Genomic DNA, 72,089 nt, shown 5'->3' on the forward strand with positions numbered 1-72,089 from the left:
GGGGGAATCCCTGTAGTGGAGTCTTTCCCCGCACGGCATGATGTATCAATATCATGCTGGGAGCAGGAAAAGTGTATGAATATTCGCTGCACTGTAATGACACAGCCACGAGGCTAACAATGTCCGTACAGCCCTTGCTGCACGATAGTCGAGCCATTAAATAGTCTGTGTAAGACAGTTTACATTTGTGATCACCTGTGTAATATGGACCTTAGGCACTGATGTACTGCTCTGTAGTATACTGACAAACAAATGAGGGGGACAACAAAAGAACTAAAAGAACAATAAAGTCATTCATCATTAAAAAACAATAAAAAAAAAACAATAAACATACATACATAGAAGGTTTTGCTGCATTCATAATCGCCCATACTATAAAACTGTCATGTTATTTAGCAGCCCAGTGAGTGTCATTTAAAAAAGATAGCTGTTTTCGGTCACCTTGCCGCCAAACAGGCAGAACAAAAATGATCAAAAGGTCACACGTACCACAACAATGATACCAATAAGAACTAAAGGTTGTTCTGGTTGTTCTGTTGGCCAAGATATTGTAAAAAATATTGGGGTGCATAGATCCCTATGTTCTTTATGACATGAGTAATTTTTACCAAAGCACTGCAGTGAGAGCGATCCCGTACACATCAGTGTCCGGGGCCGAAGGTAATGAGAGGCAGCTGCGTCTCATTAACCCCTTAAATGCCGCAATCTATAGCGATCGTGGCGTTTAAGCCTCTGTCACAGTGATCCGGACACCCGCTGTGGTCCCGATTGCATGTACAGACGGGCGGGGGTAAGCCAAATCGCATGTACCTCCGTTCTGTCGGTTTGGCGATCTGTGCATATTTCTGCGATCTGTGCATCTGCTCTCAGGCAGGCTCTATGCATAGATCGCCGATAACGCTGATCTATGCTATGCTATGGCATAGCATAGATCAGTACATGCAATCCAATGATTCCATGTTTTACAGTGCAAAAAGTGTAATAAAAGTTTTTAAAAGTATAAAAGAAAAACCCTTATAAACCCCCCTCCCATTAAAAGTTTAATAAACATATTACATAGTGCGCGGAATTGTCCGATCTATTAAAATAAAACATTATTGTTCCCGCACGGTGAACCACATAAACGAATTAAAAAAAACACTAGGATTGCTGATTTTATTAAATTATATATCAGAATTTTTTTTATAGAAAGCGATCAAAATTTTTCTGTTACACCAATATGATAAATTAAAAAAAAAAAATAGAGATCATGGCACAAAAAAATTACACCCAAACCAGCCCTGTAGGTGGAAAAATAAAAGCACTATGGCTCTTAGAAGGCGGGGAGGGACATTGCATTAATTTGGACATCCAGGCATCAATGGGCTCAGTCTTGAAAGGGTTAACTAAAAGGTCTAAATTCTCCCTCCACCCCTAGATGGAATTCTTTGAGGGGTTTCCAATATGGGGTCCCTTCTGTGAGGTTTCCACTGTACTGGTACCACAGGTGTACTGCAAATGGCCATGTTGCTCAAGAACAGCTCAAGCAAAACCTCTGCTAAATATTCTAAGTCGTGCCTCTTCCCTTCTGGGTCCTACTACAATCCCAAATAGTGGTTTATGTCATGGTCTCACATGGCGTACTTCTGTAATTGTTGGAAATTGCGTAGCACACTTTGGGTTGCCTAAAGTTCCATGGTGCTGGAATTCCATGTGATAAGGGAGCTTGTCAGTGTTTTATGATGCTCATGGTCTGCATAAAAGAGACTGCTTTCCTTATTAGTTAAAGGGGTACTCGGGAGGAAAAGAAAATGTTATTTCAACTGGTGTCAGAAAATTAAATAATTTGTCATTTACTTCTATTAAATAATCTCAAGTCTTCCAGTACTTATCAGCTGCTGTATGTCCTGCAGGAAGTGGCATATCCTTTTGGGTCTGACACAGACAGAGGTGGCAGCAGAGAGAGCTGTCTCTGACTGGAAAGAATACACAACTTTCTGCAGGACATACAGTAACTGATAAGTACTGGAAGATTTGAGATTTTTAAATAGAAGTAACTTAAAAATCTGTATAACTTAACATTTTTTTTCTCTCTCCGGGGTACCTCTTAAAAAGCAACAGTTTTTTTTAAAGCACATTAGGTCATCAACCATCTAAAGGAAACACCTTCACCCTATGAAATGAAAATTTAAGGGGTTGGCCACTTTATAGTAAAATTGCTCAGTGTACAGTATTAGTAAGTGTACTCACTGTATATACTGACAGCAGCTCCCTGTGTACCTCATAGAGCTAAAATCAGACTCCCCTTCTCCAGGCTGTGCTGTCCTGCTCTGTGGCGAGTCTGTACATATGATGGCCGACATAGAGAAGCATGTGAACATGCCCCGCCTCCACTATACACCACTGAGCCTGTATATGCCTATGGAGGACACTGGGAGTGGGTCACATGCTCCTCCATGTCGGCCATCTTATGGACAGAATCACCACAGAGCAGGGCAGCACAGCCTGGAGGAGGGGAGTCTGATTTTAGCTCTATAAGGTACACTGGGAGCAAATGTTAGTAACGGCAATGAGCACAGTTACTTATACTGTACACTAAAAATTTCACTATAAAGGGGCCAACCCCTTAAAGGTACATGCAAGTCACATTTAACCTTTAAGTAAGAGATTTATGTTTCTATAGGTATATAGCCTTTAAAGGGAACCTGTCACCCCCCGTGCCGGGGTGACAGGCTCCCGACCCCCGCTACAGCCCCCTATACCCACCTGATCCCGCCGGGTCCCGCTTCTGGATCCGGTCGGGTCACGGAGATCTCAGCCGCTGCAGCCCGGACACGCGCGCCGAGAGATGAGTCCAACGCTCATAGAGAATGACAGGCGAGTCCAGCGCTCCGTTCCCTTTAAGGCGGCTATCCAGTATAGTGCAAAGAATTAGCTAAGCTACAGAAGTACAGCCAGCCGAATCATCTTTAGGTCACTTAAATTACAATTCACTTGTATGTCTATTTGACTAAAACACACAATAACTTATGCAAATACCATTTAACCTCTGAAGTTTATTTGCAACTATTGCATTACAAAGAGTTTTTTATTTTCAATGTCAGTTTGCATTTAAAGAACAACCCGTTTTCAGAAACATGGCAAAAAATTTCTGTTTCAACCAATTGGCCACATAAATTTGAGAATGGGTAAAAAGTGCGGGGAAAGTGATCGGTTATACATCCCACATCTTACTATTACACAAACCCTAAAAATCCCTGGCGTAACCACCTCACCCTGTTCTCTTCACATTCTGCAGTAACAGCTGAGAAGTATCCATTTATAGTAGTAGTATGAAAGATTCACCTGGGAGAAACAGGCCATATACTATACAAGACCACTAACTAGGTGAAATGCTATTTATTTACAGTATAATAGCAAATATTAAGAAAAATTACACTTTTTCTCCATTGTTATTTATCTGTGGGGGGGTGGGGTGAAAGTACACAGTACAAATGCAAAACAGTCATCAATGGTGTACTAGTTTACTGAGCATTACACAGTATGTGTATGGAGCTCCTAGTTTCATCCTCAACTTTGCAGAAGGCCAAGTGAGCCGACACAGAAACAACTGCACAAAAATTCCAGATGTGGAAACCGTAGCGTCAGGACAAATAGAATGGAGCTTGGCACCGTTCCGAAGACAATGGATGGCTGGTATTGTTGTCGTCTCGGACAGTCACAGAGCACATCGCTACTTATCCTGACATTAAGACTTTTCAGAAAAGCCTCTCAGATATATCTTTACAAAAAAAAAAAGGCATCTTTGCATAAAACCCACAAACATACTGCAACTTGTGGTCCCACGATTTACAGAGCCATTCCTTTCCCAAACCCATGTTTGCATTGATAGGCTAGTGGTAACAATAAGAACTATTACTTATTTGAAAGGGAAGATTGATAGTATATATAGATTGACATTATATATTAGTATCCTTATAAAATTTAGAGGAATGTTTCAACTTAAAAAAAAACAGATGATACAAACTTGAATAATGTAGAAACAACAGTAAATGGAAGGAAAGTGGTATAATATAACAAAATAAAACTCAACCAATGGTAGTGAGGGTCTTGGGAGAGAGGGTGGAGTCTGTGGCTGTGGAAGATGAGCACTTTGGGAACTAAAGAATCATTTGAATAAAAATCTTTATTTCTTTCGATGGAGTAAATGCTTCACACTGCACCAGTTGGCTTTAAAAAAAGATCACTATGACTAGGATGTGCGACCGTCAACGCCAACCATCACAGAAACATTCAGGATTATGAAGGGTAACCTTAAAATAAATCAATTTCCTCAAAAAACTTCTACACTGTGGCTCTGGCGAATGGAATAGCTCCGATATCAGACAGACGACCATGTGCAAATCTTTTAAGTCCGTTTATTTATTTAATTTAACTTAATCGTCTTCTTCGTCTTCCTCCTCCTCGTCGTAGCTTTCTTCAAAGCCGTCGCTGTCTCCTTGGTCATCATCGCCCTCCATGGTGGTATCCCACTGTGGGTGGTTTTCAGGTATTGGTTTAGCTTCATGAACTTCCAGCTAGGAATGGAAAATGTGACATTTGTACCATAAGTATTCATGTTGAGTAGGTATAGGAGTATGTCATGCTTTATGTACAGTAGTTCTAATGTATAATATCCACAGCCTTTCTTAAAGGGATTCTCTGGAGATTTTTTTTTTCTTTTAAATCAATGTGTGTCAACGTTGCAAGGATTTGTAATTTACTTCCGTGTAAAAATCTCAAGTCTTCCAGTGGTGCTGTATGTCCTGCAGGTAATGGTGTATCTTATGTGTCCAGCCTGACACAGTGCTCTCTGCTGCCACCTCTGTCCATCACATTTGGAGCTGTCCAAAGCAGCAGCAAATCCCTATAGACAACCTTTCCTTCTTTGGATAGAGGTGGCAGCAGAAAGCACTGGGAAGAATACATCACTTCCTGCAGCGCATACAGCAGATGATAAGTACTGTAAGGCTTGAGATTTTTAAAGAGAAGTAAATTACAAATTTGCGTAACTTCCTGACACCAGTTCATTTGGAAGAAAAAAAGTTTCACTGGATTACCCCTCTAAATGGATATGACTGTTCTCCAATGGCAGATGTCCAGGGGAGGGAAGAATTGTCATGCTGAATGTCAACATGTCTGAACCATTGTTTACCTGGGTGATAAGTTAATTCAGACAGTGGCTTATTCCCCTTCCCCCATTGAGAAAGGCATACATGTATTATGGGGAGTTGGAAGAAATATCTAATTTGTATGGGCAGCCTCATTTTATGTCCTGTAACAACTGGCTGCTGTAAAGAGCATACACAACTGTTTCTGAAAAGAACGATTCATTTACATGATTACTTTTTTTTTTTAGGGGGTACAGTCATTTCTTGCTTTACATCAGAGATGGGGAACAGTCGGCCCTCCAGCTGTAGCAAAACTACAATTCCCATCATGCCTGGACAGCCGTTGGCTGTCCAGGCATGATGGGAATTGTAGTTTTGCAACAGCTGAAGGGCCGAGAGTTCCCAATCCCTGCTTTACATGCTAAACTGTTTCTTTAGCAATCTATATACATTATAAACAGTTATCAGATATCTTACCTTTAATGGTTTAATCTGATCTAAGCCCATATAAGAATCAGACCTTAAGAACACAGTATATTGATAATTTCCAGGTCTGCTTGGTGCGGGAAATTTTAGCTCGACCTTTAAAAAAAACAAACAAAACAGAAATGAATATGTAAGGTAAGCCACAGTGCCGCATTTGCTCCGTATGAACTGATCCTAAAAGTAGAGATCATAGGAAACACTGATCTTTGCTATTTAACTCTTTCAGCGATGCCAGTATTTAAAGGAAGACACTGATTAAGAACCCCTTCTATCATATCAAAGAAGGAGTATCATATCAGGAGTTCTCAGCACCATTCCAAAGCTTACAATGTGGACATTTCATATCTTACTGTATAAAGGATGGGGGGCCCATACCTCAGCCTACATCAGCGTCCCTCTGTAACGTCATGGGCACCCCTCCACAGACATTGGAATGGGCTGACCTAAAGGAGGTCTAGGCTTTAGGTCAGCTGCGAAGGGCCACTCTAGAAGGTTATGCTGTCACAGAGGGGTGGAGCATAGGGTGTACATGTGGGCGGAGATATGAGGCTTCCATTGTCAATCAGCCCCGCCCCTACGACACTGTCTGCCAACAACAACATGCATTTTTGAGGGGAGAGACCACAAAGAAATCCTTTATAACATAATATATGAAATGTCCAGAATATAAGCTTTAGAATGGTGCTGAGAACTTCTGATATGGAAAGGGATGACAATATCACAGGGGTACTCTGGCAAAATGTTTTTCCTTTAAATCAACTTGTTTCAGAAAATTACATAAATTTGTAATTTACTTCTATTTAAAAAAACAACAACCCTCAAGTATTCCAGTACTTATCAGCTGCTGTATGTCCTGCATGAAGTAGTATATTCTTTCCAGTCTGAGACAGCGCTCTCTGCTGCCACCTCTGCCAATACAACATACAGCATATGATAAAGTACTGGAAGACTTCCAATTTCTAAACAGAAGTAAATTACAAAATCTATATAAACTTTGACACCAGATGATTTGAAAACATAAAAATTGTAGACTTTGGATACCACAGACATGCAAAGCTGATGATTTCTTATGTGTATGTCCTGCTGCGGCATATCCCCCTTTACCTACTGAGAATACATGCAACTGTACTGGAAGACTTGAGTTTTCTAAATAAAAGTACAAGTAAATGACGAAATCTTGCCGCAGTTCCCCTTTAAATTGCAATGAAGGCTTATACCTTGTGTGGGAACACAGCCCAAGGATCACAAAGAGATTTTAGGGCTGTCTGTTAATATTTCCTGTTATTAGAGCATACTCTGGTATTCCCAACAACTGTCCGTGTATTATTAAAACAAAAACAAAAAAAAACCTAATACATACTAATGACAACAATGAACTTTTTTAAACCCTTAACATAGAATGATATACTTGTAATTCCTTCTGGCCTGGCAATTAACGGCCTATTCTGACAATAGGCAAACAATTTCATTCAGGCCAGAAACTCTTTAAAGCGAATGTACCATCAGGTACATTCACTTTAACATGACCCACAGATAGATCAGCGCTGGCGCAGGGAAGCTAATGCCGCGGTTCATTTTTTAAAAACTAGGGTCCGGTTTCCATGTAAGGCGCCGTTCTATCCATGGGTACCGGGCTGGGGTTGAAACACCAGAGGCAGCCCAGACCGACCCCAGCGGGAGGAATCCCCCGTCCCTCTATGACGCGGCTCCGTTAGAATCAACGGATCCGCGTCATAGAGGGGCGGGTATTCCTCCCACTGGGGCGGCCCGCCTCCAGTGCTTCAGCCCCGGCCAAATACCTGTGGATAGAACAGCACCGTATACGGGAATCAGGCCATTTTTTGAACCACGGCACTAGGGATGCACAATGCACCAAAATATCGATACTACTATCGATATTTCGGGCAAAAATACGCTTCGGTACCAGGATTTCCTGGTATCAATACTTTATATTAAGCTGCCTAATAACAGCTTAGAGCGCCGGCCGTGTTCTCTGTGTGCCGCCCCCTGCTCCCTGCAGTCACCTTCTCTGCTCTCCCGGCGGCGGCAAATTCAAATAGCCGGCACACAGCGATCACTAGTGCCGGCTATTTTACATTGTACGTGCCGCTGTCACACCTGACAGCGGCATTTAACCCCTTCCCGAGTCGCTCCATAGGCAGCACGAGTCTCCTGCATATGGAGCGGCCACTATATATGTAGCTGAGCTGTGAGGTGGGGGAGACCGGGGCTGTCAGGATCAGTGTGGACATCAGTGGAGGTGATCGGCTCTGGCTATAGGGGGATGTAACCTACAGATTACCCTGTCACACGGTGCCGGCTGTGCAGCCTTCATTTTATTAAGAACGGCATTGCAGTGCAGACAGCGTCCAGGGGAAATCACATGTCATCACACTGACCGGGATGCAGGGGGCCTGAAGAGAACGCTGCAGCCGCCCGATAGCCCGGACAGGTCGTCAGGACATCAATCACTGCTCTGTATGTAAGGCAGCTGCACAGCGGTCTCCATAGCACAGGCCGTGCTTCCCGGGCAGTGTGGTGACCTCTGCCCGGCCTGTGTGTCTACTCCCTCCTCCACAGCCTCCCCGTGCAGTGTCCAGGACCCTCTTCCTGTGCTGTAAGCCGGTGGAGGCTTATCTCCACTCTTCTTGTGTCAATCAGTCAGTGTGAGTGCCCTGTATCTCCTCTCTATCTCCTATCTATCTATCTATCTATCTCTCTCTCATCTATCTATCTATCAATCAATCAATCTACAGTATCTATTTCCTCTTTCTCTCTGTCTCCTATCTATCTCTCTCTCTTCTCTCTCTGCCCCCTCTATCTATCTATCTATCTATCTATCTCATATCATCTATCTCTCTATCTATCTCATATCAATCAATCTATCTACAGTATCTATTTCCTCTTTCTCTCTGTCTCCTATCTCTCTCTCTCTCTTTTCTCTCTGCCCCCTCTATCTATCTATCTAATAATCTATCTATCTCATATCAATCAATCTATCTTCAGTATCTATCTATTTCCTCTTTCTCTCTGTCTCCTATCTATCTCTCTCTGTCTCTCTCTCTTTTCTCTCTCTGCCCCCTCTATCTATGGCATTGTAGTGTCTGAATATTCTGTGGTGGTCTCCCCCCATGTACATTGTGCCAACCCTGGTGCTGTGCATAGACCCGCTGCAGTGCCACAATATATACAGACACTTACAATATATATAACAATCCTATAAATATCCAGATCATTTGCTATAATTCTTATGACACAAGTTACTGGCCAATTGCGGCTGTGTTCACATGCTGCGGTACGGTTACTTGTTGCAGGTTTTTACATATTTAAATACCTTGTGGGCAATAACTGCATTGCAGCCTCCACAAACTCAAAGGGGTCTCCCAAAATATAGGAAACGGAATAACTAGCTGATTGGTGGGAGTTGTAGTGCACAAAGAGATATGTTGGGAGATGCAGTTGTACAGCAGCAGCCTCCTGACAACTCCCAGCATACCTCCTTGTACACAACAACTCCCAGCATACCTCCTTGTACACAACAACTCCCAGCATACCTCCTTCTGCACAACAACTCCCAGCATACCTCCTTCTGCACAACAACTCCCAGCATACCTCCTTGTACACAACAACTCCCAGCATACCTCCTTGTACACAACAACCCCCAGCATACCTTCTTGTACACAACAACTCCCAGCATACCTCCTTGTACACAACAACTCCCAGCATACATCCTTGTACAAACAACTCCCAGCATACCTCCTTGTACACAACAACTCCCAGCATACCTCCTTGTACACAACAACTCCCAGCATACATCCTTGTACAAATAACTCCCAGCATACCTCCTTGTACACAACAACTCCCAGCATACCTCCTTCTGCACAACAACTCCCAGCATACCTCCTTCTGCACAACAACTCCCAGCATACCTCCTTCTGCACAACAACTCCCAGCATACCTCCTTCTGCACAACAACTCCCAGCATACCTCCTTGTACACAACAACTTCCAGCATACCTCCTTGTACACAAAACTTCCCAGCATACCTCCTTCTGCACAACAATTCCCAGCATACCTCTTTGTACACAACAACTCCCAGCATACCTCCTTCTGCACATAGAGGCATGCTGGGAGGTGTTGTGCACATATCTGCAGTCTGGGGGGGGCATTATATTTGTATTTTTACAGTTTTGTTTTTTTTTTAACTTTAGTATTGAAATGGTATCGAGTATCAAAATAAAACAGCTGGTATCGGTATCGAACTGATAATTCTGGTAACGTGACATCACTACACGGCACTGGCTTCCCTGCACCAGCGCTGATTTATCTGTAGGTCATGTTAAAGCGAATATACCTGATGATACATTCGCTTTAAGTGCTGGAGTAATTGAAGTCTCCTTCTGCTTTGCTCTGAACACAAATGAATGGAGTGCACAACCTGTAAGTAAACAAAGCTTACTATAACGTCCGTATTACACGACCAGATATTCTAGATAAGCGAGCAACAATCTACTAGATCAGCACTCTCTTACTGAGCCTATTACAAGTTTCGGGAGCTTGCAGAAGCTAGGAGGACACCAGGAAATGTGCACAGGTATGTATAAAGTTTATTTCTTTTTTTGCACAGTCATAAGTCATTGACCGCACATGAAAATTACACGTAGAGATGTGTGATGATTTTTTTTTTAACATGTTGAAAGATGACGATCAGCCAATGATTGTGGTCATCGGCTGATTGTTGCCTTTATTAAACAGAGCGATAATCTGCTGAATCTGCCTGATTGGGCAGACTATCACTCCGTGTAATAGGGCCTTAAGATAAACACACTACGATTTGTAAGTCACTAATTGTAAGCTATAAAATAAGCCAAACACTACCTACCCAAATAAATTACTTCAAAGTGCCCCCTAAAGCGATGATGATACAACGCTCCCTACAGACATAGGCTACTAACATATACACTGTGCTCACCTCTTCTTGATCCTTTAATGTACACACATGATAGGGCATAGATATTAATGTTTGATCCTTTCTGTCTGCAATGTATATCCACCACCATTCTTGCTTTTCCTAGAAGAGTAAATGCGTACATAAAAAAAACAACAAATGGTAAGACGTAAGCTAGTTACTTTATTGCTCTGCGAATTAGATTAATTTAAAAAGAAGTCGGCCATGTTGTGATAAAGGAGAGATATTTAGTCTAGGAACCATCCTAAATGAAAGACAGTTCATCCATGTACCAGCATCTGTCATTATGTCCACTGCAATGGACAATGGCTGCGCTCATTCAGCCCTGAGCCCCTCTTCCAGCCATGCCCCCCCAGCCCCTCTTCCAATGTTAGCTCCTCTCTCCTCCATTCTCCCAAACCCCCTTACCCCTTTCCTTGATCTGTTGTAGAGGAGTCTCAATAAAAAGGGAATCCTCACATGTGAAAGTACACAGGACTGGGTATTTCCTTCATAATATATTAAGATGCCTGCCCTGCAGAAGCTGGAGGTGGAGGAGGTACAGGAGCTCTTCTCGCCTCTGCTGTTGCTCCTCAGCAGCACCCCTGCGCCCTCCACACTATACAATGTTCCTTAGGGAAATGTTTCAGAAGCTGTATAACAGCAGCCGTTCTGTGACACGGCCGTGTCACAAAATGGCTGCTGTCTGTGAAGTTCATCCAGGCCAGTTCTGCAGTACCGGCCCGGATGAACATCACCTCTTTTAAATTGGAATATGAGCACATTCAATGTGTTCCAATTAATCATTGCAGACAATGTAAAGTACGTCCGGAGCCAGACTTTACATTGTCTGCACTGTCAATTTTGTGCGGCCACTTTTTAATGAATAGCGGCCGTACAAAATTGACATGTCAGTTTTCTGTGTGGCCGCATGGAATCCCGGCCACAGTGTATATACACTCCGGCCAGGATTCCTTAGTAGTGAATGCAATTGGCTGCTGTAATTAAAAAATGGCCGTTGTTTAATCAAAAAATACAGTGTGTGAATGAGGCCTTAAAGCAGCTACATCATTCCAATAGACACTCTATATAGAAGCAAGAGGTTAGCTGGTCACCACAAGTCTGACCCCCCCAATAATAGACCTGACTGGCCAAATAAGCTGCTAAAGGGGAAATCAGAATGCCAGCTAATTTATAAAAAGAAAAAGATGTTCTTTGCATACGTCCCATAAGGCCATAGGACATTTCTTCAATAACAACATGTAATGTTTCTGATAAAGCCAAATCATATATAAAGGTTTAAGATGACCACTAAACTGCTGTTAAGATAAGTTTACTACAATTTATGAAGCATTGGTGTACATTACCTCTGGAAAATATAAACTATATACAGGATGTGTTATTTTAGATTTGGTTTCTAGTAGAGCTCGGTCTTTCCGCTGAATGCTCTGCTGCAGCTCCTGCCACTCCTGAAAGAAGAACATGGACACTTATTATTCTATGTAAAACAAACAGCTCACACACTTCAATATGGCCTGTAATAAAGTCGCCTATAGTAAATTCTCCCAAGATAAACCTAGTCTTAGATGTTATATCCTTCTCAGGATCCAACTAACAAGGCCTTGGATATGTGAACAGAGCTGAGCAGTAATACCTTTCACAACCTGTAGACAGATGTGATGAGGTTTCTGACAGAAACAGCCACGTTTCCATGATCTGGATCGGACTTGGAAGTTTTTTTCTTTTTCCTAATCCTGTTTAACCCCCCTAACATTTCAGCCATAAATGTAAGGCCCCCTTCACAAGTCTGTGGCCGTTTTTACGACCAAGAAACTATCAGTGTTTCCTGGCACTAAAAATAAATCATACTCACCAGCTGCAGGATGCTCCCCTTTGGTTTCTCCTTCTGGCTCTGCGTGGGCATGTGTGATGTCACTTAAGCGCAGCAACCCTGAGGAGGAGGTAGCGGCCTCTAGTGACCGGAGGTATAGTGCTGCCTCCAGCCACAAGGATGATTGACAGGGTTAAAAGGCCAGCATCAGGCCCAGGTTACCATGTAATGCATCTGGAATTCCAGATTCCAGACAAATATACGACATATCCTATATTATCTGGAGCAATTTTCTAACACGGACACCCTTCGGGGAAAAAAACCCATGAAGGGTATCTGCACTCAATAGAACCCGATAGGTTCGGAAATTTATCTGGATTTCCTGATAAGAAATCTAAATAATTTTCACGGACGTGTGAAGGAGGCCTTGGTTGGCAGTGAGCCAAATGACTGCTGACTTCTCTGGCTGCTCCAGACTGAATATTTATATTATCTCTATAGACTGCCATAGAATCTCCAGCGATGAGACAACACAGCCAGCTTGGTTAAAAATCCAACATGTCTGATCCATGTTAATACAGAATATGCAAAAGAAGAGCCCGTGGAGGCTCATCGAAGAGTCTCGAAACACAGGACTAGCCAGATATTCCTCCAGGAAGGTCCCAGCCAAGGGGTGGCACCTGTGTTTCGAGACTCTTCGATAAGGCTCCACAGGTTCTTCTTTTGCATATTCATGTTTCCCAGGGGGCAATGCACCTAGGATTTTACTGCATTGAGCACTTTCATTAGCAGCCGGCAGTGTTATCTATCGTTTGGCTTATCGCCCTGAGATCAGCGATCTGTTTCTCTTATGTTAATACAGAGACAGGGGACAGGATGACAGTCAGGCTCATTGTATAGGATAAAGGTTGTTGTTGAAAACAGACATAACTAATGATTATGGTCGAAAACACCAAATACAATCTGCATGAGATTAGCTACAATTATATGACAGGTAGAAGGTATTGTGTGCCATTTCTGTAGGAATACCTATAAACTATATATTACCTTAGCATCATGAGGTCTGTTGAAACCTTGTTGTCCAGATTAATCAAATTGTGTAAAATAGAAACTGGGGTAAACTGCCCACAGTCACCAATTGCAGCTCAGCTTTTATTTTACTAAGCTGGGTCTGGGTAGTGGTGGAGGTGAAACTCTTGTACTTAACTCTGAACACACAGAAATAAGCTGTGATCACTGATTTTTTTGGTTGTTGCTGTTGTATACCTATATGCATCCATTGGCCTAAAAGCTGGAACTGGCTCGAAGTTTGGGGAAGAGATGTATATTAATGTAGGGATGATACAATACAGGAAGGAATAGCCTAACAAAGCTTACCGCTTCATCATCTTTGCCATGCTTTTCATCGTTGTCAGAATCCTTGTCACTTCCATCACTCTGGGAATCCCTGTTGGTATCCTCATCTTCAGAATCGCTACCTTTATCAGAAACATCGTCGTCTTCCTCTTTCGATGCAACATCCTAATAAAGTGATAAAATATCAACAAATTCTACAAGTGTTTAAGGGACCTTTTACACGCCCAGACAAATCGCTTGTTTAGCGAACAAGTGATGATTTTTTTCTTTTGAACAATAGGCTTTTAGACAAGAAGGTAAATTGGTAGGAAAAGTCGTTACTGCGATCGTAATTGCGTTCATATATATATTCTGGGAATATTCGTAATTGTGTTCGTATCTATATACTGTGGATGATGAGTGTTTACACTGAAAGACTTGGGAACGATTAACAAAGATTTTGAGGTCAGCACAAAAGATGCGATCAACGACATACAAATGAATTTTCATTGTAGTTAGTTCATTGCCGCATTTATACCAGACGATTAAGGTTTACATCTGAACGATTTAATGATTTTTTTTTTCACGATAATCGGCCAGTATAAATGGACCTTAAGATTCTTACAGCTTTATGAACACATGAGATGGCTCTTTTGGGTGGGGCTTATTTTAAAATGTCCATTTAACTTAATAGATATACTGTGTGAAAAAAAAATTTATCTGTAAGTACAAAAGTAAAATAATGTCCGCTATTTGCTCTATAACCTCTGCAAATTAACGACACGAACACTGTGTGAACTTTGCTGTTTCCATAGACTTCAATGGAATTTGTTGAAGACTAGAGATGAGCGAACCTCGAGCATGCTTGCGTCGATCCGAACCCGAACTTTCGCCATTTAATTAGAGGTGGCTGCTGAAGTTGGATAAAGCCCTAAGGCTATGTGGAAAACATGGATACAGTCATTGGCTGTGTCCATGTTTTCCAGACAACCTTAGAGCTTTATACAAGTTCAGCAGCCCCAGCTAATCAAATACCGAACGTTCGGGCTCGGATCGACTCGAACCCGGTTCCCTCATCTCTATTGAAGACGAACAACCACTGCCGTTATTTTACTAAAAAATACACTGTGTGAACATGGCCATTAAATAATTTTATATCTTTGTATAATTGCTCCAAAGTGTCCACCATAAAGTATGCTAAAAGTCTTGACTGAACCTAGTAAGTAATGTTCTAAGCTTCTGTGCAGACCTCCACTGTCTCTCCATGGTTATAGACTCTCATATTTATGCAATCTTACCTCTGACCCCAATTTCTTGGTAACCTAAATAGACAATCCTAACCTGCTAATAGATAATAAGGGCAGGGACAGGGAGGCTGTGCGCACCTTTGTTGTGTAATCTTAACTATTAACAGTTAATATGTAAATGCGGGCACTCGGGTAATCCTTTAACCCCTCAGTGCACTGATCTGATGCTAGCTCTTGTAAAATGTCTACCAAAGTATATTCCTCCAGCACTTTGCCATTATGTCACTTTAGGTTGCCGTTCACTGCCGAGCGCAGGGTGAATATATATTGGGAAGCATTTTGCAGGATCTGGTGGGTGGGCAGATAAGTGCACAGAGGGCTAAGTTCATTGCCCCCAGTGCACTGAATGCCTGCATGTGTGTAAAACAGATATTGGTAAAAACAGGCCACAGCAATCACTCACAGCTCAGCTTTCATTTTATCAGGGGTGAAAGCTGAGCTGTGATTGGTTGTTATAGGAAATATACACGACTCAATGAGCAGAGAACAGCAACATTTCAACTCCCCTTGAGGTCATTTTAAAGCTCATCGGAGAGGATGTGTACTTCCTGTTACAGTTAGGTTAGTAGCAAGGGCCTTCTTGTCAAGGTTGACTGAGATGTGTATCAGCATCTGGATTGTGGATGTTTTTCATCACTTCTCAGGATATGTTCATGTTGTACATATCATGTACTTTAATTTTAGTAACAGGACTGTCTTTCGGGGGCTTCTGGGTCAGAATTTTAAACTACAAAGACAAATTTTTACCCACCTTTCATACACCTTATTTTTTATGCAAAACTGTATAAAAGGCATCTGGCAGTGTTAAAGAGGAAGTCCCACAAAACATAAAAATGACAGGTCGGGAGGTTGTGGGGAAAAAAAATAAAGAATGTATACTTACCCGTGTCCCCATGCTCTTGTAGCGCTGCTTACAGATTTCTGACAGCCACCAGCCTGTTGCAGCTTCAGCTGCTGATACGTCACGGCCCCCATGATGAACTGCCCATTCAGCCAGTCAGTGACTGCAGCAGTGTCCCGCCCCTGTCACCGGTTGGCTAAGCAATCCATCAGTCAGGTACATGACGTTGCAGTAGTAGGAGCTGCTGGAGGTGGGGACATATCAGTAAAAGGCAGAACTATGTGGACACAGGAATGTGTAAGTATACTTTCTATTCTGTTTGTGCCCCCCCCCCCCCCGCCTACTGGTGATTTTTTTGTTTTATGGGACTTCTCCTTTAAGTGCAAGCTGATATTTTCACAAATCTTGCTATATAGGCATCTTATGCCCGTCGATTACCCAAAGTTAGTAGCATAGAAGAAATTTCTCACATTTGCAGTTATATCGTTGGCTTGCTTCTGTTTCCCTTGTTTCTGTTGTGTTGAAGGCGGGGGAGCTGGCTTCTTTTTTAGTGGTTTCTTTTTCTTGGATTTGGAAGACTTCTTTGCGGTTTTATTTTTTTGCTGCCAGCCTTTGCTCTTTGTTTTGCCACTTTCCCCTTGCTGTAAATAAAACAGAATATAAAAAAAAAAAACCAAAAAAAAAAAACCAATAAGTTCATTCTCTGAATACATCTTTTCTTTGGTGATGTTTCATTGCATAGGCCCAAAAAGGAATGTTTTTAACCGATTTTTACTGACTAACTCCGTTCACTGTGTATCTGTTGTGCCGAACAGCTGATCAGTGTGGGATAGCCTGTGGATAGCGCGTCAGTAAGTTTGGCTCTGAATATCACCTCAATTGGGCAACTGATAACCCAGCTTCTTTTTATAGTACTGAAAAATAAGACATTACCATCGCACTGTGTCTGGTACTGCAGCTCATGTCTATTCATTTAAATAACCTGTGATTCAATATCAGACACAGCTGCACGAGTGTGGATACTGTTGAGTCTAGTACTTAAAGTGTATCTCAAAGCATGTTATGCAGTGAAATAAACAGCAGCAGTGAGGACCACAGCTGTATCACTGGACACAGCAAAAATAAAGCCGGTGTAGTATCTTTTGTTATTTATCACATAACCAGGCACTGAGAACCCCATTAATATTCAGAACAGTGGGTGCTGGTCTGAATTAAGATTGCTGGAAATACAAATGAAACAAGTAATCTTTAAAGAGGTTATCCAGAAAAAAGGATAGGGGAAAAGTAGGAGGTCACGGGGGGGTGTTTACCTCTTTAGTGGATAGGGGAAAAGAGAATTTTTCTTTGTACAGCGGAAGAAACAGCAGACTCAGCTTTCAATAACCAGCATCTGGCTATGATGTATCTGCAGCCTGCATATAATTATACTGTTTCATATATGAGGCAGCCAAAATGTCCACTAAAGAGCAAAAGGCACTGTACTGGTACACCATGACACTTGTCATAAATTCATCACACTTGGCACCACCTGGACACAATGGTTTTCTTAACAAAGAACACATACCCCTTCTTCAACTGGCTGGTCTTCAGCAGAGCAAGCAGACTGTTCCTTCTCAAACACTTCCTACGTGGAATAAAGAAAAATGAACAATTAAGAAGCAATACTTTATAGGACTTCTAAAGGTTTACTACTAACTTCTAAAGGTTTACTTGATACTTAAAGCTCCAGTCTTTTTGAAGGAAAAAAAAACAAAAACAAAACACTATTGAAAATCTATTTTGAATTTTGATCAGCTAGATGGGCCCTCACATCAATATACAACACAATAATCTTGCAGCAAGGGATATATAGATATATATATATATATACACATATCTATATATATATATATATATACACACATTATATATATATATATATATATATATATATACACACACATATATACACATACAGTAAATATTGTTAGCGATGTTAGTGCAGCCCTTGTCAACCTCTCCTCGCTCTCGGATGTCCTGCTAGCTTCAGTCGGCTCCCTGCAGTGTCTAAAGTGACAGGCCACTAAGCCAATAACCAGGACAGTGCCGCGGCAATAAATTGATTGAGGGACATCAGGGAGCAAGGAGATGTATGACTATTATTTTTTCTTTACACAGTCATAAGCCATCGGCCTGGCAGCCGATTATTTTAAGTCAGGACCTAAATACACGATCAGCCAGTCGATCAATCAGCTGATTGTGTCTTTATTACAGGGAGCAATGATCTGCTGAATCAGCCTGGTTAGGCAAATTATCGCTCGGAGTAAGACTCAGCTTAATGAAAGCCTATGGCACTGGGTCTCACGCTGGAGATGGTAGCTAAGGAGATAAACAGAGAAGTCTCATAAGGTATACTTATATGTGGCAGAGAGAATGGGTACTCTGCCTATTCTAGAGAGGCAGAATTTGAACGTTTTATTTTTGCAGGCACCATTTTTAAAGTTTCTATTTTTTTCTTTTATTTACTGTAAAGGAGCAGAGAGCAAGAGGACTGAAAAGTACAGCAACTGCTTTAGTATGTGTGGTGCTGTACATCAATCACATGGGGGATTGATGGCTGAATAGTGGGAAGAGAGAGTCAGCATGAAGCGAGAAAGAGGGACAGGGTTGTAACTGTACGGGAAGGGAGCCAGGGATCAGAAAAGTACAGTGTTATACTTCTAACCCCTGACAGTCATCAATCCCACAGGGGATTGCTTGACAGAGAGTAGCAGAGGTTGGAGTGAAGGAGGAAGAGGAAGGAAGTACGGAAACACAAGGGAGGTAGCAGAGGTGCAGATAAGTGCAGGTAAGTACAATTCTTCTTCAGTGTGTGCAGCGTTTTACTTCTAACCTCCTGTAAGTTATCCAACACATGCTGGATTGAAGAAAGAATAGGGGAAAGAGTCAGCAGATAATATAGCGCTTCAGCCCCCCCCCCCACACACACACCGTGGCAGAGCCTGGCCGACCCCCGCTAGAGACCCTTATACTTAACCCCATGCACGAAGTCCCGCTCCTGGACCCACTCCCATTGCCGAGATATCCCCGTAGGAAGCCGACGCTCATAGAGAATGAATAGAATCCAACGGTAATATCTCGGCAACAGGGACGGGTCCAGGAGCAGGACTTCGTGCACAGGGTAAGTATAAGGGTCTATAGCGGGGGGAGGGTCGGCTGGGCTCTGCCCCGGCAGGGGGGGGGGTGACAGGTCCTCTTTAAAGCCCATTCCATGCTGCCAACGTAAATGTGGGTCACAACGTTATGCATGACACATTGGCAGTTGGAACATATATAGCCGCATTGCCGACACAAGAGCCTACTGGTTGTTTATAAGCCTGTTATTAGAATTTATATGTAGATTGGGATGCCCTAAACTGCTAAAAAGTTCCCATTAAGCACTGAAATGCTGCTGCAGCTGACATTGGAGGGGAGTCTTGATTTATCATTTAGGAGCAGTGAGGCCAGAAAGGTAAATAGTCCAGGATCTTTCCACTGTACATTGTAGTAGCCAAGCCCCCTCCCCCTTCCTATGTTCCATCTTGGTGTCTGTTAGGCTGGGTTCACACTGCAGGGGTTTTTTTCCCCTCAAAAAACTGATGCATTTGTGTGCATCCTTTTTTTCCATTGACTTCCATTATTTCAAAAAAATATTTTTTTTTAACAGACACAAAAACGTAGTCGACCTCATTTTTGTGTCCGTTAATAAAAATTATCCATTTTGATTATTTTTTTTTTTTTTTTAAATGGATTGCAAAAACGCAGTGTGAACCCAGTCTTACAAGAAGCGGACTGATGAGCCCATGAGTTAAGCCCCCCGCTGGCCAAGACTTCACAGCTTTTTTTCTCTGGTGTAAGTAGTCATTTTTGGTAAATGAGACTTACAAATGTTTTAGGAAACACACAGGCTATGAAGCTGCGGGAGGTTGTTTGAATAGACTGATCATTTGGACAATGTCTAATAAGCATGTTGGGAAGATTGGTGGTATTCATTACACTAAATTGCAATGCAACGATTTGGATATTTGTATTACAACTGGAGAGTCATCTTTGCATAACCAAAAGTAAATTAGATTCCGTCAGATTAAGTTTACTTTCTAGTTATTACTAGAATTATTCATACTTACGGCCATTGTTTGTCTTTTAAGGGTGACCAGGACAGTGACCAGGGAGCCCACCGTAATGTTGTTACTGTCTTCGTCATCTAGGACTGTAACAAATACAAACAGTGCGGTAATAAATTCATATCAATCAAACTGCTTTAATACTTTCAATCTACATCCTTACATCATTATATATCATGCTGGGTTGCAGATAGAGTTGCAATCTTGATCTTGTTTTAAAGCCAAAAATATTTGCTCGAGCTGCTCCCCAGCCGAAGATACAGCAATTAGTAGAGAGGAAGTAGCTCATTTGCCTTTGGTTACTGAATTGCATTCTTGGCATGGACAAAAATTATAGGGTATTCCCATCTACAGTATATGCCATAAATGCAGGTCTCACCTGCACCTATGTTGAAATCAAAGGTTTCACAGCCCCCTTCCAGGCTACTCGAGGCCACAAGAGGTCAGTTGAGCTGGCAACTTTACACAATTTGTGTAACTCCCATAGCTTTAACGGGAAACAGCGTTGCATTCCCAGCTAAATATTTTACGTAACTCATGGAGTTATAGACACCGTGTAGCTCACAGTGTTAAAGGGGTTATCCAGCGAAAATCTTTTTTCAAATCAACTGGTGTCAGAAAGTTATATAGATTTGCAATTTACTTCTATTAAAAAATCTGAATTCTTCTCATACTTATTAGCTGCTGCATGTCATGCAGAAAAAGAGGATTTTTTACTCACCGTAAAATCTCTTTCTCGTAGTCTTCATTGGGGGACACAGATACTATGGGTATAGGCTGCTGCCACTAGGAGGCGCTGACACTAAGAAAGAAACAAAGGAAGTGACTCCTCCTGAGCAGGATATACCCGCCCACAGGCACTGAGGTAAACCAGTTTGTGCCAGAGCAGTAGGAGAAGTCAAGAACAGGTAAAGTAGGAATAACACCAAAAACTGAGAAAACTACCATACCGATGAAAAACCCAAAAGAAAAATGGGTGGGTGCTGTGTCCCCCAATGAAGACTACGAGAAAGAGATTTTACGGTGAGTAAAAAATCCTCTTTTCTCGTGCGTCTTATTGGGGGACACAGATACTATGGGACGTCCAAAAGCAGTCCATGGGGTGGGAAAGATAACCGCTAGACAAGAGCGCTTGGCGAGAAGCCACAAAATAGCACCAACACAACCATCAAATAGGAATAGAGCAAGGGTTGATGCTGAATGCGTCAGAGAAAACCCCGACAGGTCCGCGGCAAAGGAAAGCGGGTCTAGTCCCTGGAGCAACGTGCTGCACTGCAGAGTGGGTTGTGGCCTTCCTAGAAGCCAGCAACATGATGTAACATTGAGTCCAACAGAACTAGTAGGCTAGATGTGGGGAAAAAAGCAGACGCCCAGCCAAGTAGGCGACCACAGGCGGCAGGGACTTACTCTGAGGTAGAACAGAAAAAAGGCAAATACAACCATGACGGGAGAGACTGGAAAGTGTTTCGTGGCACCTAGAGGCCTAAGGCGTCAAATAAAGGAGAAAGGACTGAGAGTCTCTCATAGAAGGTGCTACATGAGATGCAGGAGAAGCTGCGTCCCTGACTATGGAGCAGGGAAGAATGGCCAGGCTGGAAGCTCCATAGGCCTAGGAGTACAGTCTTCACTGTGAAGAGAAAGCCATGGCCTATGACATGAGTTACCCCATCTGAGAAACACATACATGTTAATAAGAATAAAGCTTTCCAAGCGTAATGCAGTCCAGGGAAAGAAGGAGAGGGAGAAAAGAAAACCGTGATCTGAATCTTGAGCAAGTTGTCCTGAAAAGAGTACAGTAGTACCTGGTACCCCGCAGTGTCCGACAGAAAAGATGAGCAGAGGAAGCCGGTAGGCCGGGAAAAAAACAACTCCATGGGCTGTTAAAGCCCCAGAAAGGAGGTCGATCATATAAAACACTCCGCTCCAAGGAAGCCTAGAGGTACTCGAGAGCATGGAGTCAAAGAAGAAAACCGTCGAGGGAGGTCGAGGTAAGGCTTATAGGCACGGGAGTTGTCACAGGACAAGGGGAACAACAGTTAATACATAGACTAGAGTCCATATGTAGACTAGATCTAGAAACCAACGCCTCAAAGGGTGAGCAGAGACGTTGCTTGAGAAAGGAACCTTATGCGGGATCCAATGGCCACATTGAAGAGATTAGCGGATCAACCAGCTCAACCGGATCCCTAGGCAATTGGAAAGGCGAGAGCCAGATGCATTCTGGTGGACAGAGCAACAGGAAAACAAGGGGACTTTAATGGTTAATGAGAAAAGATCATCGAGAATTGGCAACTTGCCGAACAAATGAAGCCTGGCCAGAATGCAATAGGTTCGGAGACGATAGAGCCTTAGGTAGGGCCAGACATGGGCCAGTGAACAACCCTGTTTGCAAGTAGAGGAAATCTTTAAGGGAGAAGTTCTCGAGGACTCCACATGGGAGACAAGATAAGGGAGGGGGACCGGGAGTCCCATCTGGAGAGCATGGCAGGTCAACAAGAAGACCAAGGACAAGCAAGTCAAGCAGGAGTGCTCATAGAGGCCAATGAGGGCTGAAAACCCACACCTGCCTGTCGGAAGAAGCAATCTCGGAATAACAGTCCTCTGGAGGACTGTAGGATACCTATTATACTAAATATTCCATCCTCACGGAGAAGAGAAGGACTGCTTGAAGATTTCCTGACTGAGTAGTAAAAAACCAAACCTAGGATAGGGGGGTCATGCACAACAGTGTGCTACTTCAGAGCGTAAGAATAACTGTGTATGCGGGAGCACTGCAAAACCCTGAACTGAGAACAACAATGCTTCATAGTCCATATGGCCAAAAAAGGACACTTGGAGAAGCTAGACCACAAAGGGACCATACACCTAGGCTTAGGACGGTAGAGAAACAGTACAGGCAGTAAACAGGAATCCTTAACCTGTGAGACTGCAGCTGCCTAAGAGAGAAGACTAAATACTAGCCATGTTGGCCATAGGCAGATGCAGAAGGAGAAGTCCTAAAGCAGCACTGTGAGTCATGTAGGCAGTCGATGTCCTACATACACCAGGGGTAGAAGAAACCCTTACTGTTTTACCTGAGGAACCGAGAGGCCTCACTTCACCCAGATCAAAGAGAAGAGGCAATGTGGCTGGTGCTGACCAAGGACAGCTTCCTGAAGTAGAGCACCATGAGACAATAAGAACAAACCTCGCTGAGGGCCATCCGCAGTATAGCAGAGGGGACGGTCTAGGCAATACAATACTACTACTGTTACCAAGCCATACTACTGGGTAACAGCCAGTGAAACAAATGCCAAAACATGGTAGTTATGCCCAGATGAAGGACAGAAGAACCACCCTGACAGTACCAGGATGAAATAGTGACTGTACCTATATGCTGCCGGCCACTCAGAGGACCAGAGTATGACAGTACAACAGTCCGGGGGCAGGTAAAGCGAGGGGTTCTGTACCTCGTGTAGTGGGACACGTAGCAGGATGCTCGGGCTTTAGAAAGGATACGGCCCGAGAGGAATAAACCAAGGTTACACTGCCCGAGAGCAGGTAATGAGACTTGCTAGTGGAAACATACAGAAGACGAAATGGTGTGGTAACAAGTTACCCTATGATGATCCCCTGAAGTGACAGGCACCGATCATGGGAGTCCTACGAGGATGAAAGGTAATATACAGGGTAACACGAGCAGAGTAGCTGCAAGCAGTAAGTAACCAAGGACCAGCATTCAAGAGATACAAATCCCTGGACTGGAAGCAGGTAATGTGCCTGGTCAGACCTGTAAACTAGACAAGCAAACAGAAGCCTACAGGGTGTGCTCTGGGAGCAGGGAAGAGAACAGGACTGAGTCCCAATGTAAACGAGAACTGGACACGAGAAATGCCAAGCATCATCACTATAATGCACTATAATGAGTGGACCTGAAGAAGGTGTATTACATCGTGTAACAGAATACCACAATCTGTGCACACCGAACTACAGGTAATGTAGTTGGAGCCATATCATGCAACAGAGGGCAGAGCTCTGAATAACCTTGTACCACCACCTGGGAGGTGATAACGTGTCCAGTTCTATGTCTCTGACATCATGTAGTAAAGGAATCTATGTCATGAAGATGAGAGGCAGGTCTGAAGCACCGCCCGCTAAGGGGTGATGTTAATGACAGAACATGTGTCGTGCTTGTGACATCCTGTAGCAGAGGGGGTAGCTCTGAGTAACACAGGAACAATGATTGGCAATGGGTGATGTGTCTGGTCCCATAACCTGTATGACCAACCATGTAGCAGACGGTTCTCCTGGTTGGGAAACCGTGTAGCAGAGGGTTCTGCTCAGAGCCCAGATACACCGCCTGGAAACAGGTAACGTGTCTGGTTCCGTGTACTTACCGTGACACTGTGTAGCAGAGGGTTCTGCTCAGAGCCCAGATACACTGCCTGGAAACAGATAACGTGTCTGGATCCGTGTCCTGCTCGTGACACCATGTAGCAGAGGGTTCTGCTCAGAGCACAGATACACCACCTGGATAGCGGGTAACGTGTCTGGTTCCATGTACTTCTCGTGACACCATGTAGCAGAGGGTTCTGCTCAGAGCACAGATACACCACCTGGATAGCGGGTAACGTGTCTGGTTCCATGTACTTCTCGTGACACCATGTAGCAGACGGTTCTCCTGGTTGGGAAACCGTGTAGCAGAGGGTTCTGCTCAGAGCCCAGATACACCGCCTGGAAACAGGTAACGTGTCTGGTTCCGTGTACTTACCGTGACACTGTGTAGCAGAGGGTTCTGCTCAGAGCCCAGATACACTGCCTGGAAACAGATAACGTGTCTGGATCCGTGTCCTGCTCGTGACACCATGTAGCAGAGGGTTCTGCTCAGAGCACAGATACACCGCCTGGATAGCGGGTAATGTCTCTAGTTCCATGTACTTCTTGTGACACCATGTAGCAGAGGGTTCTGCTCAGAGCACAGATACACCACCTGGATAGTGGGTAACGTGTCTGGTTCCATGTACTTCTCGTGACACCATGTAGCAGAGGGTTCTGCTCAGAGCACAGTAAGCTCCGTCTAGTAGTGAGTAACGTGTCTGGTGCAGTGTCCTACTTGTGACACCATGTAGCAGAAGGATCTCACTGAGGGCACAGAAACACTGTATGGTGATGGGGAATGTGTCTGTGCGTATGTGGTTGGAGGGGAACCAGAATGTGTATATAAGTATTAATGTAATCTTAAATATATAAAATCTGACACAGAGGGGTCAACCAGCACCAAAAATGCTGGATCTGCAGACCAAGGGTTGCTGGAACATTATATGGAACATTGGCCATAATAAAACATGATGCAAGCCATTCTTATATATGTAATGGTGTAATAACCACTTCCACCAGTAGGTGGCAGGATAAGCTGCTGGGAATAGAACAGTGTGTGTGGTAGCTCTCCCGGGAGAGAACAGGAACACACACACACAGACACACGGCAGGATGCTGCAGTCCGCAGCACCCGAAAAGGGGCGGGGCAACCCGGGAGGGGGCGGGGCATCACAGTGAAGGCTCCACAGAGTTAAAAAGATAACAAAAATGGTGATGCTGCGGCCCTTACGGCATCCGAAAGGGGGCGGGGCATCCCACAGTAAGTCCCAGCAACTTAAGAAAAACGTCAGGATGCTGCGGGCTGCGCGGCTCCCGAAGGGGGCGGGGCCTAACGGGAGGGGGCGGAGCATCCCGGGGTGCAGAATCAGCCACATAAGATACAGGGCTGGATGCTGTGGCCCACGCGGCACCCGAAAGGGGGCGGAGCCTAACGGGAGGGGCGGGGCATCCACAGTGCAGTAGTGCAGGCTCAGCAACCTAAGAAAAATGGCGGGGTGCTGCGGCCGACAGGGGGCGGGGCCTAACGGAGGAGGCGGAGCATCCTCTAGAGCAGGTACTCCAGACATAGCCACAATAGGGAAAAAAGGCGGGAAACTGCAGCCTGCACAGCACTGACAGGAGTGGGAGACCCCTCACTGTACACCCCATGGCACCCAGAGAGGCACCAGTACAAAATAAAATGGAGGAGGGGGCTGGCCTGTTACTGACTGAGGAGAGAGCCACAGAGGTACAGTGACCCTGAGGGAGTGGAGCATGGGGAGATGGAGAAATCCCTGTGTGAGGAAAGCATGGCCCGGGGGTTGTCTATAAGAATACAATGGTGGCCTGGGAGGGTGGGCAGGGGGAATATACTTACCATATAGGAGCCCATACTCACCATTGCCGTCTTCAGCCGGTGGGTGCCTCACCTTACGCGCCAAGCTCTGGGGGGCGAGGCGGGAAGGGGCTGTGCGGATACAGAGTCCGCAGAAAGGCGACCAGACAGTCAGACTGATTTGGTGCCATGGTGTCACGTTGCCGGCCGGTGGCAACCGAGGGTAGACAGTCCATCTATATTTATGGTCTGTTCCCTGGTAGCATAGTGAGGGGATCAGGGTGGGTCTAGATTACCCACCGTGCCCAAGAATCCATAAGACCTAGAAGGAAAAAGAAAATCTAACTAACTAAACATAAAGGAAGAAACTGGTCTGGAGAACCCAGACCTGTGTCTGCCTCCTACTGACACTAAGCTAAACTGGTTTACCTCAGTGCCTGTGGGCGGGTATATCCTGCTCAGGAGGAGTCACTTCCTTTGTTTCTTTCTTAGTGTCAGCGCCTCCTAGTGGCAGCAGCCTATACCCATAGTATCTGTGTCCCCCAATAAGACGCACGAGAAATGTTTTATTTTCAGTCTGACACAGTGCTCTCTACTGACATCTCTGGCCGAGACAGGAACTGTCCAGAGCAGGAGAGGTTTTATATGGGGATTTATAGAAAACCGAGACAGAGTTCCTGTCTCGGACAGAGATGTCAGCAGAGAGCGCGGTGTCAGACTGAAAATAAAACAATAATTCCTGCATGACTTAGGAATTTTTAATAGAAGTAAATTAAAAATCTGTATAACTTTCTAATATCAGTTGATTTGAAAGAAAAAGATTTTCGCTGGATAACCCCTTGGCGACCCTGGGCGTACCTGTACATCATGGGCCGCCTGGGGATGTTCAGAGCAGTGCCGCACGGTCCGATCACCGTGCCCTCTTATTAAGTAATCGGATTCAGCTGTCAACTTTGACAGCTGCATCCGATTACTTACTGCAGACGATCCCTGGTGTCATTATTAATAAAAAAAAAAAAAATAAAAAAAAAACTCCCGTAATAAAAGTTTGAATCACCCCCTTTTTCCATGTTATAAATAAAAAAAAATAAACAAACATGTTTGTTATCGCCGCGTGCGTAATCGCCCGAATTATTAATTTATCACATTCCTGATCTCGCACGGTAAACGGCGTAAGCGCCAAAAAATCCCAAAGTGCAAGACTGCTCACTTATGGTCGCATCAAATCCAGAAAAATTGTAATACAAAGCGATCAAAAAGTCACATATGGGCAATCAAGGTATCGATAGAAAGAACACATCATGGCGCAAAAAAAAAAATTACACCTCAGGCAGCCCCGATAATTTTAGCATTTAGCAAGGGCTGCACGGAGATAGTTAGCGATGCCCGTGCAGCCTTTGCCCTAAACTGTTAAAAAATATTAGGACATACCACGTACCTTGTGGTTTTACCTCCATTGTGACATGTGGAAAGCTACCAAGAACTGCCACCAACTCCTCATAGCTGCTATCCTCAAGAAAACTGAACAGCAAACGACGATCTGACTCCTTCATACTGACCAGATCCCGAATAGACTTTATTTTAAACTATAAAATAAATAAAATTACAAATATAAACAAAAAGACAACAAAGAACAACATATTCCCCTCATAATGTACATAATACTTTACAATTCTTTAGTTTTATTCTTTACTGCTTTTTAGCAGATTCACAATAAATTGGCTTTGGCCCATTTGGCAAAAAAAAAACCATAGGTCTAGTTTAAGAATTCCCAAACGTATTCGTGATTGGCATATGGCTTATCTTTCTAGGAACAGGTATACTCTTATTTGTTTACTGCTTAATAGACACCAGCACTTAACTTTTCAAACGTCATCAGACATTTTAAAAGTCGTTGATCACAGCAGGTGTCACTGCTGAGACCCATTTCAATCCTGAGATACAGGGAGAGAGTGCCGCAAAACAAGGAAGACGAAAAAGCCTGGACACTGAGGGGCAAATGCATCAAGGTTTGCAAGGACCTCCCCTTGTGCGAATTTTTAAAGTTTTGCACCTTGCTCACCATTTGGGGGGAGAAAAAGTGGCACAGCATTGTGCTCGGGTTGACGTGTCCTCCCCTTGCACAAAATTTATTAACATTTTTACCTCGATAAGGCATACAGGGCATACAGCAATAGTACAATCTTTAGCTATCTCCCTGGCTTCCATAGAGATTGAAAAGGGGATAACCTGTAATCATGAGACAACCCTACTAACATTGACTTTAAGAGCATTTTAAATCCAAATTATATCACCTAAAAAGGTTCTTAGTAAAAAGATTTCTTACACAGTTCATTGTCCGATAACAAAACATCTAAAACAGGAAAGAAATAGGCCACAGCTCAGACCAATATACCTTTTTGTGGTTAAAAACTCGTCTTAAATGGTCCTCTTCAATAAATGGCAGCTGCAAAAAGGGAGACTTGAACTGCTGGAGGCCTTGCACGCTCATCTGACACAGCTTCATGCAGTTCTCCAGAGAGGAAAGTGATGGTGGCCTGAGCTCCCTTTCTTCAGAAAGAGCAAGAAAAAAAATTAAAATAATAATGGTAATAACTGTATCATCAGCACGGATAAAAACATTTCAGATGCCCTATGACCCTTACAGTTACCCTAACGCACCCTAAAGGGGTTATGCAGGATGACAACAAACAAAAAAAACACTACTTTCTTGCATAAACAGTGCCATCCCTGTCCTCAGGTTGTCTGGGGAATTACACTTTAGTTCCATTTAATTCAAAAAATACCCAGTCAAAGGACAAGTGGTGCTGTATCTGGAAGAAAGCGGCCACTTGCTCTTTGCAGTTGTCTGTGTAATAGCAGCCAATCTTGGCCAGGCAGTTTTACACATGGCTCAAAAACAGTTACAATTACAGATTTATTTTTAGCAGTTTTTTGGACATTTTTGGCCTGTTCTTGACTAATTTTTGCTGCAGTCTTTTTCTTGACTATTTTGCTTTTGGCAAGGTGATGTAGCTACTAGTTAACACATATGAGCCTTATCTAATATAAGAAAACAATAAATGTGTATTACCTTCACGACTACGAGCCATGATTATCAGCTGGCATATGACATTAACCATTTCCTGAAGCAATGCAGGACATTTTTTTAGAATAAACTGCTGATCTGAAAGAATAAAATGAACAAAAATTAACAAGCCCGTTTACCTACAAAATAAGAAAAAAAAAAGTCACACAAAAGTATTTACCTTCTTTAAGTGTCTCTGGGATCTGCATCCGGGACAAGTGAGCCAGTAAGAGGACTCTGGACTTTAAACTGTATGGACAGGTCAGTGGAGGCTCATTCTTCTTTAGATTAATACCACCAATTTCTCTTATCAACTAAAAAGGACCAAAGAGAAAAATCAGACACTCTTGGCACTAAGGAGAACGTTTTATATACTAGACTGAGAAAAGTGTTTATGTACATTACCTGAGGAATCAGTATATTGTCTGCAGGCCTGCTTGTTGCATCTTTATTGTACTGTGGGTCAAACTCTGATGCACCAGCTAGGACCATAATAAGCCCTAAAAGAAGAGATTCAATTGTAAAATACCACATCAACGCTTCTGGATACATTCTACATATGAAATGTGATAAGAATAAGAATAGGAGAGAAAGGTGAATCATTAGAAGAATACTGCTGGCCAGTTATAGTATTACATGTGCATTAAAGGAGAAGTTCGGCCAAAAGTATTTACCTATGGAAAGTTAGACAAATTCCTATCCCCATCGCCACCACCCCGTTTCTGCCGCTGCCGAGAGCTCACCGCTGCTCCTGCCGACTCGTTCCTGAGGTCACTCCTGGCAGCTCGCGGCGATGACGTTATGGGGTGGTGGTGATGGGGATAGCCCTGGTACTACTCCCCCATCATCTGCTCATAATACGAGCAGATGATGGGAGGAGTAGTACAGAGCATATGGGGGGGGGCGATTTGGTGAAGGGGACTGCCCGGTACTACTCCCCCATCATCTGCCCATACTATGAGCAGATGATGGGAGGAGTAGTACAGTGTATATGTGTCCCACAGCCCCGAGCAGGGAGGGGGGGGGGGGGGGGGGGGGAGGTAGTTAGATGCACAGGCACCTCTCTCCCTCCTGCTCGGTGCCCTCCAAATGTATTAATTGAATACATTTATGGAATACAAGTATTCCATAAATGTATTCAATCAATAAGGCAAAGTGTACATACATTACATACACTTCTATAGGCACAATAAAGTGCCACAGACTTTAATATATAGTGTGCACCCCCCCTGCTGGACACTGCATCGGAATTACAACTGATTCGTAAAATCACGGTTTTTAGAGTATTTGAAGCCTTCCTGATCTACAAAATGAAGGGAAATAACAGAATATGTGCATTTCCCTTAATTAATGTACAGTATATTAGGAATTTGTCTAACTTTTCATAAGTAATAACAAATAAAAATATTTTGGCTGGAGTTGTCCTTTAAAAACTGAATACTGCAATTTATTTTACTTATCTGAAAGTAATTATCAGAAGTAAAAAAAAAAAAAAAGAAATTAAAAAGAAATTCCACATATTGGAAATAAGCATGTCAAATCCAGTGTCAGAAATGTAACCTGGTGTAGGCCGTGTTGCTAAAACGGTTAATGCACGGATTATGCAGGCAAATTCTTCAGCAGAATATGGGCACCTCTCTCCAGGATGTAAAGCTCAAAAGAAAGTAGGTCTTTTTAATCAAAATGGGCAAATGAAATGGGAATACAAGGATATTTTTTATTAGTCATCATTCAAAAAGGTTTTTGATGGGAACATAGGCTACAGAGAGAGAAAGACAGCTAAAGATGGTGAAATCTGCTCATTAATGTCACATACAAGATAAATAATAGTAACATAGTAAAAAGGATTGAAAAAAGACAGGAGTCAATCAAGTTCAACCTACAGAAACCCTATTGTGTTGATCCAGAGGAAGAAAAAACCCTTATGAGGCAGATGTCAATTGTCCCATCAAATGGAGAAAAATTCCCGACTCCAATGGCAATCAGAATAATAATGGATCAATGATCTCACACATGAAATCTAATGCCCTTAACTTGTAATATTGTATTTTTCAAGAAATGGCCGGCTATACTGCTGCTTCTCATGAACACCCCTTCTCCCTGGCCAGCCATATCCCCCGGTCGCCCGATGGGTGGGCGTGGTAAGGCGAGGAGGTAAGCCGCGCCTGATTTACCATGATTTACGCCTGCTCGCATTATCCCGTGTAAGGGGGCATTCACACGGAAACACCAGTATACTTACGCTTCATGTCCATGTTACGCGTCTTATACACAAAATATGTGTAGATCTGCGTAGTGCGAATAAGGATCTGATCTCCACTATAACGGATTGATTTATACCACCAAGAACCCTAAAACAAAAATTCCATGCAAGAAAATGAAACAACATTATCAAGGCATTATCAAAAGCTTTAGGCCTTATTCCCACACTTCGCGCACACGCCATATATACGGGTGGTGTGCAGTGGAAAGGATTATCAGAACTCCCTGCATTATATATCATTATGATGCCGGGAGCTCAGAGACAGTTTAAATCTTTGCAGTACTGTACTGCCACAGCTGCACGTCCACGTGGCTTTGTCAGTGCAGTACCACACAGATTTAAACTCTTGGTGCCCCAGGCATCATAATGATGTATGATGCAGGGAGTTCTGATAATCCGTTCTACTGCACCCCACCCGTATATATGGCGTGTGAGCGGAATGTGGGAATAAAGCCTATGAGCGCTAGGCCTGTGTATTCTCTACTACTGCACACTGGAAAGTATTTCATAACATATTACAATCTCAGTGAGGACATCTTAACAAATTCTTATTACAAACTAACTGGTTATTAAAAATAAAGAGATAGTGGATGTAGGTGACATATCTATGTATCTATATAAAAATTAGGGGTCTCATTAACTAAATGAGATAGCAGACACCTCTGGAGAGAGCTTACCAGAGTTATGGTTCTCCTATAAGAGACCCCCATACAAATAAAACACGAAGCCAGTTCTGACAGAGTCAGTAAGTTTGTCTAACTTTGCTCTTACGTATACAGTCACTCCGGCCGTACTCTGAAATTTTTTTTTTAAATCAACTGGTATCAGAAAGTTATACAGATTTGTAAATTACTTCTATTTAGAAATCTGAAGTCTTCCAGTACTTATCAGCTGCTGTATGTCCTACAGGAAGTGGTGTCTTCTTTCCAGTCTGACACAGTGCTCTCTGCTGCCGCCTCTGCCTATGACAGGAACTGTCCAGAGTAGGAGAGGTTTTCCACAGGGATTTGCTACAGCTCTGGACAGTTCCCGTCACTGACAGAGGTGGCAGCAGAAAGCACTGTGTCAGACTTGTAAGAATACATCACTTCCTGCAGGACATACAGCAGCTGATAAGTACTGGTAGACTTCAGATTTCTAAATAGAAGTAAATTACAAATCTATATAACTTTCTGACACCAGAGGATTGGAAAACTATTTTTATTGCCAGAGTACCCCTTTAAGGATCTGTTCACACTTTCATTCCATTTTTATGAATCCATCATGATCAGTTATAAAAGGAACACAATTATTTTACCCCTCAGGTATCTTCCTCATAGAAACGGGAAAGAGTCAACATGGATGCAATATGGGCTAAATTCAGAAGCGACAACCAATATGGCTGCACGTCATGTTGTCAATTTCACATACCACAACAGAGGAATATGTGAAGTAAAGGAAACCTAAATTAGCAGACATTGCATACTGCAGACGTGCACAGCTGGGGATTTCTCATATGTTTTGCAGCAGCATATCCCTCTTTTCCTATTCAGAATACATGCAACTATACATGCAAGTGCATGAAGAGAACAGAAGAAACTGCTTAAAGCAGAACTAGTGATCAGCCAACAGATATTGGCCATCTTAAAATTTTCTCACTCCATGTGCAAAGCTGACAACGGATCAAGTGATCACATGTCATATAGTGATATAAGTGATGTCTGAGCAGATACAGCTAATTCTAATTATCACACATCACAATCGATTACACATGTATTGAAACAACACTTGGTTGATGAAGCAGATGGGATTGCCTGATAAACGTCTGCCATCTGCCCCGATTCATAAAAAAACATTAACTCCTAAGAAGAAAAAAAAAAACCACACATTTTGTGCTAGAAAATGGATTCAGCTCATCCATCATTTTTTCTTCTATTCATCCCATTTTACTTATTCTTAGCAGGTTTGCCAGGTGCGGTCATAACTAAAGGGTACTTACCACAACGACTGGAAGGATGACCATGAAGGCTAGTCCATAAACCAGCAAAACCTAAAGAAAGCATTAGAAAGGTCAGTGACATATGGTAAAAGCTGGACGGGTGTGGTGGTGTAGCTAGTACAGAACAGACCATACACATACAGTTACATAGTTTGTAAGGCTAAAAAAAGGTACTTCAGCCTTTTAACCTATAGGGGGACATTTATCAAACATGGTGTAAAGTGACACTGGCTCAGTTGCCCCTAGCAACCAATCAGATTCCACCTTTCATTTTCCAAAGAGTCTGTGAGGGATGAAAGGTGGAATCTGATTGGTTGCTAGGGGCGACTGAGCCAGTTTCACTTTTCACCATGTTTGATAAATCTCCCTCATAGTGTTGATCCAGAGGAAGGTAAAACCCCTATGAGACAGAAGCCAATGTTCCTACTTTTAGGGAGAAATTTTCCATCCTGCCTCCAAATCTTCAATCAGAGTAAACTCCTGGATCAATGGCCCTTCCCCAAAATCCAGTGATTTTAACCTGTAATAATATTGCACTCCAGAAATGTATCCAGGCCCCTTTTATTGAGTTCACCATGACCACATCCTATGGCACAAAGGCCTATCGTCTCACTGCTATTACAGTAAAGAACTCCTTTCTGTGCCGATTTTCCTTCAGGCGTTGAGGATGCCTGCTTGTTACAAATACATTCCTGGGTATAAAAAGATTACGGGAGATATCTTTGCATTGCCCCCTGATATACTTATAGTCAGTTGTTTTTTTCTAAGCTGAATAGCCCATCATCTTCCTGGGTTGTGTAATCTTCCCATTCCATTTATTACTCTGGTTGTCTGTCTGTGAACCCTCTCCAGCTCCACTATATCTTTCTTATACACTGGTGCCCAATACTCCACACAATATTCTATATGTGGTATGCTCGTGATTTGTACAATTGTGGAACCATTTCTCTGTCATGTGCATCTATGCCTCTTACTGGTGACACTGGTTGCTAGAGTTACATTTACGGTCAACTAAAACTCCTAAAAGTCCTTTTGTGTCCTATGTCAGTGTTTTCCTACTTAGTACTCAATCCCATCTTGGATTTTTCCTCCCCATGTGCATAACCTTAAATTTATGTGTTCATCATCACCTGTCACATAGCATTTTCATTTTATATATGAACCTTTTACTGCACAGTATCAAATGCTTTGGAAAAATCTATGAAATCCTGTGAGCTGCCCCGGTCCAGTCTTGAGCTTACTCCTCATAGAAGCTGGTTAGTCTGACAGGACAGATTCCTTATAAACCCAGGTTGATATGGAGTTATACATTTCTTCTATTGAGACACTCCAGTATAGCATGTCTTATAAAACCCTAAAACAAATTACAAACCATGGAGGTTAAACTATCCGGCCTATAGTTCCCAGTCACTTTTTGAGTATTGGCACTTCGTTTGCTTAGTGCCAATCTTGGAGAACAAAGCCATGACTATACTTAACGCCTCTGGAATACAAAGGGGGGGGGGGATGGGGGGAGAAATGCCATCTGGACTTTGCGATTTCTCTTTTTCATTCACTGCCTTCCCAGACCATGCCTGGTGGATAACACAGTCGATCGGTTTTGCCAAGGGTTTCTTTACAAGTTCAAACGACATAAGACACTGAACACATCTGCATTATGATGGACATCAGTGTTTATCAAGAAACCCTATTTAACTTAATGTGACGTAAAGTGGGGTCAGTCATATTCCAGCCAGGGAAAATATGGCTGCATTCAAAGATTATTTTGCTAGCAAAGACATCAGAATCTGGAACACATACATCTAGCACAGGCTAAAACACATCTGAACAGAGCCCAACATTTATTTTATTAAACACATTGACGTCTCAGTAACTCACCAGCATTGAATTTTTCTGGTCCACAATCCATGCTGGCAATGCAATGCCAAAATGTGTGGCTTTAAAAGAAAAAGGAGAAGAGTCACTGGAACAATCATTGTTACATACATATAATGTTTTTATTATTATTATTGTTGTTATAGACAGACAAACACAGACATGTTTTCTTGTAATGAAGCAAACGATCAGAAAGTATACACGTTGACAATGATGGTTAGTAGTCATTTACCCTGTGGTCCATCAGGATTGCCATAATCTTCCCAGTTTCTCCTAGCTTCCTCATCTGTTAACCTGCAAATGTAAAGTTAAAATATTAATAAGCAGCAAAGTAGATAAACAGATCAGCAGCTTTACCGACACTCGTATTAGCAACTATTACACTACTGCACAGTTTCGATAAATCTCACCAAGTATGACAAATCTTTGCCAATAGAAAGAGCCTGGGGTCGGTTTAAAAATAAAAGTAGCAATAGTTTGTTCCCTTGATCCCCCCATGGCTCCCAGTCTCTACTTGCCACCACTACTACTTTGTTCCTGTGACGAGTCAGCCTCAGAGGAACAGACCCCTCTTAGCCAATTTCTGGGGCACTCCATACAGGTACACTGTGTCATAGGAACAAGTGGCCCCATACAGGGACTGGAAAAAATCCAAATGGCAGTTGCAGAAAATCGGGGATATCCAGGATAAAAACCAAAAGCATAGCTTCTGTCTTCCAAAAACAGCTTGTGTGTGGTATTACAACCTCGCTCCATTCACTTCAATGGAACGGAACTGCAATACCACATATAAACTGGTATAAGACAATGGTTTTGGAAGCAGCATTTTTTTTTTTTTTTACTCCTGGATGACCCCTTTGACTTCAAACTTTTAAAGCGCCTCTGTACCGACAATCTGGCCCCCCAAACCACTTGTACCTTTGGATAGCTGCTTTAACTCCAAGATCTGTCCCAGGGTCTGTTCGGCTGGTGATGCAGTTATTGTCATAAAAAAACAACTTTTAAACTTGCAGCCCTGTGTCAAATTGGCGTAGCCTAGAGTGTCTGTACCCCAGGCTTGCAACACCTGTCCATCCCTCCTCCCCACCCTCTTCATCATTAGGAATGCCCCTAGAACAATTTTGCCTATTCATTACCTGTGTAAACACTGCACATGAGCTAGAACATTAAGGCACCTGTGCAGTGTTCAGGTGAGGAATAGGAAAAATCCTGCCTGGGGGCGCTCCTAGTGATGAGGAGGGACGGAGAAGTGTTGCAAGCCTAGGGCGGACACACACTCTAGGCCACGCCAATTTAAACTTGCAGCCCTGTGTTAAAAAATTTTTTTTAGGACAATAACTGCATCGCCTGCCAAACGGACCCCAGGACAGATCTTGGATTAAAAGCAGCTATCCAACCGTAAAAGCGGCTTGGGGGGGGGGGGTCAGATTGTGGCTTCAGAGTCACTTTAAGAAAGCTGTTGAACGTTTCTTCCTATTTCTTGGAAGTCTTGAAATGCATTTAAATGGGGTTCTCTTTTGAGAGCTCATCACGCACCAAAAGAATGTGAGGCATGTCATGTCAGTGGGGGGGTCTGACCACTTGGACCCTAATAACCATGAGAATGGGAGCCCTCCATTGGAATAGAGGAGCGTCCAGATATGTGTATCTAGTCTCCAACCACCGATTCATTTAAATAAAGGGGGAAAAAGGACTCACGTTCTCATGATCAGAGGTGCATCCCAGTGATTGGACCCCCGCCAAGTAACACTCATCACCTACTCTGGAGATAGGTGTCCACATGGGGAAAGCTCTTTAACAATTGTTCTTTGCCGTGTTACACAATAACATCCCTTTGCTTCCATATGTCTACATTGGTGGTGCTGCGATTCTCTTGCTTGTATGGAGAGTGACTTGGTATGTGTGTAAACCAGCGCATAGCTCATTCGGTGGATATGCAGACACTAATAAATATTTTTAATTTCTTGGAGATGTAATTAATTTCCATCTACATAACAAGGCTATAACCTAACATTTTAGGTCACATGGCAGAAGATACCATTGTGATGATTCTTGTAGAAGAAACTTGATCAGGTACCTAGTCTAGTAAAGTACTTACGCTTCATAGGCCTTTGCTATCTTCATAAACACAGCATCATCTCCTCCTTTATCAGGGTGGTTTTTCAGGGAAAGCAAACGGTACTGTTTCTTTATTTCTGAGACAGTGGCACCCTTTCAGCAAAAAATGTAGCAAACAAACAGGTCAGTAACATTTATTGTGATTGACTACTGAGATGACATCACTGTGTAAGATCATGTGCTAAAAACCTACAATGAATGATATTCTTCTCTTTCCAGAGGGCTGTTTAGAACACAAATGTCATATATTTTAGCATACTTTCCTATTTATTTTATGCTCCACCAGCACAATCTACAGGAGGCTATACACCGTCAATAACGGCAATCTCTCCTGACTTTCACATACACGAGTGATGAACTATAGCCAGACAGCTCTGGCACTGAATTATCTCTTCCAGAACAATAGGACCAGGCAGTAAAAATCTAAAATTCCTGACCCTTCTCTGCCCGACATCATCTGTCAGGGACAAGTCAGGAGACAGAACTCAAAGTCCCCATGGTCAGGAGTGACCAGGGCATCAAGCTTGTTATCTGACAGGCAGCTGTCATGTCCAAGTTGTCTGAACCCCCACAACACAACTGTGGTGTGCTGATCAATCGCCAAAGTCATAGATGTGGTTAACAAAAATGACAGTTTGCTGGTACAACAACGTTTTTCAGTCCCCCCAACAGGGCTAAGAAAAAAAAAAAAGTTGAAAACAAAAATGGTTTCTGAAAATAGAAAATAAAATTCCAAAATTAAAAACTAAAAAGTAAAAATAAATAAATTGCTTAGCCACATGCAGAAGTGTCTGATTAAAAATATAATGCATCACAAATCCACAATATGGCTGCATATCTACAGGGAAATTTTCTATAAGTTCTCTATATCCATTTTTTTTTTAAACTCACTTAAGTGCTGATCCCCTCAACACTGAGGCTAATGGCAAATAGCCCTGCAACAGCCCTAATGGTCCTGTATGTTGGCCACTACACACTGTCCATGTATGAATAATGACAAATAATCTTTCCCAAAAGACAGTTCTGTCGGCCAAACACAGACGACTACATTCCAGAAGATTATGATGTCTCATTGGTCAGCTAGAACCACCATTTGTTGTTGACTTTCACCTCACTAACTACGGTTTATCATCCATATTCATCAACTTAAATCTAATGTGAGTGGGTCCCCTGAGAGGACACATTCATGACCTTGCGCATGTTGAATACTTTACTTACCGGATCTAAACCGAGAACTTCATAGGGATTGTACTCTTGGTATTCTTTATCTGTTTTAGAAACTTTGTAGGCGAGAAATAAAAACAATGCCCATCCGAGAAGCAGCACCGCTTTTCTGTGCAAATATATAGGAAAAAGAAATAATAGATTAGCAGCCCATTAATAGACATTGTTCTAGTTTCACTCCAAGCAAGAAACAAAACACAGACATGTAAAAGGTTTTGATAAATCAGGGTCACACTAATCTCTATATATAGCTGGGAGAAGTGTGCGGCACCGATTTCTACTCCCAGGCTCACTGTTTAGTCCATCTCAACATAATGCAATTAGTCTGATTAAAGAGAAACTATCAACTGGTTAGAACATCTAAACTGCTGCTAGCTCCCTAATGGGCCCCACATGCCCCAAGTGCTCCTAATAGGTCACCAGGCAGATGATTTTAGAATAAACAGCACGGGAACGGCATCAAGGATTAAAGGGGTTATCCAGCGCTATAAAAACATGGCCACTTTCCCCCTACTGTTGTCTCCAGATTGGGTGGGGTTTTGAAACTCAGTTCCATTGTAGTAAATGGAGCTTAATTGCAAACTGCACCTGAACTGGAGACAACAGTAGGGGGAAAAGTGGCCATGTTTTTGTAGTGCTGGATAACCCCTTTAAGGTAAAAGACATACCTTCATCCTTAGCGCCCCGTGCCCACTAGGGAGCTATCAGCAGGTTAAATTCGTCTAACCTGCTGATAGTTCCCCTTAAAGTATAGAGCTGAGGAATGAAGCACACCGCTGCACGCCTCTACTGGCTATATCTAGAGATTAATGGATGTCCAATCTCTGCCAGTGATTGTCTGGTCCGGCAGCTCCAGCTCCCGAGTACTTGACCGGACATAGTCATATGGAGCAGCATGAGCATGGGACTACGGAAGCACATTTTTCTTTCTGTACATAGAGCCTGCAGCACATTTATTTTTACAGAGGGGCTGGGAGACTGCTTTAATCCTTTCCAGTGCAAAGCGGTGTCACATATACATTATGTGCTGTATGACATCGCTATAGCGACGGGAAGAACACCTAATTTTAGTTTTAAATGCATCTCTCCTCTTCAGCTTTTCAGCACAGCCTCTGTACATGGATAATAGGCATCTGAGTATAGATGGAAGAGCAGATCCAACAGCCTAGACATGACCGCAATCTATTCACGCCTGAGAGACATTCACCCAAGCCAAATGCATTTGTGTCTTGCAAAACGTCTACAACTCATGCATGCAAGATTGGAGAGGTGGACAATTTTTAAGAGAAATTGCATTTTACTATATCTATTCAATGTATATTCATCATGGGGTCCCAACCAGTCATCTAATGGTAACAGATTCTGAAATCTTTACCAGTGATCTGTATACATAACCGTGCAGAGAGGATGCAGGCTGTGTCGTCCCTGTGTGCCTCAAGTCTACTGCACAGGGAATCCCTGTGATGTAGTTACTGATATTATGGGGTTCCGGAACTACACCCTAGATGCAGAAGCCACACTTCTGGAACTGGGAACACAGGGGGAATTATCAAGCAATCTTATAGTAAGGCCTAATTCACATGCCCGTTGTTCTGTCCGCAATTGTGGACAGAACACAGGACCAATGTTGTTCAATAGCAGTGTTCACACGTCCGTACTGGGACTGTATGCTAACAAAGTGACAATGGAGTGCTCCATGAAGCATGGAGCACTACTAATGCACATTCGTAGTGTGGGCTAAAGGCCTTACTCACACGTTTAGTAGTTTTTCAAGACAGTATATTATGTCCGCAATGAGTTTTTTTTTTTTGTGGATTCGCAAAAATAGGAAACTTAAATTAAAGTGCTCCGCATTTCTTGCGGACGTTATTTCCACAAAAATGGCTGATGCTCCCATATACTTCTATGAAGTAGATTCTGTGAATCCGTGCCGAAATTACGGCCTGTACTGGAAAATGCTCTCTCTGCGGGACAGATTATGGTTCCGTAAAATAACAGATAGTGTGAGTAGCCCAAGTGTTTCCACAATTGCAGATAAATTTATGGAACGCATGAATAAGGCCTAAGAATGTTCTTTGTTGCCCACATTGGATGTGATGGGCAACAAAGATCATTCTTACTGTACGTCTCCTTGATAAATCTCCCCTGCAGAGTTTTATCGTTCTTTTATGACAGGTAACTAGTTATTTTAGCTTATTCAAACAGTGAGGAGCTCTGTGTCCCCTTTATTTTGAAGACTGTCATGGGACTGGGGGTCCGAAACCTGGCCAATCAAATATTCATGGCCTATCCTAAGAATACACCATTACTGTCTGACTCCCTCAAAAGAAGCAGACACGCCAGTGGAGGTAAGTCAACATGAATGTATGACCCTATGCTTTCCAGCCTGAGAAGTGCAGGCTTGTCCTGACACTGTAATTATGTAGCAGTCCTTGCAGACATCAGGTCCCCTGACAGCAATTACTCAGGCACTACAGAGAACATACTGAAACACTGTTACTCAAGTGCATTCATTTATGGCTGCTCTATCTCCTGACTCAGCAATATACATATACACGGCCTACTGTGTCTATGAAGGCTTCTAAAACCACAATGACTTCGAGCCTTTAGCGTATAATAGACGTCACATGACAAAAAGAAGGGTAACAGGTAACAGTTTCGATTTTTAAAATGGTCTTGGATATGTCAAACCACTGATACAGCTAGGCAGCTTAGACTTCTGTAACCTTAGGCCCCCTACACACATTCGTATGATCAGGAATGCTTTCAGGAGGCTTCAGGAAACCATCAATGTTTACTGGCTGTGAAAACGAAGGAGTAAAAAAAAACCAAAACCACACTTTTCTGGCACTGCATGCACACAAGAGATGTCACTTGGGCGAGGCAACGCTGGGGGGAGGTAGCTGCCTCTTGTGGCCGGAGGTATATTGCTGCCTTCAACCACAAGAGGGTTGGGAACCAATGGTTCCTGGCTGGTCAATCAGAGCGCTGGATTTAACTGTACACGCTCCTGATTAAAAATATGTACAGTTAAAGCATCAGCACCCAGCGGCACTTGCCCAGGCTGTGGAATTTTAGATAGATTGCAGATATGCAACCAGAGCTGTCCAGAATTCTAAATGCCGCTATAAGGTTCTATGGGGCATCTGCGCTGGAATTCTGGACAAATATAGGACGTCCTATATTTTCTGGCACAGACACCTTTCAGGAAAAATCCGAAGGGGATATGTGCCCAATAGAACCCTATGGGCCTGGAAATCTATCCGGATTTCGCGATAAGACTTAGGGCCCTATTCCACCGGACGATTATCGTTCGCATAATCGTTAACGATTAACGATCTCAAACGACCGCTATTGCGAACGACCTGAAAACGTTCACTCATTTCCATGGAAAGATAATCGTTACTTATGATCGTATTTGCGATCGTTTTTTCTTCGCCATTTCTTCGCTATCGCGTTTGTATCTACTGCGAACGACCGAACGACGTCTTATTCAATGCCAACGATTTGCGAACGTTTTGCGAACGAGCAACGATAAAAATAGGTCCAGGTCTTATAAAGCGATCAACGATTTCTCGTTCGGTCATTAATCGCTAACTGCATTTCAACCGAACGATTATCGTTTAGATTCGAACGATTTAACGATAATCTGAACGATAATCGTCCGGTGGAATAGGGCCCTTAAATTTAGCGGACTTGTGAAAAGGACCTGGGAAATTGCCAGTTTCAGTGAAGAGGTGAGCCCACCCACTCAAACATTTTAATCCTGAAGTGTATTCATAGCGGTGTAAGGTGCTTGCTAAACTTTTACTTACTTCACAGTTGGAACGATATTCTGCTGAGGTTTTATAGACTTTAGCTGATACCATAAACAGCTTCTATATACGTAACGGATGTTCTTCAGTCGGACTTGTTCTAAAAGGAAATCAAAGACAAAAAAATTATTAACTATGTATTGAAACAAATGTATTTCCCCACAGATAAGTAGTCTGGATAGAAACATTCTACTGCTTTGTATCCACATCTTCACAAGCCCTGTGTAGTCTGCGTAAGCAGCCCTGCTCTTCCCATCTGCTTTTTACTTCTTGGTGGGAGGGAGGGAAGATGACAGTACAGGAGTCTACACCAACACTCCATCACTATAGGAGCTGGAGACACAGATCAGTAAGACAAGTCTATTGAAAGAGTTCTACATGGCCTTCAGGAATGCATTACAGTTTTCTATTGCAGGATCCCAGATGATACAGAGCGTGTACCATTGGCTGTGTCCGTGTGGGTGCTCACAGTTCTGGGTATGGTACAGTTTATACACCTACCGGGAAAGAGGAAAGTCCTGTGTATTCGTAATACATATAGTTCCCATTACTGTATGATGCCAATGCTTAGAATAGAGCATGCCAAAAAGAAGACCGTGTGCTACTTCAGACCCAGACTGTAATGAAGCACAAAGACTTCCAGGTCATGGGGTCACAAGATTTAGAATTAAAGTGTTGCTGTCACTTGAAAAAAAGAAAAGAAAAGACCTGGAAGCAAGTGATGCTTAGCTGAGAGCAGGACGGCCCCATAGATTTACATTGTGTCTGTCCTGGTCACTCTTTTGGTAATTCCAGGACTTTGTGCCACTATACGCATGTATAATACAGCCACAACCTAGCTGCCGCCTGAGTGATGCCTTAGATATATGTGCATAGGGCCTTTATTTTATTTATTTTTTTAGTGTCTGTAATAAACCCTTTGTGTTTCGGATGGTCGTATGGTCTATGATGTATGCGTAGTGCTTCAGTATCTCCTGATCCAGACAGTCCCTGCCAGGCTTAAGCCTACAACTGGGCCGTCTCGTAGCAATGCTTTTGGAACTCTGGACAGCAATAGATGCGTATCAGTTGCTGTCCATAATTCTGAGAGCACCCATAGGTTTCAATGGGCTCATCCAATGCCGCGATTCTGGACAGACACAGAACATCTTCTACATATTTTGTCTCATTGTCCTGGTACTGTAAGGTGTCCGTCGTCACTAAAATCCAATGGATCGGGAAATCTATCAGTAGTTCCTGATTTCACATGTGCATTAACTCTCCTTCAGGATGAAGGAAGCCACTGGCAAACTACAGTCTTCTCTAAAAAAAGGAGTTACTGTATACCGCTGGGTATCTTCAATGAGAGAGTACCCCAACCCCCACCCAAGAGCTTATATCTCTAGCCGACCACTACCCTCCTCTGTACCTATGCAACCGCTGTCTAGATGGGGGACTCTTCCTTTTGGTGGACACACAATATAGCTCTTCTCTTCCAAGTACATTACATTTATTCCTCATATTACTGTGGTAAAATAAAAGCTGATCTCTGAGTTTCTCTCAGCCTGTATACTCCATGAGCTATAACTGATAGCATAAAGCTATTTCCCCCAGACCCCCCCATAAATATACACACTGTGACTGGCCATGCATGTTATCTCCATACAGGCAAAGAGAATGAAGATTAGTAGAGACAGCGAGGGAGGTACATGGTATAGGAACGCTATCTAGTACCTGGCCATACGGGAACTCCTGCTGCCAAGAATACAAGTGTCTATCCCCTAATGCCTAGCACGCCTGACTGAGCAATGCAGGGATGTAAGCCATGGCACTTTTGCTCATAGAGAAGCTTGTGCACAGCTCTCAATAAATAATACATTCCCCCACAGTTGCGGTAAAGGATGACGAGACCATAATCCTGAGCTGACAGAGGGGGGCAGCCTCTATAGGCAGAGTAGAGGGCCCGTCATGTTACACAGGCATGGACTGATCATGTCAGCACCTACTGCAGTGATAAAATGTGCTAAACAAGAGGTTCCCTGAGCAATGATAGCGGATCCCAACACACAGAGGGTCACTACACAGTGACTGCACTGAAACTATTTAGCTTAAAACTTTGCTTAAGGGTACAAACACACACGGCGTATACGCTGCGTATTTACTGCTGCGATACGCAGCAAATACGCAGCAGATTAGATCTAAATAACTGAACACAACATCAAATCTGCACCATCAAATCTGCTGCGTATCTGCTTCGTATACGCTGTGTGTGTTTGTACCCTAAAGGAGAAGTCTGGTGAAATGTTTAATAAAGTCTTGTATTGACCTCCAAAAGTTATACAAATCCTCAATATACACTTATTATAGGAAATGCTTATAAAGGGCTTTTTTCCCTGCACTTACTACTGCATCAAGGCTTCACTTCCTGAATAACATGGTGATGTCACTTCCTGGATAACATGGTGATGTCACAACCCGACTCCCAGAGCTGTGCGGGCTGTGTCTGCTGGAGAGGATGATGGCAGAGGGACACAGGGCACTGGAGGGACACTGAGCATCCCCCTGCCATCACCAGCTCACACAGCTCTGGGAGTCGGGCCGTGACATCCCCATGTTATCCAGGAAGTGACATCACCATGTTATCCAGGAAGTGAAGCCTTGATGTAGCAGTAAGTGCAGGGAAAAAAAGCACTTATAAGCATTTCATGTAATAAGTGTATATTGGTGATTTGTATAACTTTTTTTTTGGGGGGGGGGGGGGGCAATACAATACTTTAATAAAAAATTTCACCGGACTTCTCCTTTAATAAGACAACATTCTACCAAAAAATTGTGGACTGGAGAGACATAGAAGATAACATAATCCTCACTATATTGTCCCCCATTAGCCTATACCAGCAGGTGAGGATGCCCTAATCTACTGATAGATGCCCTTTATGGAGCCTTAGAGTATAAACACACACACCATATACACAGCGTATTTACTGCTGCGATACGCAGCAAATACGCAGCAGATTAGATCTAAATAACTGAACACAGCATCAAATCTGCATCATCAAATCTGCTGCGTATACGGTGTGTGGGTTTGTACCATATTTGTACCATAGGGATATTCCATGTCTGATCACAAGAAGTCCAATTGATGGGATCTACTGTGATCTTGAGAACACAGCAGGAGTCCCCTACCCTGCACATGGTACTTGGCCACTTGAAACCTTGTTGACGGCATTGGGGGGGGGGGCATCGGTTAAAATCCCTTTCCTGTGGGTAGGGGATAGGTGTTACAGGATGGAATACCCCTTTAAAACAGACAACATAAGAATAGTATATATAATCTATATCTGATCTGTGGGGGTGTCTCCCCCCCCCCTCTTTTTACAGTGCAGTGTGCTCAGCTGCCTTCCAGGAATTACATCATAGTCCCAATTTCCTGAATGTGACAGGAATGACGTCATAATCTGCTGAATGTGGCAGTGACGTAATCTGGGATAGATAACCAGGTCACGTGGTGACTGTAATGGATGGCTATGGAGGAGTTGTTGCTATTCTGCAGTGGAGACCACATATATATGTGTATACAGGATGTGATACTGACCGGGGTATGACCTCATCCACCGGCGTATGACATCACCATGAGGAGCAGTGACGTGTACAGCAGGAGCACACTGTCCCTGGAACCTCGGTCCCATCTGTCAGTGTGGCGGCAGGGGTACAGCCAGAGCGGGCACACCGTCAGTCCTCCCGATCCCCTCACACTCACCCGAGTTCTGGTCACGTGGCCACAGGTAATATGTGGCCGGGATGACAATCAGCCCTACGAACGAGGTCAGGAAGTAGAGGAACGTGTTGCCACTGTCGTCATACTGGAACTGCTGCCCAGCCATGGCTGCCCACTCCTCTACCCGCCGGGCACACTACCCGTAACCGGCTCCCTCACGGCTCACGACACTAGAAAACCGACCGACCTACGGCCGTTACCCGGCGAAGGGCCCGCCCACCTCCTCCTTGACACGCCCACACATGGCATCACCAGCACGCAAATCTCGCGACGACGAGGATGTAAGACGTGTTATTTTCTCGAACAAACTTTATTAGAAAGTGACACGGTGTACGCATGTCAGGTTGTTTGAATAAACTTTATTGGTAACATACATGTGAACACATTGGAGGGATGATTTATAACCAACTGTTTAGTATACAAAAAACCAATAAGCCTTTGTAATACCACAATTGATGACCGCATTTGCTTTGGATCCATTGAAGAGACTGGGAACAGCTGTTAGTTGCGTATAGTTTTTATTTGGGATGGTTGGTACCTTTTGAGCAGCATCTAATTCAGCATTCCCCAACATGTGGCTGTTAAAGGACTACAACTCCCAGCATAGCAAGGCCCCCTTCACACGTCTATGTCAGTTTTTACTGTCAGCAAATCCTTATACCATTATGTGACGTAGTCCTGCATATAACCACACACCATGCTGGGAAATGTAGTCCTACAGCATACTCTATACACCATGCTGGGAGATATAGTCCTACAGCATACTCTATACACCATGCTGGGAGATGTAGTTCTACAGCATACGCTATACACCATGCTGGGAGATGTAGTTCTACAGCATACGCTATACACCATGCTGGGAGATGTAGTCCTACAGCATACGCTATACACCATGCTGGGAGATGTAGTCCTTCCTATTACCACTCCATGATAGGAGATGTAAATCTACTGTGCCTCAGCCTCCCCCCTCCTATACTGTGTCATCCTGTAATCTGTTGCAGAACTACAACTTCCATTATGAACTGCCAATAGGGCATCATAGGGGTTGTAGTTCTGTTACCTGGATGGCCACAGGCTGCAAAGACACAACTCCTACTATAAACTGTCCTGGATGCTGCTCTGGCCACTCTTGTCCTCAACCCTTCGGGGGGGGGGGGGGGGGGGGGGGGGCGGGCTGACGTTGTGGTAATGTTTAGATGTTGATGACAAGGAAGGCTTTGTGATTCAGTGCTGCCGAGATCCAGGGTGGGGGTTTGGTGGTGGCACTGGCAGCATCCCTGTGGTCCGTCGGAGGTGTGGGCTTCGGTGCTACAGATGTCCGTTAAGCCAGCCCACAGCGCTGGCAAAGTCTGGGGGGGGTTGTTGGGTGGCAGGCCAGGCCACACTGCTGAGGGTCCAGCAGGAGGGTGAGTGCAGCGGCGGCAACACTGCTGAGATTAGGGGTCAGGGCGATTATCACCACTGGTGGCAGGGGCGCTCTCAACCAAACCGGAATTCCAGACATTTTCCTTATGTGCATCAGAAAAGTGTCTGGGATCCCAGCACTCCCATAGACTTATATGGGGGCTTCAGTGCTGAATTTCTGGGCTAAAATAGAACAGAATCCAAAAAATACTGACCTTTTCTCCGGAATGGACACCCTTTAGGAAAAATCCTGAAGGGTGTCTGTCACTAATGTAACCCTCTCGAGATATGCTGGGAGTTGTAGTTTCTGAGAGGACAACCTTTTAATAAATTACTATAACATAAAAAAGTAAAGTGATGGTTGTGTAGAGGCTCCTAGTGGCTGCAGTCTGTGCTTCACAACCATCAGCCCTGAAGGTTCATTAATAGATCTATAGCGCCAGCAGTTATCAAAGGATTGTCTGTGCATTTGTACTTCAAATCTCAGCATATCATGATGGCTGCAGACTGTCATTAAATGCTGGGAGTAGTACTGTCCGCAGCTACAACTCCTAACATGCCATGCATTGAAGGTCTGCAGCTGTTGTAGTTGGAGAATCCTAGCTGCATTGTACACTGGGTACTTTGTGGAAGATCAGAATACATAGTTCTGTGGAGGCTCAGTGTGTGGAAGTAGCCTCAAAGCAGCACTAAAAGGGGATATAACATAAAACATATATATATAGTTAACATATTATCACTATACATAGCACCATACCGTGACCAAATCCAGTAAACCTAGACCAATAAAGTATTAGCAATAATACCAGTAAGTAAGACTAAATAATATTGCCACACCTTGCTCGCTAGTGATACCACTATACAAAGACCCGTATTTACAATGGACTAGATACCAATGGTCCAGATAAGTGATTACAGCTCAGTTACATTCAGTGAATCAAAGGGGGTGTCTTCTGTGACAGGAGTTCTTAACTTTGTCAGCTTCTCCATCTGGCCCAGCCATCATATGTTCCACACAGTAACATTGAGCACTCATATAGTTTTTAGGCTTTTTTTGGGTCCTCAAATTGTCCTTAGGCTTCTCGGTGCCCTCTTATAATAGGCTACTGTGTGCCGCGATATAGTAGAAAGACCTCCCTCTGTACCCTTATATAGTAACCACCTCTATGGCCCCATTTAGTAGTAAGGTGCCCCCTGTGCTTAATATAGTTGTTTGACTGTGCTGTGCCCCCATATAGCATTAGGACCCCTCTGTGCTGCCATATAGTAGTTACACCTCTCTGTTCCTCCATATAGTAAGCAGGCCCCATATAGTAGTAAGGTGCCTCTCTGTGCCCCATATAGTAGTTTGACCATGCTTTGCCCCTATATAGTATTAAGACCCCTTAATAAATGGTAGTAGGCCCCATTGTAACTACCCCCAACCAGGCCTGTATTTAGAGTTCATGCTGCCCTAGGCACTTTGCATGCTAAGCCCCCCCCCCCCCCCCCCCCCCCCCCAGCACTGGCTGGTTACATGCATGGTATATACCCTGGCACTTGGGTGCCGCTCTACAGACGTGATGGAGAAAGGAAGGAGGCTGGGGACATCTTAGTTTGGGGACCGCTTCTGTCCAGTGTTGGACTGGGGTACCTGGGGCCCACCAATATAGAACCAGTGAGACACGACATGCTGATCCGCTCCTTTCCAGGATTCATCTGTATCTGTGACAAATCCCTACATTTATACAGCTTTCAGGGTATGCTGGGAGTTGTAGTTTCTGAGAGGACAACCCTGTAATAAATCACTGTGTGCAGAGTCTCCTGGTGGCTGCAATCTGTGGGTAACAACCATCAGCCCTGAAGGTCCAGCAATACATCTGTCTACAGCGGCAGTTATCAGAAGATTGTCTCCTTACTGTACTACAACTCCCAGCATATCCTGAGGGCTGCAGACTGTCAGTACATGCTGGGAGTTGTAGTGCCTGCAGCTGTTGTAGTTGGGACCTAGGTGCATTATACACTGGAAGCTTTGTGGCATATAAAAATACATAGATCTATGGGGCTCAGTGTAGGGAAGTGACCCCAGAGTGGCACTAATAGGGGATAGGGGTAGATGTTTTTGTTCTATCCCCTATTAGTGCTGTTCTGGGGTCACTTCCCTACACTGAGCCCCCACAGAACCATATTAGTCCATGTGTGGTGTGCGCTGCTATGCTGTGATCGGTCACTTGTGGTTGGTTGGTGGAATATAGCCCAGCCAGATGGTAGTTTATTGCGACGCCAGTGCTGTCTCAGCACACAGGTATGGAGGCACACCTGCTTTTAGCTTAGGTTGGCTGGCTATACTCTTTCCCCTGTGGTCTGTGACCTGCCGGGCTGTGATGAGTCCCTTGGGTGCTTATCACGGTGGTCCAGGGTGGCGTTATGACCCACCCAGACTGTCGGTACCACCACCCACAGAAAGAGGAGATGACCCAAGGACGGTGTAACTACTGTGTAGGTGCTTGAGCAATAACCACTAAGTCCCGTTATCATACATAATCTCTTCTTTACTGAAGGAACAATTAGTACACCAGCTGATAATAGACTTATGACTTGACTGGACAAGATCTGTGCTCAGAATCTTAGGGATAGAATAGCAGTGCTGACTTGGTTGCGTGCTGAGAAGTAGAGTGTTTTCAGAGTAGAGAAGAGGAGTAGGTCGTGAAATTTCAGAGTAGTAGAGAGGAGTTTGTCTTGAGAGTCCCAACCCAATTTAGCACTGTGCTCTGCCGGAACTTTGGAAGAAAAAGTTAAATACTTGAGAGTAGAAGAATGCTTGTGCCCATGTTTCGACCTCTGTCGCGATACTACCTATTGCCCTGGAGTGTCGGGTGACCCATCCTAACAAGGTAACATGCCCCATTCCTTGTTACCTGAGTTGAGCAAGGTGGCCAAGATTATCTGGTTACACCTGCGCTGCGAGATAGAGTACGTAGGCTAGTAGAAACTTTGATCTATCCGGATGAGTTCCTATATCTTTAGGATACTGTCCTGCACCTTTAGAGACATTCTCGGCATTGGGGTTGGCATGATCCCTGACTTGAGTGGTCTAACACTGTATAGTTAGAAGAGTGTTGCTTGAAAAGAAAGAGTCTCTGTGTCTCCCATGTAGATACACTACAGCTGGTCTGTCCCGGAGTGGGAACCTGGCAAAACCAGGTTCTGCAGGAGACCCTGGTCTGTGTGTCTTGCCTCTACGAGAACCAGAGAAGAACTCCTTAAGTGTGGATGTACACTTCCTCTCCCCATGTGACAACTTCCTACAGGTTGTGTAACGACTCCTGTGAGTGGTGGAGAAGAGAGTGAAAAAGGAAATAGAGATAAGTAGAGAAGAACAGCTCTCATTGGTGCACAGATCGCAAATAAACAATAACTCCTTGTTCACTACAGCCGTGCAATATACATAAGTACAGACATACATACTAACGACATCTAGTTGCAAACTTAGCCATAACTTCATTACCATTCAACTTTGAGTACAGGCTTTTGCGAGGGATGCACAGACTAGCAACACCCATGGTGGGACACCACACATGCAGTCATTGCAGTGGGAGCAGAGAGCCCTAGAATAGACTCCATCAAGTCCTTAGCTCTGATGAGCTTGGTGTCTTTTTGAAGGGGGTTCAGGTCTAGTATGGCGGTGTTGTTCAGGTTGAATGATGTGACGCCTGGAGCTATTACCTACCAATCTACCAATCCTGTGGTAAGAATTCCCTCAGACAATATGCAGACTGCTCTAATCATTGATTCAATGTGGAGCTTAGTTTATGTTTTAAGCAGTTAAAAATCATGAAAAACACGATTCAGACGATGGGGGAGATTTTTCAAACATTCAAACATTTATCAAACATTCCACCAAAGAGTCTGGGAGGAATGAAAGGTGGAATCTTATTGGTTACATAGTTGACTATGTAACTATGTAACCAATGAGATTCCACCTTTCATTCCTCCCAGACACTTTGGAAAACGAAAGGTGGAATCTGATTGGTTGCTAGGGGCAACTGAGTCAGTTTCGCTTTACACCATGTTTGATAAATCTCCCCCAATGTTTCTACATGTAGAGAAATGCATGTGGCCGAAACCAGGCTACCGTTTCTTCCCCAGCAGTCATGTGCTGTTAGCAGGATTAGTGTCCATACGCCTATTGGCTACCACATGAGGGTCTGGTTTCGGCTGTGTGTGGTGACGTACAGTATATGTGGGAACACGGCCTAAGACTGATCAGATATCAATATGATGTTCAGGAACTAGAAAACCATGATGCTAATTGGTGAGTGAAGATGGGGGGGCATCTTCAGGTTCAGTGCCTAGGGCAGCAGCAGCTCTTAATACGGCCCTGTCTATGGAGGCTCCTTGTATATAACAGCCTGCTCTACTGTTTGGAACCACAGATGAAGTTAAACACACTCGTCGTATTTGCCTTACAAATGGTGACAAGAGGTGGCCATGGCTGTGGGGTATTCTGAAGCATAGGCATAACGTTATTACACAAGATGAGTGTTTTAGTTATCAAGCTGTAGGATAAACTTTTCTGGTTAACCTTGGGCAAACACTTCTTAGGACTTTAGGGTTGGATCTCTTGGAGGTCTAATTTGATGTTTACTGGAAGGAGTTCTCTGAACAGCATAGTTTCAGACTTCCGCAATCAACCTTTGATCATAAAGCTTGGTCAAAGGTCTCAGAGACCTGGACAACTGCAGTAACGGAACACTGATCAGTGCTGAAGATGGTCACATTGTCCATGTATGGGGATTGTGGTGCTTTACTTTGAGTATGTACTCGGCCAGTGGTAGTGATTGTCGTGACACCAGTACTAATCCAGCACACAGGTGTGATGTTGGTACCTGCTTTGTGTATGGCCGTTGTGTACTTTTCCCCAATGGTTGGTGACCTGCTGGCTGTGATGGGTCTCTTGGGCTCCTGTCACTGTAGTCCTGGGTGGAAAATGACCCCCCCAGACTATCGGTACCGCCACCCACAGAAAGGGAAAATGGCCCAAGGTGTATAGCGGATATGTGTAGGTGCTGGAATAATGATGACCCAGTAGTCCCAGTAGACTCAATATAACAGCTTTACTGAACAGTCTCTTGGAATACAGAATACTTCGGCAGTGAATAGCTTCTTTTGATAAAGACTTGGGTTCACTGAATCTGTGCTGGGAGATACTTGTAAGTGTTGATATAAGAGTTAGATATAGTGGTACTAGTATAGTTGAAAGTTGAGTAGTGAAGAGGAGAGGAGTTTGCCGAGAGGGTCTCAACTTAAGGTAGTTGTGTGCTCTGCCGGAACTTAAGAGAGAATACTTGAGACTTAAGAGATACTTGTGCCCGTGTTTTGACTATAATCTGACCGCCTTCTGCCCTACAGTGTCGGGGGATCCATCCTACTAGGTTGACACAAGCCCCAGTCATGGTTACCTGGGCGAAGCTAAGTGTCCTAGGGTATCCCGGTTTTACCTGCGCTGCGAGTACATAGACCTTCATTACAGTAGCTTTGCTCTATCCAGGCTAGTTTCTCTGTACTAGGATACTGCCCTGCACTGTATAGACAGGTTCTCAGTGTGGGCTGGGATTCCTGACTTGTCCTTGTAGCATCTAACACTGCATAATGGCTGATATAGTATACAGACAAAAGAAGTGGAGTGTTTCTAGTTGCTCCATACACGTGTGTCTCTGACTGTCCAACACAGCTGGACTGTCCCGGACAGGGGTCATGGCACAGCCTGGCCCTGGCTTAACTACAGCAGGGATTCCTACTCTGTGTGTCCTCCTCCCACGAGAATCTGTGTGAGACTACTCCTACACTTCCTCCCACCAAGTGACTACTTCCTACAGGGGTGTGTACTGAGCCCTGTGAGTGGTGGAGAAGAATGCGTGTAAGAAGAGAAGGAAAGTGATAGGTTAGACAGAAAGAGTATCTCCATTGGACAACAAAATACATAGTATAGAAGGAGCAGTAACCCTTTGGTAACTACAGCTGTGCAATAAATAAAAGCTTAGGGCTAGAGATGAGCGAACCGGGTTCGGGTTTGAGTTGATCCGAACCCGAACGTTCGGTATTTGATTAGCTGGGGCTTCTGATCTTGGATAAAGCTCTAAGGTTGTCTGGAAAACATGGATACAGCCAATGACTATATCCATGATTTCCACATAGCCTTAGGGCTTTATCGAAGTTCAGCAGCCACCGCTAATCAAATGCCGAAAGTTCGGGTTCGGATCGACTCGAGGTTCACTCATCTCTACTTAGGGTCCATTTACACAGAAAGATTATCTGACAGATTATCTGCCAAAGATTTGAAGCCAAAGCCAGGAATCGATGTGAAAAGAGGAGAAATCTCAGGCTTTGCTTTATGACCTAATCTCTGTTTATGGTCTGTTTCTGGCTTTGGCTTCATATCTTTGGCAGATAATCTGTCAGATAATCTTTCTGTGTAAATGGACCCATACATTCAAAATACTGACATCTAGTGGTAAAACTAATAAATACCTTTATCACCACCTGCCTTTGAGTAAATGGCTTTTGCGACAGGTGTACTACAAGAAACACCTGTGGTGGGACACCACCGCGATCACTTGACTTTGTTGTCATTTGGTCTTGGTCCAATGATCCATATGAACATATTATATTGCCAAACCCTAGTTTGTACAATGCTATGCCCAAGAATTCATATGCTGCACTAGGGAGGTCATAGGCTGTATCCATGTTTGCCAGGCAGCCTTAAGGGTACAAACACACACGGCATATACGCTGCGTATTTACTGCTGCGATACACAGCAGATTAGATCAAAATAACTGAACACAGTATCAAATCTGCTGCGTATCTGCTGTGTGTGTTTGTACCCTAAAGCTGCATCCAACTTGTTCAGGTTTGCTCATCTCTAGTGATTAGTTTGTAATCCTCCTCATCTTGCCTTTTCACACTCTTCTTGGTCTCTTGGTACTCCTGTGACATTCCAGCTGCACTGCCTCTGCCCGATGCTACAGACTAGTCTCTATAAATGAATACATCCCATTCCCCCCATGTCCCTTACTGGAATTATTAAGAAATTTAAAAACAAAATGGTTGTGGAGGTGAACAGAGCTGTCTTGCCCAACCTGACATTCTTACATGGGAAGTAGGATTGCTGAGGCCACTGACCATCATCTAGGCATCCCAAAAATAAGAATTGTATTCAGGATACTGAGCAGATGTCATATAGTTCCCTTCAGTCCAATGTGCAGTTACAGCTCTTAAAGGGGTTATCCAGCGCTACAAAAACATGGCCGCTTTCCCCCCTGCTTTTGTCTCCAGTTTGGGTGGGGTTTTGAAACTCAGTTCCATTGAAGTAAATGGAGCTTAATTGCAAACTGCACCTGAACTGGAGACAACAGTAGGGGGAAAAGTGGCCATGTTTTTGTAGCGCTGGATAACCCCTTTAAAGAATTATCCAGTGCTACAAAAACATGGCCACTTTCTTTCAGAGACAACACGACTCTTGTCTCCAGTTCAGTTGCGGTTTGCAACTAAGCTCTATTCACTTCAATGGAACTGAGCAGCAAAACCCCGCCCGAGCTGGAGACAAGAGTGGGGCTGTCTCTGGAAGAAAGTGGCCATGTTTTTGTAGTGCTGTATAACCCCTTTAACACTGAGGTGTGTAGTGGTGGTAGTGCTGGGGGCACCAAACTGAATCTTTGCCCTAATTACAAGTGTTAAAAAGTGGTTGTTGCGTGAGTCAATTTAATCTTTCAGATGCAATTTAAAACGACTCTGTACCCACAATCTGACCCCCCCAAACCACTTGTACCTTCGGATAGCTGCTTTTAATCCAAGATCTCTCCTGGGGTCCGTTCGGCAGGTGATGCAGTTATTGTCCTAAAAAACAACTTTTAAACTTGCAGCCCCATGCCCAACGGCCGGGGCTTAGAGAATCTGTGCCCTAACTTTGCACCACCCCTCCATCCATCCTCTTCATCATTAGGAGTGCCACTGGAACATTTTCTCCTGTCTGAATATTGCACAGGTGCTTAACGATCCAGCCTATGTTCAGTATTCACACAGGTGGGGAATAGTAGGCAATCTGCCTGGAGCATTCCCAATGATGAGGCGGGGAGAAGGGACAGAGAGGTTGTGCCAGCCTAATGCATACACAATCTAAGCCCCGGCTGTTGGGCAAGGGGCTGCCAGTTTAAAAGTTGTTTTTTAGGACAATAACTGCATCACCTGCCAAACAGACCACAGGACAGCTCTTGGATTAAAAGCAGCTATCTGACGGTACAAGCGGTTTGGGGGGGGGGGGGGGGGGTCAGATTGTGGGTACAGAGTTGCTTTAATAGCTGCTAGGTCAAGGAAACCTATGGTCCCTTTGATATATCCAACTGTGCTGTGGGAGGAGTTATTTGCAGGTATTCCAGCTTGCAGCAGATCAGGAGCTTGGGGAAGCCTTTCTAACACCTTGTACAGGAGGATAAAAGCACTCTCTACATTCTGGAAGCACAGATGGATATATGAAAGGTACCATGTGTCTCCTTAATCTTATAGCTATCTAACAGTCAGCAGTTTGAAACATGAATTGCAGCTGACTGATTCACTTTAAGATGTACAAGCCAATATGAGGTACTCACCTAGATGTAATGACAATGCTTTCAGAAATAATTTGCCACTGTAATGAGAAAGGTACATGGTAAACATATATTAAAGGGGTTGTCCGGGATAAATTAATAATTTTAGTGATCTTGCCATAATGTATGCTGAGCAGTGATTTCCAGTGGGAGCGGCATGTGGGTGGTGCTGAAATGCTGATAGTGGCAGAGAGCAGGCGCCCCAGAATTGGCAGCAGAGCAGGACAGGTAAGTATACATTACTGCAATGTTCGCTGCAACCCTAGCAGGATCACTAATTCTCAATTTATTCCGAACAATCCCTTTAATGTATTTTGGTTATTAGTAAATGAATGTGGTTACAATTTCTCATTGTAGACAGCAGAGGGCACTAGAAGAGTATAGGAAAGGCAGACCAGCAGAAATCAAGCATGGACTAATACATTTGAACGTAATCTAAATTTCCACTGGTGCTAATGCTATCCATGCAGCTGGATCCATAGCTCACTTTTTGTCTACGTGTTTCTTTCAGTTTGTTAAAAACTTGATTGTTGCAGTTTAGTCAGTGCATTCTATTCATTTTTTTGGGACTGGGATAGCAAAGTTTCCTTACATTCACACGTACAGGATCTGCAGCAGATTTGAAGCTGTAGGTTTTATTCTGTTTCACCATTTAGTTAACGTTGATATCTGCAGCATCAATGAATGGACCATAATGGGGTATTCTTATCTCAGCTAAGCTGTTTGAAAAAGTGATGTTAGATTGACAGGTTTTCATAAACCTGTTCGAAGCATCACCCAGTGAAAAAAAAAATTATCATAGGGGAATTGATGAATCAGGACTAGAGATGAGCGAACCTGGAGCATGCTCGAGTCGATCCGAACCCAATTGTTCGGCATTTGATTAACTAGGGCTGCTGAAGTTGTTGGATAAAGCTCTAAGGTTGTCTGGAAAACATGGATAGAGCCAATGACTATATCCATGTTTTCCACATAGCCTTAGGGCTTTATCCAACTTCAGCAGCCACCGCTAATCAAATGCCGAAAGTTCGGGTTCGGATGGACTCGAGCATGCTCCAGGTTCGCTCATCTCTAATCAGGACTCAAAGGGGTTTTCCTGCAGAAATAAACTGATGACTAGTGTTGAGCGGACCTGTCAAAATGTTCAGGTTCAGCAACATTATTCCAACCTGAACGTCCAGCACTTGATTCTTCCGCAGCTGCAGAAGTTGGATACCACCCAAGGAGTCCTGGAAAACATGGATACAGCCTGCATCCAACTTCTGCAGCTGCGGGGGAATCAGTTGCTGAGCGTTCAGATTCGAATAATCGAGGAGATTTATCAAACATGGTGTAAAGTGAAACTGGCTCAGTTGCCCCTAGCATTGCGCTAGGTAAACACCTCGATAAATGTCCCCCTATATGTTTTTGCTGATGACATAGTATTGACCCTCTTACTCTCCAATTTTGTGGCATTTCTATCAGAGCTATTAACCCCCAATAAATATGTAATACTGTATATTAAAAGGGTTGTCTGGCCTTCAGCTCTGCATTAGCATCATGGACAACACATTGTGCAGCTTTTTAATCTTGTGCTTGTTGAAAAAAATAGAGACTAAACAGCCCAGATTTATCAAAGGGTGTAAAATACACACTGGTGTAAACTGCCCACAACAACCAATCACAGCTCAGCTTTCAGCTCTGGTAAAATGAAACACAAGCTGTGATTGGCTGCTGTGGGCAGTTTATACCAGTGTGTATTTTACACCCTTTGCTAAATCTCCTCCATGAAATCTGACCTGTATAGAGTGACGGAAGAAGAGAACACAGGAAGTGCCATGTGTTTCATGATAACTAAAAAAAAAAAAAAAGAATGTAAATTGCAAACTTGCTTTATATCACATCTACTGATGATTTAGATTTTGAAAGTTATAACGACAGGGAGATTTAAATTCAATGGCCTGTGACATAGTTTGGTCCACTGTTTATACTGCAGTAGAGGATTCTTCTTTAACCTCTTAAAGGGGTAGTGCGGCGGTAAAGAATTATTCACAGAATAACACACATTACAAAGTAATACAACTTTGTAATGTATGTTATGTCTGTGAATGGCCCCCTTCCCCGTGTCCCACCACCCCCACCCGTGTACCCGGAAGTGTGGTGCGCTATACATTACCTGTCACGTGCCGACCCCCGTCTCCGATCTTCAGTCAGTGACGTCTTCTTCAGCTGCGGCCACGTCATCAGCTGCTCAGTCGCGATTGGCTGAGCACAGTTATGCTCAGCCAATCGTGGCTGAGCATCGAATGACGCTGCAGAGGGCGGCCGGCATTTGGAACAGTCTGAGCTGTTCGCCGGCCGGCCAGAAAAGACGTCACTGACTGAAGATCGGAGACGAGTCGGCACGTGACAGATAATGTATAGCGCACCACACTTCTGGGTACACGGGTGGGGGTGGTGGGACACGGGGAAGGGGGCCATTCACAGACATAACATACATTACAAAGTTGTATTACTTTGTAATGTGTGTTATTCTGTGAATAATTCTTTACCGCCGCACTACCCCTTTAAGGACGGAGCCAATTTTCGTTTTTGCGTTTTTGTTTTTTCCTCCTTGTGTTTAAAAGGCCATAGCACTTGCATTTTTCCACCTACAGATTGCATGTAATCACCGCACGTTGCCCATAACCACCGCACGTTGCCCATAACCACCGCACGTTGCCACTAACCACCGCACGTTGCCACTAACCACCGCACGTTGCCACTAACCACCGCACGTTGCCACTAACCACCGCACGTTGCCTATAACCACCGCACATTGCCCATAACCACCGCACGTTGCCCATAACCACCGCACGTTGCCCATAACCACCACACATTGCCTATAACCACCACACATTGCCCATAACCACCGCACATTGCCCATAACCATCGCACGTTGCCCATAACCACCGCACGTTGCCTGTAACCACCCCAAATTGCCAGTGAGCCCCTCCAGATGGTCCGTAATCGGCCCCGATTGGCCGTAACCCCCCATATTGCAAGTAACCACCGCACGTTGCCTCTAACCACTGCACGTTGCCTCTAACTCACACACGTTGCCAGTGACCCCCTCCAGATTGCTCGTAACCATACCAGATTGCCGTAACCACCCAAAATCACATGACCCACCCCTGATTACCTATAAGCACTTCAGTTTATCCGTAACCACCCCAGATTGTCTGTAACCACCCCATGTTGCCCGTAACCACCGCAGATTGTCTGTAACCCCCCCAGGTTGCCCCTAATCACATGTAATTCCCCCCAGATTGCCTCTGACCACCGCACATTGCCTCTGACCACCGCACGTTGCCCCCGACCACCCCAAATTGCCAGTGATCCTCTCTAGATTGCCCGTAACCACCCCAAATTACAGGTTCCCATCCCAGATTACCTATAAGCACTTCAGTTTATCCGTAACCACCCCACGTTGCCCATTACCACCCCACGTTGCCTGTTACCACCCCACGTTGCCCGTAACCACCGCAGGTTGCCCATAACCACCCCAGATTATTCGTAACCACCCCACATTACCTGTAATCTCATTTTTTTTATTGTATTTTAGTAACTGCGCTATTCTAATAACCATTACTAGCTGCGGTTTTGCTCCAGCAAATTGGCGCTCCCTTCCTTCTGAGCCCTGCTGTGTGCCCATACAGTGGTTTATGCCCACATATGGGGTACCGTTCTACTCAGAAGAAGCTGCGTTACAGATTTTGGGGTACATTTTTTCTCCCATTCCTCGTGAAATTGAGAAATTTTAAACTAAACGAACATATATTGGAAAAATTCGAGTTTTTCATTTTTACTGTCTTATTTTGAATACTTTCCTCTAATACCTGTGGGGTCAAACCGCTCACTGCACCCCAAGATGAATTCTTTGAAGGGTGTACTTTCCTAAATGGGGTGACTTTTGGGGGGGGTTCTCTTCTGCTGACAGTACAGGGGCACTGCAAACGCACCTGGCGCTCAGAAACTTCTTCAGCAAAATCTGCACTGAAAATGCTAATTGGCACTTCTTCCCTTCTGAGCCCGGCTGTGTGCCCATACAGTGGTTTATGCCCACATATGGGGTACCGTTCTACTCAGGAGAACCTGCGTTACAGATTTTGGCATGCAGCTTCTCTCCTGTTCCTCGTGAAATTGAGAAATTTCAAACTAAACGAACATATTATTGGAAACATTCTAGTTTTTCAATTTTACTGTCTTATTTTGAATACTTTCCTCTAATACCTGTGGGGTCAAAATGCTCACCACACCCCAAGATGTATTCTTTGAGGGGTGCACTTTCCAAAATGGGGTGACTTTTGGGGGGGTTCTCTTCTGCGGACACTACAGGGGCGCTGCAAACGCACCTGGGGCTCAGAAACTTCTTCAGCAAAATCTGAACTGAAAATGCTAATTGGCGCTCCCTTCCTTCTGAGCCCCGCTGTGTGCCCATACAGTGGTTTATGCCCCCATATGGGGTACCGTTGTACTCAGGAGCAGGGCCGGACTGGGACTTAAAACCAGCTTTGGCAATCAGACCCCAGCAGCCCACATACCATATCATGGATAGCGGTGTAAAATACACGCTGTAGCAAATTCTGCTTCATTTAGCCGTGTCCCCACTACTCCCTTAAGCATGTGAACCCCACCATCAGCACCTAAAAATAATGCTATAACATGATCTGCTGTAGATTTGATGTGGCATATTTATGCATTCATTTCAATTGATTAAATCAGAAGCATCAAATCCGCATTGGATTAGGTATGAACGTGCCCTTAAAGGGAACCTGTGAGGTCTATACCAGGTACACAGCTGTAGATCCCAGCGTACAGGTCAGGGACCGGACCTTTAGTCCAGTGTAAACCTCTATAATCATTCTTTTCATTACCAGCTGAAGTGTCACAGAGGTGGAGCCACAGCAGCACCTTCTGCCCCACCCCTGCCTGCTCTGACTGATGGACGTATAGGGTGCTGCTGCTGCGGCTGCTGTTGTGAAACTTTAGTTGGTAATGAAAAGGACAATTATAAAAGTTTACACTGGACTAAAGGTCCTGTCAGTGATATCTCCCTCACACCTGTCTGTTGAGATCTACAGCCCTAGACCTGGAATGGACCTCACAGATTCCCTTTAAAGGAGAAAAACATGGCCACCTTCTTCCAGAAACAGCGCCACACTCTTCTTCAGTTTGTGTGAGGTATTGCAGCTCAGTTCCATTGAAGTAATTTGGAGCCAAGTTGTAATACCACACACAGTCTGAAGACAGGGGTGGTGCTGTTTTTGGACAAAAGTTACTATATTTTTTTAAATCCCTTTTATCCTGACTATGTCTGCACTCCATATAATGGTGGTAAAAGTAGTAAGGTTTTAATTATTAAAATGTGTCTGGTTATGATCTCGTGTGTAATCTAAGATACATAATAAGCTACTAGATAGCTATTTCCTACTGGGTATCTATCTATCTATCTATCTATCTATCTATCTATCTATCTACAGTATCTATATATCTCCTATCTATCTATCTATCTATCTATCTATCTATCTATCTATCTATCTATCTATCTATCTATCTATGTATCTCCTATCTATCTATCTCCTATCTATCTCCTAGCATCTATCTATCTATCTCCTATCTATCTATCTATCTATCTATCTATCTATCTATCTATCTATCTCCTATCTATCTATCTAGAATTTTCTGTGCATGATAATACTGTCATAGTTAATAACACCAGTAAGCAAATATTATCACCATACTGTACACGTTACTGCCATACTGTCACTAAGCACACCCACCAATATTGCCAATACTACCAGTATATAAGTAGCAAATAATATCACCACACCATGAGCACGGCCATTATCACCACATAATGACTAATACCGCTACACTGTCACTGAATACAATCCACTATATACAACACTAATATTACCAATAATACAAGTAATACCATCACACCATGCCCACTACCCTCAGCATTTGGTGACTGGATAATACCACTATACTGGCACCAAATAACAGCCACTATATAAAGACCAATATTCTCCCAGAACAGTGACAATAGAACACAGGTGTCACACTCCGTCCCTCCAGCTGTTACAAAACTACAAATCCCATCATGCCTAGACAGCTAAAGCATGATTAGAATTGTAGTTTTGCAACACCTGGAGGGACGGGTTTGACGCCCCTGATACAGAGGTAGATCCCAGCTGTATAAAGGTTCTGCAGACCCTATAAGTGATTATAGTGCAGTTACATCCTGTCACTCACAGTAGGCGTCTTCTCTGCATAAAGAGCCGTCCACTTTTCCTTTTCTTCTCCATCTGGCTCCGGCAATCATGAAGGCTTCTCTGGCCATGACTCCTCTCCACGGGATCTGCTAGACAGACATTTTAGGCTTCATGCTCCAGCAACATCCTCATCTATACATCCCCCCAAATAGAATAGCCCCCCTGCTGTACATCCCCCCCATATAACCCCCCCCTGTACATTCCCCCATATAGAAATGTCCCCCCTGCATCCCCCTCCCATATAGAACAGCCCCCCTGCATCCCCCCATATAGAATAGCCCCCCTGCATCCCCCTCCCATATAGAATAGCCTCCCTGCAACCCCCCATAGAGAATAGCCCCCTGCATCCCCCTCCCATATAGAATAGCCCCCCTGCATCCCCCTCCCATATAGAATAGCCCCCTGCATCCCCCTCCCATATAGAATAGCCCCCTGCATCCCCCTCCAATATAGAATAGCCCCCCTGCATCCCCCACCCATATAGAAAAGCCCCCCTGCATCCCCCTCCCATATAGAATAGCCCCCTGCATCCCCCCCATATAGAATAGCCCCCTGCATCCCCCTCCCATATAGAAAAGCCCTCCTGCATCCCCCCATATAGAATAGCCCCCCTGCATCCCCCTCCCATATAGAAAAGCCCCCCTGCATCCCCCCATATAGAATAGCCCTCCTGCATCCCCCTCCTATATAGAATAGCCCCCCTGCATCCCCCTCCCATATAGAAAAGCCCTCCTGCATCCCCCCATATAGAATAGCCACCCTGCATCCCCCTCCCATATAGAATAGCCCCCCCTGCAACCCCCCATATAGAATAGCCCCCTGCATCCCCCTCCCATATAGAAAAGCCCTCCTGCATCCCCCTCCCATATAGAAAAGCCCCCCTGCATCCCCCTCCCATATAGAATAGCCCCCCTGCATCCCCCTCCCATATAGAATAGCCCCCTGCATCCCCCTCCCATATAGAATAGCCCCCTGCATCCCCCTCCCATATAGAATAGCCCCCTGCATCCCCCTCCCATATAGAATAGCCCCCTGCATCCCCCTCCCATATAGAATAGCCCCCTGCATCCCCCTCCAATATAGAATAGCCCCCTGCATCCCCCTCCCATATAGAATAGCCCCCTGCATCCCCCTCCAATATAGAATAGCCCCCCCTGCACCCCCCATATAGAACAGCCCCCCTGCATCCCCCTCCCACATAGAACAGCCCCCCTGCATCCCCCTCCCACATAGAACAGCCCCCCTGCACCCCCCCCATATAGAATAGCCCCCATATAGAATGGGGGGGGGATCAGGCGGGGCGGAGACACGCCACCGCAGCCCCCTCTCGACACCACAGCCCGCTCACCTCGGCCCGGCTGTCCCGCTCTTGACGTGCTTCTCCAATCAACGAGGGGCCACTGGATTGGAGGAGCACGTCAGGAGCGGGCAGGAAGAAGCGGGTGGCAGGACCGGGCCGCAGCAGTGATTTTTTTTTTTCCCTATTATGCAGCCCGGGCGGCCCACGGACTGGTGATCTGGCCAGCCCAGCGGGCATTTGCCCGCCTTGCCAGATTACCAGTCCGGGCCTGCTCAGGAGAACCTGCGTTACAAATTTTGGGATGCGGATTCTCTCATGTTCCTTGTGAAATTGAGAAATTTTAAATACTTTCCTCTAATGCATGTGGGGTCAAAATGCTCATCCTACCCCAAGATGAATTCTTTGAGGGGTGTACTTTCGAAAATGGGGTGACTTTTGGGGGGATTCTATTCTGCTGACACTACAGGGGCACTGCAAAAGCACCTGGCGCTCAGAAACTTTTTCAGAAAAATCTGCATTAAAAAAGCTAATTGGCGCTCCTTCCCTTCTGAGCCCGGCTGTGTGCCCATACAGTGGTTTACGCCCACATATGGGTAACCGTTGTACTCAAGAGAACCTGCGTTACAAATTTTGGGGTGCAGATTCTCTCATGTTCCTTTTGAAAAGGAGAAACTTTAATCTAAACATATATATTATTGGAAAATTCAAATTTTCGATTTTTTTTACGGCCTAATTGTGAATACTTTCCTCCAGCCCCTGTAGGGTTAAAATGCTCATTATACCCCTAGATTAATTCTTTAAGGTGTCTAGTTTCCAAAATGGGGTCACTTATGGGGGTTTACAGCATACAAGCCTCCTAAATCAACTTAAAAAAAGAACTGGTCCCTAAAAAAAATCAGTTTTGGAAACTTTCACAAAATGTGATAATTTGCTAATAAATTTCTAAGCCCCATAACAGCCTAAAAAAGTAAAATATGTTTCCCAAATTATGCCAGAATAAAGAGGACATATTGGTAATGTGATTTAGTAACTAATTTATGTGCTATGACTTCCTTTTTTAGAAGCAGAGAATTTCAGAAGTTCATAAAATTTTCAAATTTTTCATGATATTTTGATGTTTTTCACAAAAAACACACAAAGTAGTGACCAAATTTTGCCACTAATATAAAGTGCCATATGTGACGAAAAAACAATCTCAGAATCGCTAGCATACGTTAAAGCATCACTGAGCTATAAGCGCATAAAGTGAGACAGGTCAGATTTTGAAAAATGAGCCTGGTCATTAAGGCCAAAACAGGCTTTAGAGGCAAGGGGTTAAGCACCACAGGGAGTGTCATCACTGACAAGTGTGTCTGCTCGAAGATAAAAGCGAGCCTCAGGTATTTCTGTGGTATACACTGATGAGAATATAAGAAACATCAGTGTATACCAAAGACGCGCCTGGGGAAGGCACGGTTTTATCTTCAAGCCGAAGCCATTGCTTTTATTGTAAATCTGTTGTATTAGATATCCCGCCAGTTTGGTTCGTCCTGTGTAAATTCTATAGATGTGCGATGGATTAGCTGTTGTTATATGTACACCTGTGCTCAACCTAAAGGCCCTATTCCACGGAACGATTATCGTTCATAAACTCGCTCCAACGACTGCTGGTTAACGATCACTAAACAATTTTTTTTAGCGAATCATAACACATAACACACGTGGGAACTTGAACGATATATGTAGTGTAACTATTTTGCGACTTTACATGGTCGTTAAAAACGTTCGCCAGGGTGATCATGACCATACGACACACCTACTTTTTTCAAACTTTTTTACGAACGACTGAAAGATTCCTAATTTTACGAACTGATTAGCAAATTATCCTTCAAAAGACCAAAGATTTTTTTTCGACATGCTGAAAAACTATTTTGAACAACAATATAACGATTTTGCCTTTGTTGTTCGCTCGTTTACACCAATTCCACTAAGCGATTATCGTTAACGAGCGTTCGTTGTAGCGAGTTAATGAACGATAATCGTTCCCTGGAATAGGGCCTTTGGGAGGAATCCTTTATACACTTCTTAAAGGGGTTATCCAGCACTACAAAAATATAGACACTTTCTTCCAGAGACAGCACCACTCTTGTCTAAAGTTTGGATGGGGTTTTCTAACTCTGTTCCATCGAAGTGAATAGAGCTTAACTGCAAACCACACCTGAACTGGAGATAACCCCTTTAACCAGGTCTGAGTTAACTCTCGCTCTCTTTAAAGTGACACTTGGTGGAATCACAGAGAGTGGGAAAAAAAGAAAGTCCCTACATTATACTATAGCTCAGCGCTTCTCAAACTGTGAGGCGGGCCTGACCAGTGAGGCGCCCCCTAGCTGTTGGTGAGGCCCAGCTGGGCAGGCAGTTTTCACAAAGTGACTATAATCTGCACAGTCCTTTTGCTGTTTGCAGAAATCTCCATTTTAGCAACATTATTTATTTCGTACCTGCTTTATTAGTATTTAGAGCTTGGGACATGGGTGAAATGTAGCTTTAGCAATATTTCCAGCTTTTAAATGGACTTTCACCACAGATAGTGAGGCCCAGGCACCCTCTTAGTCAGTCTGGTGAGGCCCCGGCATTGCCTTGGTCTGTTGGGTGAGGCTCCAGTAGTAAAAGTTTGAGAAGCACTGCTATAGCTAGAGACCCTATACTACTAAATAAAAGGGTTATTATACCTGAGAGGGGTCAAAGTCTCTGGTTCAGAAGCTTATGGTATTATAGCAGATTACAAAATCAATCCATTATGTGAGTTAGGCTGTTTCCAAGCAGAAAGTAGCAGGGGGCTGCACACCAGTAACTCACTAATAAGACTCTCTCTGGCATCCTTTCCATGGTCTTATGATAGGTCAGCTGTTAGTGACATCAACTCTGTAAGATCACATGTCAAAACCTTTGCCATATGACTTATGTCTTTGTTCCAGCCAAAGCTCTTCAGTGACAATCAACGCAAGCTAAAGCCAGCAAAGAGCTCACAGTACAAAATGAATCAAATCTGATATCCATGGGCAGCCATCACTTGTACTAATCAAAGTAACAAGCAAGACACTTATGCTCCATCTGACCTCGATCAGACCCTTCTTTTTTTATATAACAGACATAGGCTAGCCAACAGCTGGAGAAGAAGGCTCTCGACAAGGGCTGAGTGGTGTAATTTTTTTTATCCTTAGAATACATTTACACGTACAGGATCTAAGGCAGATTTTCATGTTGCAGGATTGATGCTGCAGATGTCAATGTAGTCTGGCCATTTTTTGAAATTCAGCAGCCAGCAGAAGCAGGGGGGAATTTAATTACAAGTAGGAACTTACCTCTCTCCATGCCTGCAGAGAGAGGCGGTAATGGCCTCAGGACCCCCGCCAGAAGGCATTTTCCCCCCAAGTTGTGATGATGTCCCGGCCGATGGACTGGCCAATCAGCCAGTCAGTGACTGAAGCGGCATCCCATCCTAGTCACTGACTGGCTGAGCGGCCAGTCAATCATCCAGTTCATGACGTGTCAGCCAGAGATTCCGGAGCCCAGTGGGGGTCCTGAGGCTGGTCCCTCCGCTCAACGCGGGCACGGGGAGAGGTAAGTTCCTACTTTTAATCAAATTCCGCCCTGCTCCTGTTGGCTGCAGAATTCTAAAAATGGACAGACTTCTCCTTTAAATGCTGTGGATTTGTGACTGTACCCCTAAGGATGGATGATGGGTATACCCGTAATACCGCCATTAAAAGGATATAGAGAGGGCTTACGACATGAGCCCTCTCGGCACCTCCTCATCAGCAACCTGGGGACTGCAGATCATAGATGGCACAAACCGATCTTTTGCACCAGCAAAACTGACAGGGGCATTAAAATGGCTTGTTAAAGCCATCCCTGGTGGTCCAGTGGTGGGATCAGCTTTCTGAGATAGCAGCAAGCCAATCTGTCATACTTAAAGCCCGGGCCTTCTCCTGGCTCCCAGTGTGGTGATTGTTTCAGGCTGTCTGCAACAGCCTGAAGAAATAGAGTGTAGATAACATCAATCAGTGCAGTACATATGTACTGCATTGATCTCTATGAGCAATCATGCTATTGCTCATAGGAGTCTTATGAGGGGACTACAAATTAGTAAAAAAAAGAAAAAAGTTTTTTTTTTCAGAAATAAATACTCCCTTCCCATATTAAAAGTTTATATCACCCCATTTTATAAATAAATACAAATATTTGCTATTGCCACATGCAGAATCAACCTAATTATTAGTTATAAAAACCTGCCAAAGTGCAAAATAGCTGATTTTTGTTCACATCACGTGCAGAAAAATTTAAATACAAAGATTAAGTGGTCGCCAATTATCGCAAATAAAATGATTGTTATTGGCTACACATTGCCTTGTATGAACAGGGCGAGTATGGGCAATAATGATGAACTTAAAGGGCCAGCGATCATTTGTGCGGCCCAGGGGGTTTATAATGCCAGGGCTGCTTTTTAGTCCCAGTCCAGCCCTGGTAACAATGTCCTCCTACAGGATTTCACCGTGTTGTAGGCACAGGATGTCTATACTTTTTACAATTTAAATGAGGCAAATGTACTTCAGCTTAACTCTATTTAACAACTCTATTTACCAGTAATCTCCCACAAAACACAGCACGTGTTTATAAAGCTACTCAATGTGTAATGCAGATTAAAACTGTGAATGATAATCACTCTCTAATTTGATTTCCTTGATCCCATGACAGCACTTATGTGTGTAAGAGAGAGAGGATCCACCTCCCAGCGACAGGACCTGAACAAAAAGTTTAGGACCTCTTCTCCACCCTCAGTAAATTTCTAAAATTTTGGGAAAACACTGATAGCTTAACATACATGTAGGACGATATTAAAAAAAAACAAAAAAAAAAAAACACTTTGCCACTGAGTGCTGCCAGTGGCAAAAATGGAGTAAATTACACGGGTACTGTCACTGGGTTGAGTAAATGTATTTATTGTCATCCCTCCCCCCCCTTCCTATGGCAGCACCTGAAATTCTAAAACCCTAAAACCAATATTACAAGTGAATATAGTAAACTTTGCAATTTTTTATCTTATCAGACAAAATTGCTTCCCTCTCTTCCCCTTCCCTGCTAAACTGTCTTCTACATTGTCCTTGTTTACGTCTGGTAGCTCTTGGATCAAATTATAAGTAGAGGGGGAGTGCCTGGACATACACAAACCTAAGAGAGAAATCTGTAAGGAACCTTTTACTCGGTACAAGATTGGCACTCATTTGCAGAACCTTTATAAGGCTCAGTCGTTCATCCCATGGACTAATACTGCATTTACACGGAACAATTATCATGCGAATCCGCACAATAACAATCGAATTCGAACGATAATCGTACGTGTAAACGCAGCGAACGATCAAACGACGATCGAGAAATCGTTCATTTTGATCTTTCAACAAGTTCTCAAATCAAATTAAAGAGGATAACAGAGCCATACACACCTTTTATCAAACAATCCTACAGCCGTAGTATGTCAACATGAACTACCAACTGACATTCGAATGAGCGCGCGCTTTTCCGAAATGCAGACGCCCTGACAGTATCAGCAAACGGTGAACGCAGATGACACAGATCTCTGAGCTTCCCAGCGTGAACAGGAATACAGAGCCGCACAGAGGAGCTCCCTGCCCGGCTACTTACATCTCTACAAACCACTGGAAGTCGGGTGAGAGGTGGATGATCCACCATCAATATTTGAATATATGCTTTTATCTGCTATATCTGCCCTTGTAAACCCATATGATATATGCAAACCGATTGCATCTTGTACACTAAGGCTATCATACTCTGCAGGACGAGTGCGATCTGTCTCCTAAGGGTTACAGTGTGCATAAGTTACATCCTACAAAGGAATAAATATTCCAAAAACTATTTTCCTACAAGACTTTTTTTACTGTCAGTGGAAACAATAAGTGCCTTGTACCGTGGAGATACAGAGCCATATATACAGAGATAATTAACGCAATTGAACTTCACCATATACAAGCGCTACGTCTGCAATAACTCACAAGTCTCGAAAGGAGCACTACGGTATCATAATACTAATAATCATTATCTAATTGACTGATTGATATAACTACAGGCTATCTGTCATCTACAATAGATATATATTTCTTATCAGCTGCCTGCGCAAAGGGCCCGGCACGGACAGCTGAACTTGGCTCTACATACTATACAATCGGACACTATATGAGCTCATCCATGAGAGCTCTGATTCTATGAATTGCACCTTTTTATGTATTTTATATCATGTATATGAATTATTAAATTACTATATTTTATTTTACATATTAAGTCATGCTTTTGTATAAGTAATAATTACTGTATATCTACTTTCCTACTATCCCAATATTATCCTGACAGTATACACCACTATCCACAACCTACATATTCACTTGATCATATATACTAATCATATACCTATTCCTAGAGAGCCTGCTTACTAGTTTATTCCTAAGTTCTCAAATCGTCGTTGATCGTTCGCAAAAAATTCGCAGATCGTTCCGTGTGAACAGTCGTTTGCCGATTTAACCAATGTGTGAGATAGGCTTTAAGCGATCACAAAATGAATTTCCGTACGATATATCGTACCGTCTAAACGCTGATCGTTATGGAAAAAAAAATGTTACTCAGACATCGTTAATCGTACGATCGGGCGAATTATCGATCCGTGTAAACGTAGCATTAGCTGACATAGTTGCCCGCGCATTCATGTTTACATGGGGGGCAATTATCAATGATTTAAGCGTCCACACAAAAGATACAATCAGCCAACAAACGAGAGAGTCCTTTTACACGGCTTGCCTATAATCAGCCCATGTAAAAAGACCCTAAGGGCCCTTAGCTAGGGGGAGCCAGACTGTGTCCATGTTTTCAAGGCAGTCCTTGGGCTGCATCTTCAGGCAGCGGGATTTAAATGCCTTTCAGCACAAATGATCGTTCGGGTGAACCTTTCAGCAAGTTCGATTATTTCTATCCAAAAGACATGCAAACATTCCTAGAGGGGGGTATGTGTAATTTTCCAGTATTTGGTCAGTATGGCTGGTACTGGCCTTCTCAAAGCTCTAGCAGAAGAACCTTTAATACTACCAAAGTAAAGGATCTTTTTTTTTCTGGGTCATCAAAACCTGGTCCATGTTCATCTGGCGGTGTGGGATTTCAACAGTCCATCCTAATCAATATAAGGCAGTCTTCAGAAGGTAAACATACTCAGGAAAGAATCTACAGACCTAATTTATTGTAAGCAATGTGATAAATGTGGTTTCCGGTGTGGAAGCTCTCCTCCAGATATTCACGTTCATGTATAACCATCAAATCATTGAACAATGTTTGGTGAAGAGATTCTTCAGATTAAGATTCTTAAAGGGGTAGTGTGGCGGTAAACAATTATTCACAGAATAACACACATTACAAAGTTATACAACTTTGTAATGTATGTTATGTCTGTAAATGGCCCCCTTCCCCGTGTCCCACCACCCCCACCCGTGTACCCGGAAGTGTGGTGCGCAATACATACCTGTCACGTGCCGACTCGTCTCCGATCTTCAGTCAGCGATGTCGTCTTCGGCCGAATCCCTCCGTTCGTCATGAGTGCCGGCCACCCTCCGTCGCGTCATCGGCTGCTCAGCCGCGATTGGCTGAGCATAACTGTGCTCAGCCAATCGCGGCTGTGCAGCCGATGATGCGGCTGAGCATCTGATGACGCTGAAGAGGGCGGCCGGCACTCAGGACGCTCGGAGGGATTCGGCCCGGCCGTCCGAAGACGACATCGCTGACTGAAGATCGGAGACGAGTCGGCACGTGACAGGCATGTATAGCACACCACACTTCCTGGTACACGGGTGGGGGTGGTGGGACACGGGGAAGGGGGCCATTCACAGACATAACATACATTACAAAGTTGTATAACTTTGTAATGTGTGTTATTCTGTGAATAATTGTTTACCGCCGCACTACCCCTTTAAGATCAAAGCCTAAAATTACCAACCTTCTCTGCCTGGGAACCTCAATATCGTTCTATCAGGTCTCACTCAAAGGCCGCTTAAGCCCCTCAAAGAATAACCAAAATTTACTTATCGAAAAAAAAATTTTTTATTCAAACTTTTATTAAAGGGCATGTTAGGGCACAAATCAGTTCCAAA

At 43.8% G+C, this 72,089-nt stretch overlaps 1 protein-coding gene across 1 annotated transcript; it reads right to left on the minus strand.

Annotated features, from left to right (window-relative positions):
- Positions 1–3,454: 3,454 nt before the first annotated feature.
- On the minus strand, positions 3,455–46,540 carry SEC63 (SEC63 homolog, protein translocation regulator). The gene is made up of 21 exons (XM_069974804.1): positions 46,270–46,540; positions 42,531–42,630; positions 38,710–38,824; positions 37,472–37,584; positions 35,606–35,667; positions 35,377–35,435; positions 33,499–33,549; positions 31,500–31,608; positions 29,663–29,757; positions 29,439–29,571; positions 29,264–29,356; positions 28,586–28,740; positions 27,629–27,776; positions 20,022–20,104; positions 17,441–17,500; positions 16,347–16,517; positions 13,771–13,914; positions 11,930–12,031; positions 10,587–10,685; positions 5,607–5,711; positions 3,455–4,556 (listed from the first exon to the last, which is right to left on the minus strand). The coding sequence occupies exons 1-21, from the start codon at positions 46,391–46,393 to the stop codon at positions 4,416–4,418; spliced, it is 2,262 nt and encodes a 753-aa protein (XP_069830905.1). The 5' UTR covers positions 46,394–46,540; the 3' UTR covers positions 3,455–4,415.
- Between the last annotated feature and the right edge of the window lie 25,549 nt (positions 46,541–72,089).

Source organism: Dendropsophus ebraccatus, chromosome 6, assembly GCF_027789765.1.
Source record: "Dendropsophus ebraccatus isolate aDenEbr1 chromosome 6, aDenEbr1.pat, whole genome shotgun sequence".
Lineage (NCBI taxonomy): Eukaryota > Metazoa > Chordata > Amphibia > Anura > Hylidae > Dendropsophus > Dendropsophus ebraccatus.

What these genes read in the sequence shown, in the direction of transcription:
- SEC63 (XM_069974804.1), bottom strand. Translation starts at nt 46,393, where the DNA reads ATGGCTGGGCAGCAGTTCCAGTATGACGACAGTGGCAACACGTTCCTC. An exon ending in AAGTTCTCGGTTTAGATCCG is followed by an intron (nt 37,585 to 38,709) that starts GTAAGTAAAGTA and finishes TTTTGCTGAAAG; the next exon opens with GGTGCCACTGTCTCAGAAAT. An exon ending in CCAACGATATAACTGCAAAT is followed by an intron (nt 13,915 to 16,346) that starts GTGAGAAATTTC and finishes TCACTTTATTAG; the next exon opens with GATGTTGCATCGAAAGAGGA.